The 70,923-nt window shown below is 39.4% G+C and overlaps 1 protein-coding gene across 1 annotated transcript; it reads left to right on the top strand.

Annotated features, from left to right (window-relative positions):
• The first annotated feature begins 28,702 nt into the window (after nt 1–28,702).
• Nucleotides 28,703–58,930, top strand: ANXA5 (annexin A5). The gene is made up of 13 exons (XM_054485303.2): nt 28,703–30,004; nt 30,243–30,286; nt 40,551–40,635; nt 42,166–42,260; nt 43,463–43,576; nt 45,176–45,266; nt 48,453–48,532; nt 48,998–49,054; nt 54,304–54,397; nt 55,296–55,391; nt 56,923–56,981; nt 57,205–57,327; nt 58,404–58,930. The coding sequence occupies exons 2-13, from the start codon at nt 30,278–30,280 to the stop codon at nt 58,461–58,463; spliced, it is 963 nt and encodes a 320-aa protein (XP_054341278.1). The 5' UTR covers nt 28,703–30,004; nt 30,243–30,277; the 3' UTR covers nt 58,464–58,930.
• The last annotated feature ends 11,993 nt before the right edge of the window (nt 58,931–70,923 follow it).

Genomic DNA, 70,923 nt, shown 5'->3' with positions numbered 1-70,923 from the left:
ATGAACTAAACAGTGAACAGGTGAATGGCCCTGCTCAGAAATGAGTACCCAGCAGCTGCTGTGGCTGGTCAGATGCAGGTAACTGCTGATCAATCTAGTGTGAAACCTACTTAGAGATCATCTAGGTAGTCATTCAGCCCAATATTTTACTACTTGAGTTATCTTCTTTGTCTGAGAAAAGAAAGATAATAAAATACTATGTGACTTAGAAGCCAGGCAGTTGCTATATGTGTTCTCATGATCAATAAAACTGATAAACTACGAAACAGATACTCAACTTGTCCTGTAAAAACAAAAATGTGCTGTGGTTTTGACGTTCATGTTCTGTAAGACTGTGTTTTCATCAGTGTTAGACTTCAAGATGGTGATCTCAAAGTTTGTTCTGAGCAGGGGGAAGTAAGAAAAAAAAAAGTTTTAGATATGTCCTTCCTTCTTGAAGCCACTTTCTATGTTGACTGCTTTTTTTTTTTTTTTTTTTTTTGAGATGGAGTCTCATTCTGTTGCCCAGGCTGGAGTGCAGTGGTGTGATCTCAGCTCATTGCAACCTCTACCTCCTGGGTTCAATCGATTCTCCTGCCTCGGACTCCTGAGTAGCTGGGAGTATAGGTGCCACCACTATGCTCAGCTAATTTTTCTGTATTTTTAGTAGAGAAGGGATTTCACCATGTTGGCCAGGCTGGGCGTAAACTCTGGACTTCAAGTGATCATCCCGCCTCGGCCTCCCAAAGTGCTAGGATTACAGGCGTGAGCCACCGGGCCTGGCTGACTGCTTATTTTCTGAGTTATTAGAAAAAATGGGAAATGGCAGGGTTTCTCAGGCAGCCTTCTCACCAGGTATGTGTCTATGCTCTTTTCATTTCCTCTGATGGTATGGAAGAGAACTATGGTCTCAGAGAAAAAGCCATTGTTCCAGGAATGTCCGTCAGTAATGCATTGTGGCTTTCAATGAAGACATCACTTAAGGGATGGAACATTGGTGTATCTACTTAGTGCCTGTGGCTTTCCCACTGAAGGAAGAAATGGGCTCCTCTAGATTCCAATATTGCACTGTGGCAAAGCATGCCTTCCCCCACCGAAAAATGTTGTAGATTTAAGGGAGACTTCTTACATAGATCTCCTATGTACCTGGGTTAAAATGTGTAGGAAAAATCTTAAGCATTTAAAAGAGTTGTCCCAGAAACCAAGAAGGGCTTATTCCAAGCCTGGTGAAACTACCTTTGTTATGAAGCAATGTTTTGTTTGGTTTTTACTGTTGCTGTTGTTGTTGTTTTTGAGATGTGGTCTTGCTATGTTGCCCAGACCCATCTCAAATTCCTGGGCCCAAGCAATCCTCCTGCATAAGCTTCCTGAGTAGCTGGGATTACAGGCATGATCCACCACACCCGGTTCCATAGCTTGTGCTCTGAAAGGAGATATTACACAGGGATATGAAGATGAGAACGCAAAGAGAGGGGCTGTCAGGGGACATGAGGACTGTGAAGGATGGGGTTACACAGAGCTGACGCTTTCTGTTGTAGTCACTCTTAGCATTGCACAGGGCTTTTAAGTGAACTAAATTAGTGCTTCTTATCTTCTTTTCCTCTGCCCCAAACACCTGAGAGACAAAATGTTTGTATTAAAAACACCTGCAGGGCTGGGTATCAGAAACTCGGAGGGAATGGGGGTTACTGGAAGAAGGGAAGAGCTGAAGGAAAGAGATGAAAGAAGGAAGAACTTACGCATTTTAAAAACAGAAAAAACAGATGAGTGGGAATCTGCTTCCCCTGCTATGAAAAGTCATCACAATCCAATGAACCACTCTCCTGTAGGGTGTCTTTGACTGAGTTATGTCCCTGTCCCTGAAAGATGAGTTATGCTGGTTCGTATGTGGGTCATTCCTATCTATGGGTTGGCCCTAAGCTTGTTCTCTGGAATGTCCCAGAACATGTCTGTTAACTCTTCCCATATGACCATCCTCCAAATACTTGGAGTCAGGCCTCTTCTAAGACTTCTCTTTCCTTGATTAAACTTCAGCCCTTCTCTTCCTACCCATCCTACACCCTCTCACCTCAGGACTCTACTCTGTGCCAGGTGAGACCAGCTAATCTGAAAAACAAATTCATATTATATCAGCTAGTGGTAATGTTACCCTCATGTCTGCAATCACAAAACAGGAAGAAGCCTTAGAAGTCAGCTCAATCCAATTCCATATTTGTTCACAAAAAAGAGTGGAGACTCATTGTTACATATTTGTTGATATTTGTTGGTGGGTCAATTAGGACCAGAATGCAAGTTTCTAAACACCACATGTAGCAGAATATGTACCAGGTCACATTCCCAGAGAGAATTTCAATAGGCGGTAAGTTCAAGTGTAACCTAGCAGAAATGAACAGTTCAATAAAGGGTCCAGCCTGCTAGGGCCTTTTGTCTATTTCAACACACTCTATATAATTTAATTTTATAGAGTAAGATAATCTCCAAACCAGGGAGGCTTCTAAGTATGTCTGTTTCTTATTATTAAGATGGTGGTTTGTTGGGGTTTTTTTGTTGTTGTTGTTTTTGTTTGTTTGTTTGTTTTTGTTTTTTGAGATGGAGTCTCACTCTGTCACCTAGCCTGGAGTGCAGTGGCACAATCTCAGCTCACTGCAACCTCTACCTCCTGGGTTCAAGCGATTCTCCTGCCTCAGTCTCCGCAGTAGCTGAGATTACAGGTGTCTGCCACTACACCTGGCTAATTTTTCTGTATTTTCAGTAGAGACAGGGTTTCACCTTGTTGGCCAGGCTGGTCTCAAACTCCTGACCTCAAGTGATCTGCCCGCCTCGGCCTCCCAAAGTATTGGGATTACAGGCGTGAGCCACCGTGCATGGCCTCTTACTGTTTTTTTTGATGAAATGCTCGCACACAAAAAGTGAGCTGCTTTATTCGTTAGTGTTGGTTGGTGGTATTTTACCTTTAAATATGTAATTTTATGGAGGTGACTTATTTCCAAAATCAAAGGATCCTTGGAGAACCAAATAAAGGGTGGGATTATATCACATAGCAGCAGCTATATCATTAACTATGAAAAAGGAAAGAAAAAAATTCAAAACAAAGGTGTTGGTGTGAACATTTTACCTGGAAATATATAAAAATTCTGATATTTAAAAAATAAACTTTATTTTTAGAAGAATTTTAGCTTTACAGAAACATTGCAGTGATAGTACAGAGAGTTCTGTGTACCTCACACTCAGTTCCCCCATCCTTAACATTTTACATTATTATGGTATATATGACACAATTAATGAACTAATATTGACATACTATTAACTAAAGTCCTTTTTTGTTCACATTTCCTTAGTTTTTATCAAACGTCCTTTTTCTTTCCAGGACTTTATTCAGTATATAACATTTTATGTTGTCATCGTGTTTCCTTAGGTTCCTTTTGGCTATGACAGTTTATTAGACTTCCTTTGTTTTTGATAACCTTGAAAATTTTGAGAAATATTGGTCAGGTATTTTGTAGAATGTGTCTCAGTTGTGACTGGTTTGATTTTTTTTTCCTGATTAGACTGGATTTTGGGGTTCTATAGAGGAAGACCACAGAGGTAAAGCACAATCCGCATCAAATTGTATCAGGTGTATATCATATCAGCACGACATCACTGTTGGTGATGATCTAGATTACCTGGCTGAGGTAGTACTTGTCAGGTTTTTCTACCATAAGGTGACCCATTTTTCCTGCCTTTCCATACTGTACTATTTGGAAAGAAGTCGCTATGTGTAGCCCACACTTAAGGAGTGGGAAGTTCTGTTTCACTTCCTATGATCAATTTTCAATTAATTTTTGTGAAATGAATACAGTTTATGTCTAGTTTCATTTCTTTCTGCACATTACAATTATTGTAGCACTATTTATTGAAAAGAATATCCTTTCTCCATTGAATTGCTCTTGTACTTTTGCTTTTGTCAAAAATCAGTTGGCTATATTTATTTGTAGGGTCATTTCATTTCACTTCTTTTTGTTTTGTTTTGTTTTGTTTTTTTGAGACAGAGTCTCGCTCTGTACCCAGGCTGGAGTGCAATGGTGTGACCTTGGCTGACTGCTAGGTTCAAGTGATTCTCCTGCCTCAGCCTCCCGAGTAGCTGGGATTACAGGTGCGCTCCACCACACCCAGCTAATTTTTGTATTTTTAGTAGAGACAGGGTTTCACCATGTTGGCCAGGGTGGTCTTGAACTCCTGACCTCAAGTAATCTACCCACCTCAGCCTCCCAAAGTGCTGTGATTACAGGCGTGAGGCACCACGCCCGGCCTGTTCATTTCAGCTTAAAGGTATACTTCAGTGTGACTGTTGAGAAATTAGTTGATTTTAATTTTGTTTCCACTAGTCTGTGTAATCTAAATTTATTAAAATTTTTTCCTCTAAATATGTAGTTATCATCTTAACCTATGAAAATGGTGCCTCTTAATAACAAACAAAAGATCTTCAAATTCATTTTCGTCTTTCAGAGGTAAGAGTAAAACAATATTAGGGTGAGAAGGGGAATTTAGAGACCCCTCACTTTAACAATATTGTTTATCCTGTGAGAAAAGCTGAGATGCTAGTGAATGACTTGCTCCAGGTCATACAGCTGGTAAGTGACAGAGTCACTAACCAGCAATCAGCAGCTCATGGACGACTCCAGCCAGCCCTCCACTCCACGTGGCATCCTGGTTCAAACAGGCTTCTGCCTTTTCAGCTCTCTCTCCAAGCACACTAATCCATAGATAACATGCTTCTCAGGTAACAGTAAAAGTTGATATCATACACAAGGCTAACCGGAAAACTAGCCCAGGGGAATAATTTTGAGAAGCTAGGTTGGCTGAAACACAGTGCTAATGAGGCAAATTCCCAAGTTCTTGCATCCCACGAGACAATTAGCTTATTTTTTATTGGTAGCCAAACTGCAGCTATAAAACTTTTTAACAAGCTGGCAAAGCTTTACTTCTGGTCACAAAGAGAACTCAGTGAGAAAATGCTAGTTATATGTACATTCCACATTGTTTGTGGGAAAACAGCTCAATGGACATATCCTGCTGATACTGAATCAACAAGATAATTTTCATATCAGAAAAGCAATAGTGTACCTAACCCTGTGTGAGTGGGCATTATGTTAGGTGATAATTCCTGCTGCTCTAACAAAATACCTTAGACTGGATAATTTATAGACAACAGACATTTATTTCTCACAGTTTTGGAGGCTGGAAAGACCAAGATCAGGGTGCTGGCAGGTTCAGTGTCTAGTAGAGGCCTTCTCTCTGCTTCCAAGATGGGGCCTCATTGCTCTGTCTTCCACGGGGGACAAATGCTGTGTCCTCGCATGGCAGAAGAGCAAAAAAGGCCTTGCTATCTCCCTACAGCCCTTTTATAAGGTTGCTAATCCCATTTATGAGGCTCTACCCTCATGATTTAATCACTCCCTAAAGGCCCCACCTCTTAATACTGTAGCATTGAGGATTAAATTTCAACATGAATTCTGGAGTGAATACAAACATTCAAACCATAGCAATAAGATTACTTTATTAATAAACAGAGATATGAAGAGATTACAAATCATTTAATAAATGGAGAGAGAGACAATCTTAACTATAAACTTGATATTCTGATTCCACAAGATATGTGTGCTAAACAGTTTGATCACAAGATGTTTCTAAGTCTTTGGCACATCATTCAAAGCAGCAAAAAGAGATGTTCGAAAACAAAAACTAACTCTGTGAGTTGGATTAATTTTTTCTTTCATTACATTTTATTCAGAACTACTACCACAATCACCTTGCCAGTTCTTTTAAAGCACATTTGGTTCCTTAAAATTTTTTAAATCATTTTCAAAGTCATTATAATTAATTATGAAAGTTATCACTGGCCAGGCAAGGTGGCTTACCCCTGTAATCCCAGCACTTTGGGAGGCCAAGGTGGGTGGATCACTTGCGGCCAGGAGTTTGAGACCAGCCTGAAAAATGTGGTAAAACCCCATCTCTACTAAAACATACAAAAACTAGCTGGGTGTGGTGGAGTGCACCTGCAGTCCCAGCTACTTGGGAGGTTGAGATGGGAGGATTGCTTGAGCCCAGGAGGTTGAGGCTGCAGTGAACCATGATTGCGCCACTGTACTCCAGTCTGGATGACAGAGACAAACCCTATCTCAAAAAAAAGTTATACTTTATTGAGCACCTACTGGGTGCCTAAACTATCTTAAGCATTTTTATGCTCATTATTCTCATGCAATCCTCACAACGATCCTAAGAGGGAGGTTACATTCTTATCTTCATAACATCGCAACTAAGTAGTTTATGTTCAAAAATTCATCGCTGTGCTTACTGCATCCCAAACTCAAACTTCATCATGTCCCTGACCACAGCTAGTTGCCTATGAGATTGAGTCAATTCCTTAATTTGTACTAAGGTAAGTATGATGACAAATGTTTGATTTATCTGTATAGAAGAGGCTTGGGGAAATCAAATCTAATGGTAGATTTTTCTGGCAGCAAAAAGATGTTGGGGAAGGGAGTTGGGGCAGGAAGGCGATTCCTGCCTTTGAGTCCACTGTCATTTCAAATATATTCCTTAAATGTTTATCTGGTAAAGTGGTGAACCAGGTATGTGTGTCTGTCAACAAGAACCATATGTGTCAGAGAAGGAAGACTTTCTTTATTCAGGGAGTCCTGCTGAAAAGAGTAGAGATCTACAGTGGGGTGGAATTCTCTGTCAAAGTTCCCTACTCACAGGTTAGATAAATGAATTAACTGTGTAGTTCTGCAGCTAAAAATCCACAGGTGGCAATTATAATAATTAGAGAGTGTCCAGGCAGAAGTTTATAAAAGTAACTTAGGTGATGGTTAATATTGAACACCGTTTTTGGTCAAAGTTTACATGCATGTTTTTATTTTCTATTTTTAGTCTACTTAAAATTAGATACATTTCTTCTCAATCTTTCATATACACAAGGAAACATTATTGGGCAATTAATAGCCTAAATTGCATAAAAATATATTTCTACACAATTTAGGCTAAATTGGAACTATTTCACATTCACATAGTTTGGGGCCATGAGAAAAACAGAAAAAAATTTAGTGACCAAAATAATTTTAAGGCTGGGCACAGTTCATGCCTATAATCCCACATTTTTGAGGCCAAGGTGGGAGGATCGCTTGAGCCTAGGAGTTCTACTAGCTGAGGCAATATAGTGAGATCCTGTCTCTACAGAAAAATAGAAAAATGAGCCAGGCATAGTGGTGTGTACCTGTATTCCCAGCTACTTGGGAGGTCTCAGACGAGAGGATTGCTTGAGCTGGGGAGGTTGAGGCTGCTGTGAGCCGTGATCATGCCATTGCACTCCAGCCTGGGTGGCGGAGTGAAACGCTGTCTCAAAAATAATAATAATAACAATTTTAATTGTCAAACTTTTTACATCTCTTTAATCAAAACATTATCGATCTATAGCTCTTGTAGTTGTGTAAGATACATGCACTATATAGTATCATGATTAAAAGTGAGAACTCTGGGATTGGACTGTCCGAGTTCAAATTCTAGCTCTGCCATCTATTAGTCATTTAACTATAAGCATTTATTTAACCATCTTGTACTTCAGTTTCCTCATTTGTAAAGTGGGCACCACAATAGTGTTTATTTTACAGGACTGTTGTGGGAAATCAGAGTCACTTAGAGCAATGTCTGGCATAAAATGAGACTTCAATAAATGTGAAATATTGTTATTATTACCTTTTTGATATACGTTATGCTCCACAATTCATGCCTATATTTAGTTTTAAGTAATGATAAACACTTATTTTATCTATTTTTTTCTGAATATATTAATCATACTTAAAGTTTTTTTGATAACTGAAATATCTGAATCAGATCATCCCCTTGGTTTTTAGATATTTCCTCTTGGTTTTTAGAAATTGTTTCTAACTCCTGGAATGCCTGCTAAATTTTGATCCAATGCCAGACATTGTATTCTTTAAATTATAAAAGCTTTGGGGTAATAGATTCCTCCAGAGATGCCCTACCTCATCCTCTGCTAGGGAGCTGATCACCTGAATCCAGTGAGAGACAGAACCAATTCCAGACTGCATTACAGATTTTTTAAAACTAGACTTTTTTTTTAGAGCAGTTTTAGGTTCACAGCAAAATTGGGTAGAACTTATAGAGTTCCCGTATATTCCCTGTCAACCCCCCGCAACCTCCCTTACTATCAATATCCTACCCCAGAGAAGTGTATTTTTTACAATTGATCAATCTACATCAACACACCATTATCATCCGAAGTTCATAGTTTACAGTAGGGTTCACTCTTGGTACTGTACATTTTATGGGTTTTGACAAATGAAAAGAGATATGTGCCCACCATCATAGTATCATAAAGAGTATTTTCGCTGTCCTAAAAATTTTCTCTGCTCCACCTACTCATCCCTCCCTACCCCAAGCCCCTGGCAGCTACTGATCTTTTTACTGCCTCCATAGTTTTGCCTTTTCCAGAATGTCATATTGTACATTACTGTTTTTGTGAGTCTCTTTTCCATCTCAGATTCATCCCTGTTCCTAGAGAGTAGGTCTCCTAGAGTTCCCTCTGAGAACCTGGGATGTTCACTGAGGCCCTTTCCTCCTGGTGAGCCTTTCAAGACTGCAAAACCTCTGCTGTATTTAGACACTTTTTGCTTAGTTGCTTAATATCCTGCTCCATGCAGCCTCAGAATTTGGCAAATGTTTTGATAGGAAAACAGGTCAAGTGTCAGACTCAGTTTTCCATTAACCTTTCTCATTGGGTTTCCAGCCTCATGAGATTTGGATTTTTCCAGTCCCCAAAACTGGAACCAAAAATTCTGCTGTCTTTACTGCCTCTTAGAGGCCTTCTGCCCAAGTCTGTTGCCTGGATTCTTTCCCTCTTGCCAAGTACTCTGAACTAGCAAGTGCCCCAAAGGAAAAATCAGTTGTAAAATGTCAACATTCCTCTCTAAGTTTTCTCATTCTCCAGGACTTATTGCCCAAGTCTGAGTTTCCTAATCGCTTCTTCAATGCCCTCAAACAGATGCTACTTTGTGTATATTATCCAGCTTTTCTAGTTGTCTCAGTGAGAGCAATGGCCTTCATCTCAGCTGAAAGGGGAGGTCCCAATATACGTTCCTGACAGATGTTTCTGTATTTCCTTATTACTTTGTTAAGATTACAAATATTATTTTAAAAATCCCCCAAATCTACTTGTTCTACTAACCATGTCTTTGGTGTTTTTGGTATGTCATTCACAAGTATAAATCTCTACTTTAATATGGCATGTTCCTATATAAAAAATATTTGGTCATTTGTTGTGTAAATACTTGTTTTATAAGTTTTTTTAAATGAATTTTAAAATAAGTCTCTGGGAGTTGGAATTACCATATTGTATAGTGTATATAAATTTCAACTAACCAATAGAAATATTGAGGAAATATAATTTTATATTAATATTTTAATAACTATATTTAATTTCAATATTGAGTTTTCATTTTACTTGGGTGACAGAAACTAAATCTCAGTCAATTTTAGGATTTCCCAAGGATTTCATTTAAGAACGAAGGGGCTTACATAGTGCCAAGGCATCAGGCTGGGGAAGGATCTAATGGTCAGTGTCACCTGTCATGTTTGCTATAATTTGAATGTGTCCCCCAAAGTTTATATGCTGGAAATGTAATCCCCAATGCAACAGTGATGAGAGGTGGAACCATTAAAAAGTGATTAGGTCATGAGGTCTCTGCCCTCATGTGTGGATTAGTGTCATTATTGCAATAGTGGGTTAGTTGTAAAAGTGAGCTTGGCCTTCTCTTGATTTCTCTCTCAGCACCACGATGCCTTCTGCAGCAAGAAGGCTCTCACCAGGTGTGGCTCCTTAATCTTGGACTTCCCAGCCTTCAGCTGTGAGCCAACAAATAAGTTTCTGTTCATGAATTACACAGTCTCAGGTATCCTGATGAAGTAGCACTAAATGGACTAGGATAGCGTTGCATCCGTTGACATGGGCAATGCAATGTTTCCTCATTGAGCAGTCCATTCGGGCATTTCTTGACATTAATTCCTATCTAGGAGGCTCCTTTAGATCCTCTGGAATTCTCTGTTTACCTTGTTTTTATTCTTAAATTCGAAGGAAACTTTCTGCTGCACCTGTGCCATTCTAGAGGGAGAAACTGGTCCCAATTGCCTAGGCACACTAACCATTTTTTCAGCAGGACTTTGCTGCTCCCCTGGAGCTAAGCTGTGATTCTATTTCAGATCAATCTTCTAGTTCTAGGGGAATGGTACAGGTATGCTTCACAATGTTATCATGATGCTTTGCCTCAGTATTTCCTCTATGCCATGAGTCCTTTCAATTTTCCTAAAGACTTAAGCTTTTGAAACTCAGGATAGAAGAATAATTTGCTTTTTATTGTTCTATGTGTTCTCTGAAACAATGATAATAGATTAGCTGAAAAGGGGAAAATAAAATACTGGAGAGAAAAACAAAGCCGGACACTGGTTAACATTTAAAAAATGTCATTGTGCTATATGTGTATTCATTCAATAAAACCTTACTTACTGAGGTCCTAACATATGCCAGGCATTATGCTAGATGCTATACTGTAATAATGACCTAGTTATGGTCTTCACCTCACCTCAGTTAGCTTCAAATCTAACAGGAAATACATACCGACAAAAAGAGGCTATTTCACGACTTCTGGCTAAACATGGCTGAGTGAACATATGTCCACTGACCCTCCTTCCCAGAATTACAGAAGAGGAACAATGAAGTACACAAAGCTATAAAGACAAAACTGAAATACTTACACGAAATACCTCTATGTAGACAAGATAGAAGCAGTAGAATTTTGGAAACTAGAAAGCAGATGAAGTAGTAATAAAACTGACTTAACACACCAGAGAAAGCTGAGGTGAAGGATGCTTTGAACTATGGAATCTCAGAACTACTTAGAAATATTAACATAGGGGGTACAGGTAGTCCTGAAAACGGGAAGATAAGTTGCAAGTCAGTAAAAGAAATGAATTGGCAGCCAAACTTACTTCTCAGGTGGGAGTTGTGGTTGAGTTCTCTATGGGAAGCTAGCTGAAAACAAAAACGAAAACAAACAAACAAACAACAAACAATAAAACAACCTTGCCAGATCACCTTACAAGAATAAGTGTCAGTCTGTTCCTGTCACTTTTTTATTGCCTTGTTTTAAATATAAGCAGATAGCCAAGGATCACCAGACACTTAAGGAAGGCCTATGTCATAACAGAACTGAATCTTCAGGAAAATAGAGCTATGTACGGACCAGAAGAAAACATAAAAACAAACAAATGAACAAATGAACCAAAAATTTCAGAAGAAAATCTGGAAGGGAAATTGGGAAAATCCAGAAAGTCAATCAAAAATAGAGAAATGAAAAATAGAAGAGAAAAGGAAAATAGTAGAGTTCAAGAAGCTCAACACCCAAATAAGCAGGAGTTCCAGAAAGAGAGATTATCAAAAGATAGGGTAGGATATTTTCACAGAAATAAGCAAAAACATTTTTCCTGAACAGAAGTCATGAGTTTACAGATGGAGAGAGCTCACTTTGTGCCCCGCATAATGCATAAAAAACAAAAACACACAAAGGCATGTCATGAGAAATTTCAGAACCTTGGAGATAAAGAAAAGAGCCTATAAGTACCCAGATATTCAAAAGACCCAGCAGTGGAAAGATACCAGACTTCTCACCTGCCACATGGGAAAGCTAGAAGCCAGTGCAGGCATATCTTTCAAATTCAGATGGAAAATGACTTCAAATCTTGATTCCTATTCCTTGCCAAATTTTCTAACACGTATGAAGACGTATTAAAAATATTTGACATGCATGGTTTTTAAAAAAATTATGTCCTTTTTATATTTTTCAGAAAAATATTAGAGCATGGATTCCACAAACTGAGGAAATAAACCAGGAAGAATGCAACATAGGATCTAGGAAACAGAGAACTGTCCAGATACATTGACTGATTGTTCCAGTTTGCCTTAGCCTTAGGGATTGCCAGATCTGGGTTATGAAATTGGGACAGTTCCTGGCAAATGGGAATAGCTTTGTCATCCTATGTCCACAATAACAATGATGGGAAGTCCCAACTGGAAAGCTGGTGGCCGATAATAGAACAACTCGACCAGAGAGGTTAAGAGAGTGCTTTTTTTAAAATTTATTTTTTATTTTTTAATTTCTTTAAATAGGGTCTTGTTTTGTTGCCCAGGCAGAAGTGCCGTGATCACGGCTCACTGAAACCTCAACCTACCAGGCTCAAGTGATCTTCCCACATCAGTCTCTTGAGTAGCTGGGACTGTCAGTGCATGCCACCACACCCAGATCATTTTTTAATTTTTTTATTTTTTAAATTTTTTAATTTTTTTTATTTTTTTATTATTTTTTGTAGAGACAGGGTCTTGCTATGTTGCCAAGGCTGGTCTTAAACTCCTGGGCTCAAGCAATTCTCCCCACTCTGCTTCCCAAAGTGCTGGGATAACAGGTGTGAGACACTGCACCAGGCCAGAGAGTGCTTTAGAAAGGATGTCTCTAGGGGAAAATGCATACACATACCTGTGTGTGGGCACACGTATGTGTGTGTATTGCCTGTTGAATTTGAATGCATTAAATAAATTCTTCTTTTAAGGTTGTGTTTAGAGGTAAATAAGTTGTAGGCATCCAGGACATGAAACCAATGAGAGTAGTGGAAATAATAAGGAAAAAAGTTATAGATGAAAGAGAGTGAAATCAGAGGACATTAACACGGATCTTCTATGAATTATATTTATGTAATCATGGTAATGTAAGCACTGAATATTGCTCCAACCAGAAACTATAACTATTGAAATGATGGAGGGACAGAAAGAGATAGACAGAGGAAAGCTAAATCATTATCTTTATGGTTGGAGATAATGGTATGGAGTTGATAGATACTATTCTAAAAAAGTCAACATAATCATGTTATTTAAAAACATAGAAGTCAAGTCCAGAAAAAATGGTTAAAACAATTAAAAAATTTTTGCTTCTGGAGAATGGAAGTTAGTGGGAGTGAGACAAGAGACTTTTTTTTCTTTATTGCTAACACGGTAAAAAAATTTTTGACTTTTAAAATTATGAAATGAATATCTTTAATAGAGTAATATATTTTAAAAAGAAGTAATTACATTCTGCAACTCTTTACTTCATTTATGTAACATATTGATGTTCAGAGTTTTACATTTTAGTGTAGTCAAATTTATTAGTTTTTCTTTTACAATTTGTTCTTGCGGTCTAAATTTCTTCATTAATACGTCAAAACACAATGTAGAGTGAAAAAATAGCTAATGAGCATGTATAGTGCATACCATGTCTAACTGTATTAAATTTGAAATAAATCAAGCAATACTATATTGGTATATGATTAGATGTATAAGTAATAAATATATGTACAGGAATAACAATGTTAACATTCTGTCTTTAATATTTTATTCCTCTATTTTTAAAATTGGTTTCATTAACAAGGTATTTAATTGTAACAAGGTTTAAATGGTAGCAAAATACCTTTACATTTCTATAGTTTTAAATATTTCATAGTTAAAAAATTAATAGACAACCATAATACCCTATGGCAAAGCTTAGAGGAAGGTACCACAGAAGAAGGTACTTGGTGCTAGATAATCCATAGAAAAGTACCTAATCCAAATTAGGGGGGCTGGTAAGGAAAGGCTTCTGAACAAGGCAATGACCTGTAAGCTACAACCTGAGAGAAACATACTGGGACTGGGGGTGGGCCAGGATGTGGTGGAGATATAATTCTCTAAGAAGGTAAGGGGAGTTGATGTGTTAAAGTCGTCAGAATCAAAATGGAGTCACTTGTGCCAAACTCTAACAAATACGGCCAAGAGGCTGAGAAGGGAAGGTTCTCAGGCACATATGCCTATGATAAGAATGATTACAAAGACTTTCTGAAGAGGGTCTTATGCACGTATCCCTATAACAAGAACTTTTGCCAAGGAGTTTTTTTTAACTTTTTTTTTTTTTAAGTTCAGGAGTATATGTGAAGGTTTGTTATATAGGTAAACTCATCCATGGGGGTTTGTTATACAGATTATCTCATCACCCAGGTGGTAAGCTTAGTACCCAATAGTTATACTTTCTGATCCTCTTCCTCCTCCCGCCCTTTATCCTCAAGTAGGCTCCAGTGTCTGTTCCCTTCTTTGTGTTGAGTTCTCATCATTTAGCTCCCCAACTTATAAGTGAGAACACGCAATATTTGGTTTTCTGTTCCTGCACTAGTTTGCTAAGGTAATGGCTTCCAGTTCCATCCGTGTTCCTGAAAAGGACATGATCTCATTCTTTTTTATTTGCCAAGGACTTCTCAAACTAGCTAGCCAGATGCACAAGAACACTTGCCAGACACTATCTTCACTAATGAACTGGCATCAACTCCTGCCACAAGCCCCTGTAAGCAGTGTTCTCTTTGCCTCAAAACAAATTACATCTACTTTTCTCTTTTGGTTTTATAAGCTTTCCCTCAATCTCTTTGGATGTACTTATGGGCCCCAGAGCTCGCATATCCCAGATTTGCAAATCCCCTGCGCATTTCCAAACAAACTCAGTATCTCTGAAAGGACTCTCTCGTGATGTAGGCGAAATGATAAAGGATCCATAAACCATGATCATGATGACGAACTTCATCCTGAGAAGAAGGTGAGTCATAAGGGATGTTGAGCTGCAGGGCAAGAGCGATCCTAGAGACCAGGTGAGGAATCTGGTGTCTGTATTTCATTGGTAGATGCCCAAATTCTTTACAAAATGATTTCCTCCCCACATGATGCCTTCTGCCTCAGTGGCCTCACCGTTTTCACTTTTTCTGTTCTCCCCACATCGGGCCAGATCGCGATTCCTTGTTCCCAATTGCTGTCCCGTATTGTCATGCAGAGGCCCCTGGCCTTCCCCAGTCTTGGCTAAGGCTGCCAATCGCTCGCCTTCTGTCCCAGCAGCAGCTTACATCTGTCCCTCCGGCAGCTGTGAGGCCTTGTCAATGTGGTTTTTTTTTTTCCTCTGGCCTCCTTTCTTTGCCAAAATCTTCTTTCTGGCCCCCTGGGATTCCTGGACGCTGAGTCACCCGCGGACCGCTGTGACTCCCGCCCACTGCCGCTTACTCATCTCCTGGGCTCTGCCTTGCCGGCCGCCTCGCAGCGGGGAGGCCCAGACCCCGCCCTGTGAGTGCGCTCCGTTCAGAGCAAAGGCTCAGGAGTGAGGCAAGCTGGATGGTGATTTTCCTACCAAGCCCAGCTGGAGAGAGGACAGGGCTTGTGCTCAGCATCAGTGGGTATTTATCATGGCTCCAACAGCTGAGGTTTACTCTTCCCAAAGGTAGTTTCTGAAAAATATTTGGAAATACTGATTTCGTTTCACTTGTGTGATGGTGGAAGCTCTTTCTACTTGACGTTCTGAATGCCCTGTTTATGTCTTCTCAAAGAGTGATTGCCTTTCAATAGGGATTTGAAACATGATTTGATTTTAGTATTACATACTATTTTTTCATGTTGTCTTTTTTAGATTAAGGTAAAATTTCCATGAGGAAAAATAAACATAAGTATTTATGTATTTATAATAAATATTTATTGAAATAATATATTTTATTTGTATTATACATACATAAATTTATTTATATTATACATACATAAATTTATTGTTTATAAACAATAAATAATAAACATAATTTAATCAATAAGTTTAATTTAATTAATAAGCATAAATTAATATGTTTAATTTAATTAATAAACATAAATTATAACAAACTATAATTGATGAAATTTGACAAATACATACACTCATGTAACCATCATCCATATCAAGATATAGAAGCTTTCCATTATCTCAGGAAGTTTTGTTGCTCCTCCTTTTAGTCAACCTCACCCTCAAAACTCCCCAAAGCCTTCCATCCCCCCAAAACAGCTAACTCTGATTTCTATTATCATAGCTTAGTTTTCCTGTTCCTGAACTTCATGTAGATGGAATCAGACAGAATGGTTTTTCTTCTGTCCTGCTTCTTTTGCTGAACACGTTTTTGAGATTATTCCATGCTGTTGTGTTCTTTTTTGTTGCTGGACATCATTCCATTATATAAATAAATCACAATGTATTTATTCTTCTTTGATGGACATTTCAGTTGTTTCTACAAACAAATTTTTAAAATGAGTAAACTGTATAGAAAGGTTTAGTACGTCTCTATATAGTGGAGAGTTTTCTTCCTGAAATCAAAATTACATTCCTAGCAGGTTATCTAAAAAATTGGAGTTAGATTCTCTGTTTATATCCTATAGACTCAAGATAAAAATCTGAATTTCAAAGGAGACTGTGTTTTAATGCTCTTTCAATCCCTATCCCGAGTCTTTAAAGAATAAGTAAAAATATTTTCTTCAGAACTCTTCCTTTGCATATTACTTTGTGAATATTGATTAGATAATCCACTCAAAACATTCCTTACTGTAATTATTTTTACTGTATTTCAAAATGAAACAGAAATAAAAAATAGGTCATGAGTTTTATTCAAAACGCAGGTGAAGCTTGAGTTAGGAACACTGAGTACCCTAAACTTGAAACTTGGGTCTAGAATGTCAGTCATGTTGACCTCTGTAAACAAACTTTGGATTAGTCATCTATTGTTCTGTAACAAATCATCTAAAATTTGGTGGCTTAAAACAGTAAACTTTTTTTTTTTTTTTTTTAATCTCACAATTTCTTGGGACAGGAATTCAAGAGCAAACTAGCAGGTGGCCGTGGTCCTAGTTTTTCAGCTTGCAGTTAAGGTATTGGGACACTTGGTCAAGGAGGAGCCTTATGAGAAAGAAAAAAATTAAGAGAAGATGGTTGCAGTGGGTTTTGAAGCAGGAGTAGGAGTTCACCAGGTGAACTAAGAGAATGTAGGGTGGGGGAGAGGGTGTTCGAGCAGGCAGGGGAGATAGCAAATGCAAAACCAGGAATTTTTTTTTTTTTTTTTTTTTAGATAGAGCCTCGCCCTGTCACCCAGGCTGGAGTGTAATGGTGTGGTCTTGGCTCGCTGCAACCTTCGCCTCCCAGGTACAAGTGATTCTCCTGACCCAGCCTCCCAAGTAGGTGGGATTATAGGCACGCACCACCACGGCCAGCTAATTTTTTGTATCTTTAATAGAGACGGGGTTTCACCATATTGGCCAGGCTGGTCTCGAACTCCTGACTTCATAATCCACTTGCCTCGGCCTCCCAAAGTGCTGGGATTACAGGCGTGAGCCACTGTGCCCCGCCAAAACCCGGGATTTTTATGTAGTTTCTCAGCAAGAAAGCAGAGGTGAAGTAAGGTTGGAGAGAGGGACATGGAAAAGTTCAGGAAGGTCATTGTACACCTTGCTAAAGAGTCTCGACTATTTTTCACAAGCAATCTGGATCTGCTAAAAATCTGTTAATTTGAAGTATGGAACGACGTGGTCATATTTGCATTTAGAAAAAAGTAAATCTTCAAGCAATTTGGAAAGTAAATTAGAGAGAGAGGAGAAATTAAGAGCCCAGCAGAAAACTTGCAGGAAACTTACAATTGGGTAGAAGTAGGCTAATACAAGCTAAGAAAGGTGTTGTTAGAATCTACTTCTTTAGATGTGGTGATGGGAGACAGAGAGGTGAGGAAAGATGAAGGATCCAGAATACTGCCAAGATTCTGGTATGGATGACTGATCAACTGTGATACCTTTAACCAGGACAGGAGCTGTGGGGAAAAAGCTGGTCTTGGAGGAAAAATGATGAGTTAGATTCGGGCATGTTTGAGTTAGCTATGGGATATCTTGGTTGAGACATGAGTAGCAAGCAGGTAGATATATCAGCCTAGAGCTCAGGAGAGAGGTCTGAGCTGGAGATGGGGGTTTGGAAGTGTGGTTTGCTATGGTCAGGCCACTGCAGGCTGGGTGACATGGTTCTCAGATGCAGGTGATTTTGCTTAGCAGAGTCCATTGGGCAATGTTGGGAGACACTTTTGTTTGTCACAACTGGAGAAGGAGGGTACTAATGGTGAATAGTGAGTAGAGGCTGAAGATGCTGCTAAACATCCTGCAATGGACAGGAAAGCTACCCTTACCCTACCCCCTATTCCCCAACAAATAATTATCCAGGTCAATATGTCAATAGTGCGATGGTTGAGAAACCCTGATTTACAGAGGCAGGAAATGCTTCATTTTACTTCATACTTCAAATTAACAGATTTTTAGCAGATCCAGATTGCTTATAAAAAATTTTTGCAGATGTTCCACTAGATCATGTGGGTGGGGGCTGCCACTGGGGTCTGTAACCTTGCTGCTTCAATCTGATTTTTTGAAGTTGAGCTTTGGAAAGATGGCTTTTGTGGAGCTAGTGGAATGAAAGACTGAGCTAACTATGGCTATATTCTTGCCACAAGCAGAAAGCTGGTCACTGGCCTATGAGAAAGGAACATGAGACAGAGAGCTCTGAGCAGATCATCACAATTCCCTTCACAATTTTTCTTTATTTCTGTTGTTGGTTTTTAAAATTTCTGTGAACTTAATGTGGGGATGCCCCATCAGTGGTGCCAGTAGTGGTGGCCTCTTCACTGGAGAGTTTGGCAGTGTGATTTGGGCATTGTCCAGCCTACATGGCCACCAAGCCAGATTTTCTGATCCTTTCAGAAATCGTATGAGCTACCTATTGTCCTTCAATAATTTTTTTTGCTGAAATAGTTAGAATGGGTTCTCCTGCTTATCGTTAAGGATCTTGCTAGACACACTTTATACCTAAGCTAGCTTGATTTGGGTTTCTTTCACTTGTAGCTAAAAGGGTCCTGGCTTAAACAGGTTTGCTAATTTGGGCTGAAAGGAAGAAGCTAGTGGACAGAAAAGTTTTAAATACATGTGAGATCAAGATCATAATCCTGGGCTAGTCATGGTGGCTCACACCTGTAATCTGAGCACTTTGGGAGGCTGAGGTGGGTGGATTGCTTGAGTTCAGGAGCTCAAGACCAGCCTGGGCAATGTGGCAAAACTCTGTTTCTACGAAAAATACAAAAAAATCAGCCGGGTGGGGTGGTACACACTTGTAGTCTCAGCTACTCAGGAGGCTGAGAAGGGAGGCTCACTTGAACCTGGGAGGTGGAGGTTGCAGTGAGCCGAAATGGCGCCACTACAGTACAGCCTGTCTCAAAAGAAAAACAAGAATCATAATCTTGGAGGATAAACCTTAAACCTTAGGCAGGAAGAGGGGCCTCTCACCCTTTGAGCAAGAAAGAAGGAGGTAAGAATGAGTGTGGGCAAAGATAAGTTTGTAGGTGTAAGGTGAAAAACAAGGGCAAGTATGTTGAGTCAGAGTTAAGGCCACCTGCTGGGGGAAAAGGTGAGGGCTGGGATCTGAAGGACAACAACAGTGAAAGGTTAAAACTAATGTCATGAGGCATGGGGAAAGAGCTGAGCAGGGACATATTGACTAAAGACTGGATAAGAAATGCTGATGACTGACAAAGATTCTTTGCTTGGCCAAACTTTAGTTAGGCTTTTGAAAGTTCTCCTAGGCCCATGTGTGCACTTCTTTGTAAAGTCCAGTTTTAGTAAGTAACACTGCCAAGGCAGTTTAGTAAGAATCCCCCACCCTCGATACTTAATCATACTTGATATCTAATCAAAACTCTTCCCTCACCATTGTTGCTCTCTAATCACTTCGGCCTGCCTTCAGTAGGAATCCTGTTAGATTGTTTCAGCCAGAATTCCCCCAGCCTTGATGTCTCCTCATAGCAATTTTCTATCCACCAATGCCCTGCTCCCTGACTATACATCCGCACTTATCACTGATGCATTCAGAATGGAGCCCAGTTCTACACTGAGGTCCCGCTTTCCCTATTCCAACAGTCCTGAATAAAATTTGTTTTCATTACTTTAACTTCTGCCTGGCTCTGGTTTTCTTGATCATGACCTCAAATCTGTCATAAGGCCAGTCTGTGGTATGATGTGGTTGCACTCAGTAGCCGGCACTTATGGGTGGGTGATGGTGGGGTATGAGTCAGCAGGGGTGTGAAGAGAGCTGACTGGAGTGAGGAGGGTGAGGACAATGACAAGATGGTAAATTAAAGCATTCAGTGTTGAGGCCATACATTGGATAGAGAAGAAACTGAAAGCAGGAGAAAGAGTGGTAGGCTGGGTGGAAAAAGAAGGGCTGCTGGTTTGGATGATGTCAAGGAGTAATTATTGCTGATGTGGTTGGATAGTGAGAAAACATGGAAGACAGGAGGAATCAAAGGGGGAATGGCAGGGTCCAGGGTGCGAGAGAGTGACTATTACCCTATTCCCTTCACCATCCTTTAGAAGGGGAGTCTTCATCTCCTTTCTCAGACAAGATGCCTTCTCTCTATTTCCCTCTTCCCTGAGCCTGCATTTCACCTCACTCAAATAAGTTTGCATGAAGGGGAAAAACTTGCACTGTGGCTAATGCAGAAAAAATATATATGAATTGTGGCTGGGCGTGGTGGCTCACGCCTGCAATCCCAGCACTTTGGGAGGCCAAGGTGGGTAGATCACGAGGTCAGGAGATCAAGACCATCCTGGCTAACACGGTGAAACCCTGTCTCTACTAAAAATACAAAAAAATTAGCCAGGTGTGGTGGCGGGTGCCTGTAGTCCCAGCTACTCGGAAGGCTGAGGCAGGAGAATGGCATGAACCCAGGAGGCAGAGGTTGCAGTGAGCTGAGATCGCACCACTGCACTCCAGCCTGGGCGACAGAGCGAGATTCTTGTCTCAAAAAAAAAAAAAAATATATATATATATACACACATATATAATATATATATAATATATATATTATATATAATATATAAAATATATATATATGAATGGTGATGCTAGGCTGTCCCAGAATCTCTGACACTTTAGAATTGAAAAAATCTTGGGGTCATTGTTGAACCTCTTCAGTTATGAATATGAAAACAGGTCAGCAGAGGTTAGTGTGTTGTATCCAAGCTCCCAGTGCAAATTCTTGGCAGTTCTGAGACTAGAATGCAGACTTCCTGACTCTCAAGGCTAAGTTTTTCCCATCACATGCATTGATGCCTGTGAGGCCGACTTCTAGGATGGACACTCACACAACCCCACACATATGTACCCATCTGTGTAGGCCTTTCTTTTATACTTGTGTTTGTGGCTTCTAACATCTACATCAGCATATTTGTGATATTGTGATAGAATAACAAATGTATATTGGGTTTTTGTCCTGGTTCTTGGCACAGACCTCCTAAAACCTTTGGGATTTTCTGGGTGGTAGGTAGGGGTGACAGGAGCATCTTTTGTTATTCATAAGCCCCTTCCAACCATACCTGAGTTTATGCTAAGGAGGTAGCTCTTAAAGGATGAGGGATGGTTGCCATAGGAACCAACTATGTGATTAAAGGTTTGGAACTTTGAGCCCCTCACACCTCCTATGAGGAGGAGAGAGGGGCTAGAGATTGAGTTCAATAACCAATTGCCCGTGATTCAATCAATCATGCCTATATAATGAAGCCTCCATAACAATCATAAACAACAGGCTGTGAAGAGCTCCTGGGTTGCTGAACAAATGGAGTTGCTGCAAGGGTACCATGCCTGGAGAGGGCCTGGAAGCCCTGTGCCCCACCCCCATGCCTTGCCCTATGTACATTTTCATCGGCATCCTTGGCAACATCCTTTATAATAAACTAGTAAAAGCAAGTAAATGTTTTCCAGAGTCTTGTGAGCCATTATAGTGAATTATCAAACCTGAAGAGTAGCTTGTGGGAAGTCCCAATTTATACTACAGGTGACAACTTGGTTCTTGTGACAGGCATCTGAAGGTGAGGCAGCAGTCTTGTGGGGTGTGCATTAACTCCAGATAGTTAGTGTCATAGTTTACTTGTAGGACATCCAGTTTGTGTCTGGAGAGTTGGAGAATTGCTAAATGTGAGGATAAACTCCACACATTTGGAGGCATAAGTGTTGCATGAGTAGAAAAAAGTTATTTTTTTCTTTAGAAGACTGAAGTCAGGGTTCTCCAGAATAACAGAAGCAATAGGATATGGAGATACATACATAATGAGGTATATTATAAGGAATTGCTCTCATGATTATAGAGACTAAGAATTCCCACTGTCTACCATCTGTGAGCTGAAGACCCAGGGAGCTGATGGTAAAATTCTGAGGCCTGAGCCTGAGAGCCTGAGAGCTGATGATGTGTGGATTCGTGTTCAAGTCTGAAGGCCTGAGAAACAGGAGTGCTGAGGGTAGGCATGAGCCACTGCGCCCAGCCCATAATTTTTTTTTTTTTTTGAGGTGGGATCTTGCTCTGTCACCTAGGCTGAAGTGCAGTGGCAATCACAGCTCACTGCAGCCTTGAACACTTGGGCTCAGGCGATCTTCCTGCCTCAGCCTCCCAGGTAGCTAGGGCTTCAGGCATCTACCACCACGCCTGCCTGATTTTTAAAATTTTTATTTTAATTTTTATGAACAGGGTCTCCCTATGTTGCCCAGGCTGGCCTCGACCTTTGGGCTCAAGTGACCCTCCTAGCCTCAGCCTCCCGAGTTTCTGGGATTACAGGCACAAGCCACTGATCCTGGCTAATTTTAGATTTTGAGTGGGATGGATGGGGACTGAATCATCAGCATGGAAAATGAAGGTGGGATTTAGTGTTGAGAGCTTTGGAAGAAAAAAAAGGGGTGAGAAATTTAAACTCATCTTCTTGTTATTTTTAGGCATTAAACAAGTCAGCACATTTAATCTTAAACAACATTCCAAATAAGGAAAAATCAAATCATCATCCAAGGTCATACACTAGTTAAAATCATAAAATAAAACTTAACCTAACCAGGGATGAGTTCTTTCTGGAATTTAGAATGCTGTCTGAGAATACATTTATTCCCCTGGCAAAGTTCTCTCTTATAAAATTTCCTTTTAACTCTTTTTCATATCTCATTTCATAGCCTTCTTAATATAAGTAGTTTGCAGTTAATAGCAAACTTCGTTTAAAAAATCCAATAACCCTATACTATAATGCATTGAATGCATTCATATATACATTCACTCATCCATTCAAAACATTTCATGAGCAGTTACTTAGTGCTCATGAATTTTTTTGTTTTGTTTTGTTTTGTTTTTGAGATGGAGTCTTGCTCTGTCTCCCAGGCTGGAGTGCAGTGGTGGTACAATCTCGGCTCACTACAACCTCCGCCTCCTGGGTTCAAGTGATTCTCCTGCCTCAGCCCCCGAGTAGCTGGGATTACAGGTGTGCACCACCACACCTGGCTAACTTTTGTATTTTTAGTAGAGACAGGGTTTTATCATGTTGGCCAGGCTGGTCTCGAACTCCCGACCTCAGATGATCCGCCTGCCTCAGCCTCCCAAAGTGCTGGGATTACAGGTGTGAGCCACCATGCCCGGCCTGGTGCTCATGAAATGTTTTGAATGGATGAGTTAATGTATTAATATGTGCACTGTGCTAGGTGTTGGGGATTCAGCAATAAACAAGAGATGCAGGATGCTTGTCCTTTTATAAGCATGCTTAGTATTTTTATTGCTTCTTCTTCTCTCTTTCTCTTTCTCTTTTATTTTATTTTTTTGAGACAGGGTCTCACTCTATCTCCCATGCTTGAATGCAGTGGCACGAACTCAGCTCACTGTAGCCTTGACCTCCTGGGTTCAAGTGATCCTCCTACCTCAGCCTCCCAAGTAGATAGCTGGGACTTCAGGTGTGTGCCATTACACCTCCCTAATTTTTGTATTTTTCGTAGGGATGGGGTTTTGTCGTGTTGCCCAGGATGGTCTCGAATTGCTGAGCTCAAGTGATCCACCTGCCTCAGCTTCCCAAAGTGCTGGGATTACAGATGTGAACCACCATGCCCAGCCTTTACTGCTTCTTTTATTAATAGTGTTGAGAATCTCAATCACACCTAAAAATTCTGCATGGAAGTTTCCTATGAGATATTCTAATTGTTTATCCAAGATCTACATTCCAGTGTCCTGCTAGGAAAGTTGATTTAGATTTTACTGGATAAATACAAATGTTTTTAATAAAAACAATGGAAAGACATCTAAAACTGAAAATCTCCTGAGGAGTCTCTGCTTTTAATTTCTTGGTGAGCACATGGATCTCAATAAGGGGATAGTTAGCACCGTTGGCTCAGGATGAGTTTCTGAAAGATACCTGGGCCTGTTGCTATGTCTGAATGTGTCCCTCTCAAATGGATATGTTGAAATCCTCACCTCTAAGGTGATGGCACTAGGGGTAGGGCCTTTGGGAGATGATTAGGTCATGGGAACTCCACTTCATGATTAAGATTAGTGCCTGCTATGGTTTGAATGTGCCCTCCAAAGTCCATGTTTTAGAAACTTAATCCTCAATGCAACAGTGTTGAGAGGTGGGCCTTTAAGAGGTGAGTAGGTCATGAGGGTTCTGCCCTCCTGAATGGGAGTGGGTTAGTTATCTCGGGAGTCAGTTCCTGATAAAAGGGATGAATTTGGTCCCCTTTCTGTTGGTCTCAAGTGCTTGGTTTCCCTTCTACCTTCTGCCTTCCTCCACAGGATGATATAGCATGAAGGCCCTCAGCAAATGCTGGTGCCATGCTCTTGGACTTCCCAGTCTCCAGAACTGTGAGCCAAATAAACTTCTGTTCTTTATAAATTACCCAGTGTGTGGTATTTTTATTGCAGCAGAAAAGGGACTAAGAGTGCCATTAAAAAAGAGACCCCAGAGAGTTAGCTAGTCTCTTCTGCCATGTGAGGTTACAGTAAAGATGGCTGTCTATGAGGAAGCAAGCCCTCACCTGACCCCAAATCTGTGGAACCTTGATCTTGGACTTTCCAGGCTTCAGACTGTGATAAACACATTTCTGTTGTTTATAAGCTACTCACTTGATGCAATTTTGTTATGGCAGCCTGAACACACTAAGAGACCTATTTTCTCCAGGGACACTACAACCACTTTAAATCTAAAGAGCAAGAATGGGGAGCCACTAGAATAAAGCTACATTCCAGTATCACTGCTGGGATGTAGAGATGATGGTGGAAAAAGACTTGGCAGAGCCCACCGAGGAAGGCAGCCCCACCTCTAATCTTACCCTGGGACTTTAAGACATGAATGAGTTGAGGCCAGATAGGTGACTTGAATTAAATTCCAGGTGATGGTTTTACAGTTGTTGGCACCAGCAGATGGGGATCAGAGGGCCTGCATGTGGAGAGAAGGGTAGAGGGTGGGGGTCTAGGCTAGTTGTATGTTGATAGGGGCCATTGATGGTAGACTCTGGATGAGGAAAAATAGGTGGGCAGAAGGGGGAATGGCACCAGGAAGCATCAGGTTGGCCCCAAGGGTTGGACCTGCCATCTCTGAGAGACTGGCTGGCAATAGGTCCTGCTGCAGTGGAGCAGTGGGTCCAGAGGAGGTTATTTTTGCTTTTAATATGAAGGCGGGTCTTTAATAATCAGAACAGGAGCTGAGAATGATGGTGAGGGTTTCTGAAAGAAAAAAGAGCCACGGGGGGATGGAATCAACCCTTTTTCACAATTTGTTAGGCAGTTTCGCAAATTAACTTATTTGAAACTAGCCTCTACTCTAGATAAGGAAGCCAAGGATCAGAGAAATCACATAATTTGTCCAAGTCACATCCCTAGGGATTTGAACTCAACTGTCTCTGTCTTCAGAGAGTGTGCTTTTTCCAGATCTTGCCTGGAAGACATGATGTTCCTTCTTTCCCTTTGTATCTAGCCCCTACCTTACTCCTCAGCCACTCTCTCTTGTTTCTTCTGCTTCACGCAATTCATTCTCCTGCCATCTTTTCTTCTTCTTTAACTGCCATAATTTGCAACAGATATATTTATTAAACAAAATCAATTTTTAAAGTAGACTGGTTGAAAATGTTATAATTTTCTAAAAAACAATGTTCCAATTCCTCTAAAATTAAAGAAGAGTTGTTTTGTACTTATTTATAAAAAGCCTGTAACTCATTTTCTTTTCTTTATGTGTCATTATAATCAAGGGAAACAGTAGGGCCATGAATATATGATCAAAATATTAGAGTTGAGAGATGTAGAAACTAAAACACAAAGAAGCTCAGCAACTTATTTACAATAAATTGGCTAGTTCCTGAATGATCCAAATAATTGAGAGAAATAGGGAAAATCCTGAGTTAACAAATAAATAGAGTTTCAAGAGTATGTTAGTAAATTAGTTCTCTGGCATTTGATATATTTTTCTAATAAAAAGAAAATTGATGTGACCTGAGTGTCTCATAGAAAACAGCTGAAACTGATTATTTATATCTAAGAATAGTATTAAAAAACTCCCCAAAATTATTATGTAGTACTTATAATGAACACAACACAAAGACACTACACTGAGAAAGAAGGACTTTAATTTTTAAATGTATAAGAAGAGAAAGTTTAATTAGAAAGATGAAAGAGTTAACTGGCGAATCTGGCAGAGATTCTAAAGATGACATTTGGACACTGATAAAGGCCATTGGGGGATGAATGACGGACACTTGTTTTTAAGAGTGTGAAAGCTGTCTTTATCAAAATGGAGTCACTTGTGTTAAAAAACAAGACAAATCCCTGACAAATGGCTGGGGAAGGCCATGAAGGGAGGGTTCTAATACATAAATGCCTGACAACAAGAACTACTGAAAAATACTGCAAAAACCACAACTTTGGACAAAGGCCATTGCAACCACACACACACACACACACACACACACACACATACACACCCCCAAAGAGAGAGAGAGAGAAAGAGAACTTCTGCGGAGACATCTGCCCAGCAACTGCCTGTACAACATTAGACTGGTGCCACTCTAGTTATTGATTACTGTAGCCAAGGATAATTATCTCAAAAACAATGATGTAATCTTCCTTCTTCCTTGAAAAACCTTTGCCTTCCTTTACCTCCCTGAATACACAAAATAGTTTAATATGGCACACATATTCCCATTGCAATGCCCATTCCCAAATAAATATCATTTTCTTTTAGAAAGTCTCCCTCTCTGTTTGTTATTAGGCTGACAAGAGGTAGTGAGAGATTTCCTGAGTGCCTATCATTTATATCATAACTCAGTAGTTAAGAACATCAGTTGTTCAAAATCCATCAATTAAATACACAATTCAAAGCAGAATGTTTATGTGGCAATCTCTTTATTCTAAATAAGTCGCTGAGCTTCTTTGTGTTTTAGTTTCTACATCTCTCAACTCTAATATTGTACCCTCCACTCCAGCCATTTTAGACAGTTCAAATCACACAGACACAGAGATACTTTCCTTCTTTTGGTTTTGCAGTTCACTTCACCAGACCACCCTTTCTCCCCTTCATAGTGTGATAAAATATCCTCTCTCAAAAGCCTAATCCAAATGCTATGTCAACCATTTGACAAAATATTAGCTCTTTCCTCTGAAACTAATTGCATTTTGATTGCATTCTAGGAATTTCTTTCATGATTTATAGTCTCTCATTGTAGTGTTTGTATACATGCTTTATCTATAATATTAAAGTGCAAACTCTTAGGTATGGCCTTTCCACAGGTGCTCAGTGTATAGTTGTGAATACAATTAAATTGTATCAATTTAGGTTTCTGTTCAAGGCTTCTTAGAAATGGCTTCATATCACCTTTGCAAAATAAGTGTTCCCTTCTTTTCCATTCCCTAGCCTTTATTTTCTTTATATCACACATCACACAGGACATATTAGATATTTGTTTATTGTTTGTTTCCTCCACCAGAATGTATGACCTATGAGGGCAGGGTCTTTGTTTCGCTTACCGTGTTTACCCCAGCGCCTAGATCTGTGCCTGCTCCAGAGTAGGAGTTGAATAAACTGATATTACCGGAAGTGAAAGAAATGCTACCTGGAGTACTTCAAGACTCTGAGTCCAATAACTCATCGATTTTGTCAGTATTTAGCTGCAGGACATAGAGCAAGTCACTAACCCATGATGAGTCTCATGTCCCTGTAAAATCAATGATTGTTAAATACAGGATCTCTGAGGTCCTGTTTAATTCCATTAATGTGAGAGTAGAAAGTGAGAGAAGCAAACTGAGTTCAAGTGGATGTGGGTGAGAAAAAAGAATGCTCTAGGCAAGATTAAAGGTCCTGCTTTTGGTGCAGGGCAGAGAGAAAGCAGAAAAGCTGGAGCAACGTAGACAGATGCTCAGAAAACGGCTGCCTTCAGATATATTAATACCTGTAAAGAAAACCCGGGGGAGGTGCTGACTTGGGGAGAGCCTGAGGCTGAGTAGACAGCTCGGCTGGTGGAGAGGAGGCTCCCAGAGGAAAGGCAACCCGCCAGTGGGGTGGGGGTGATGGGGTTGGCAAGCTCCACAAATTTTGCAATTTTGCCTCCTTTTCCAGAGAACAACCACTCTGTTGTGACTTTGTCAGGGCTGGAATAGGCATGTGGTTCACACGTGAAAGCGAATGAGAAGTTCTATACAAAGAACCACATTTGCTGTCCATTTAATTTATTCTTCCTCATTCTCAAAGAAGACTAGATCCTCATCTCTTACCCTTAACCTCCACGTTGAGAAGCACTTTGCACTTCCCATTCTAGCATATGTCTACAACACTGCATCTAGTGTCGCAAACTTGTCCTCTTGCCCCCTCTGCCCTGGCACCTTCCCTCCCCACACCAGTAAGTCTGAGAAAGTCACTGTGTCTTCTACTTTTCCTTTTCCAGCATATGGAGACAAAAGTGATTATATCCTGGATGCTAATCCGCCATGTTGACCTTTAATAACCCCAGTCCCATGAATACCTCCTGATTCCTAGGATTTTTTTTTTTAGCTGTCCTTAGCATAAGAACATGTCAACTTTGATGCTATTGCCCACATTGTAGGCTATGACGCATACGGCATTCTCACCCGTTCTGGAGGGCTGCCTTTAATTGTCTTGCACAGAGCAGTATACTCTTTCCTTACGGTATATAAGGCCAGGGTCTGGGGAGTAACAGTGCAGAAATTCATCTGCTTGCCGCCGCCCAAGGCCACGCTTCCGTCTACGATATCCTCCAATAACACACCTATTACCTACAGACTGGATTTGTCTGTCTTGTTCTTTGGTTTCTTGGCTCCTTCGCGTTTGGGGGCTGCTTTGCATATAAAGCCCTTTCACAGAACACAGCACCATGCTAGTACAATACGCTGTAGATTCTCCCTTCCTCCCCCTCTCTCTCATATACTCATATATTTTATGTTGAACCAATATGAGGCATTACTCAAATTTAAGTCATATTAAAGTTCTAGGCTAGTTTTGAAAACAAACTGATTGGAAGCAGAGGTTTTCAAATACCCCACATATGCTACTAGAAGGCTGTACATTTAAGAGAGGGCCATCTAGGAAGCAATAATAGGCATTAAAACAACAACAACAACAACAAAACAAAACAGAAACAAAAACAACTTGGGAAACGGCCCTCCCTTCACGTTTTTTCTATCCCATCGACAAAGGCGCGCTGTCCTTAGCTGCGATGATTTTGTCTCGCCTCCAAAAAGACGCCCACGCACTGCTATGTTGAGTACCCGAGTGAGGCTACGGTTCCTGCGGTCACAGAGGGCAGGGAAGCTCAAGCACCTCCAAAACCACCAGCCCCGGACAGCTCCGCACCCCCTTCCCGCAGCGCGAGGACAAGAGGTCCCCGGGGCCCTCGGGGCCCTCGGGGGAGCGGCGCCCCCTCCTGGTTCCAGCAGCGCTGCGGCTGCGCCCCACCCAGGCCCGTGAGACCAGCTGGACAGTCCGCGCCGCGGGAGACCGACTGGGACGAGCAGCGACCCACGCAGGCGCGCTGACAGGGGCGGGCCCGGCTGGCGCGGCCGGCCTGCGGTTGAGGCCCTGGCGGGGGTGGGCCGGGCCAAGCCGGGCAGGGCCGGGGCGGGGCCGCTGGCGTTTCCGTTGCTTGGATCAGTCTAGGTGCAGCTGCCAGATCCTTCAGCGTCCGCATCTCGGCGTCGCCCAGCGTACTGTCGCCCGGCTCTCCGCCGCTCTCCCGGGGGTTCGGGGCACTTGGTTCCCACAGTCTGGGTGAGTGGTCGCAGCCCGGGGAGGGGGCTCCTTCTGGAGAGGGGAGCGGGGTCGCGGGGCACTGGATTCGCGCGGACGCTCGGCTGAGAGCTGTCCCGGTAGCTGCGAGAGGGCGGGTCGTCCCCGTGGCGGGGCCCTCCGGGCTGTCTGAGCGCCGCCGGGTCCCCGCGGACCTGCGCTTGGGGAGGGCGCGAGTTGCGATTGGCGCGCTAAGCCCGAGGTTTCTTCTCTTTTGCAGTCCTGCTTCACCTTCCCCTGACCTGAGTAGTCGCCATGGCACAGGTAAGGCCGTGCGCCCCGCACTGCGCTGGATTTGCCCACAACTTTGTATGCTGCGACGAGGGACTTTTAGGATTTGTCTGAAAGCCAAAAAGTTTAGGAGGAAACGGAACCTGCTTTGGGGACATCGCTTCCACCTTTCTTGTTCCCCCTTTGCTTCCCTGCCCCCTTTCGTGTGTCCCGGTTCTTCCCGCTGAGCGCCCTCCGGAACCAGCACCGACGCCGCCAAGCTGCCTTCGCGCGCAGCGGCTGGTGACGTGGCCGAGTTTGTGTGCGCTCCCTTTTCGTGAGTGAATGTGTAAAAGTGGGCCTTCCCCAAAATCCAGAGAGTAGCTCAAATTAGAACCAGAGCAAGAACAGCTCATAGTGGTCATGTGAGGCGAACGCATTCCACCCCCCCGCCGCCCCCCGACTTCCTTTATTTTTTTTCCGCAAAGTTTTCTGTATTTTAGTACTGTGATTGAGCATTGGCTTTTTCCAGTTGCTCAGCTCAGTTTTACTAAAACTGTAAGGTTGTAGGCTCTGATTTTTTTTTTTTAATCCAAAAGATTAAACACAAGCGCTGTTTTTCTTAAGCAATGAACTCGTGGAACGAGTTCTCAATTGAATTTGCCTTGGGACTGTTTCAGAAATTGATAATCTACTACAGGCTTTCTTTATTGTTTTTTTTTTTCCTTTTTTTTTTGAGACGGAGTCTCACTCTGTCGCCCAGGCTGGAGTCCAGTGACGTAGTGATCTCGCTCACTGCAACCTCTGCCTCCCGGGTTCAAGCAATTCTTGTGTCTCAGCTTCCCAAGTAGCTGGGATTACAGGCGCCCCACCACGCCCAGCTAATTTTGTATTTTTAGTAGAGGCGGGGTTTCACCGTGTTGGCCGGGCTGGTCTCAAACTCCTTGCCTCAAGTGATCCTCCCGCCTCGGCCTCAGGACTGTAATCCCACTGCGCCTGGCTTCTTTACTGTTATTAATGTTTATCAAAAATGTAGGAAAGAGAAGATAGTTTAAGGTCTTTAAATATTGACCATGTTATACAGTCTTTTGTGAATAAGATATCAGGGCTTAAAAACTCCAAAACTGATTTCACAGATCTTGTCAATCTAACTGGCTTGTCAGAGTCCAGATAGTTTTTTTTAAACAAGTGTTTTAACTGCTAAAACAATGCTCTCTCTTATTTATAGTTCACTTTTTATCAGATTGACTTATAAAAATTGAAAAAGGTTTCTTGGTCCTTTCCAAGTGAAAATGGGAGGATTAAGATGAGTTGATTACTTTATTAAACTTACGCAGTGATCCCATTCTTACCTCCTCTTTTGCACTTAAATGTTACAGTAAACCAATTCTCATATTACTTCAAGTGGAAAGTTTGGTTTAAGTTCTTCTCCACAGAAAGGATACTTTTATGTGAAATTAACTTTCCTGAGTAATATTTTTCCTATCTTGATATGCTGATGTGGTGATGTACATGAAGATTTAACAAGCATCGAATAATAATTCCCTCTATCTTTGCTCATTTGGCAGTTTCTTGAATCTCTTGTAAGTTCCCCAGTGATGTCTGAGGGTCCATCAATTCCTTTTCATTATGTAGACTGTTTACCCAAATAGTGTAAGTGAACACATTTTCCAGTTGTGGACATTAATTTTAATAATTTCAAAGAATGATTAGTATCATAAAGGCCGTGTGTATACAAAACCTAAGAGAATGGTGGTTTGCATATAAAATTATGTACCTGAGCCCTATGACAATATAACACCAAGACTGTTTTCTATCAAAACTACAGCTTTTACTCATCATAAAAGTTACAAGTAATGTTTTAAAAAAGATACAGAGTGTTAAATTTTGCTCTAGTTTTGTTACTAGTTATTTTTGGAAATCATGCAAGTAAAACATTTTGTTAAAATATTTAGTATTGGCCAGGCATGGTGGCTCATGACTGTAATCCTAGCACTTTGGGAGGCCGAGGCACGCGGATCACGAGGTCAGGAGTTCGAGACCAGCCTAACCAACATGGTGAAACCCCGTCTCTTCTAAAAATACAAAAATTAGCTGGGCTTGGTGGTGCACAACTGTAATCCCAGCTACTCGGGAGGCTGAGGCAGGAGAATCACTTGAACCCGGGAGGCGGAGGTTGCAGTGAGCTGAGATCCCGCCGCTGCACTCCAGCCTGGGCAATGGAGTGAGACTACGTCTCAAAAAAAAAGTTTAGTATTAAAGTTGGGTGCGGCGTCTGAGCAGTAAGAATGTCATGAAGGCAAAACTAGGCTACGTAATTGTTCATTAGAAGCTTCATGAACATCAGAATTTTTTTTTGTTTATTTTTTATTTATTTTTTATTATATATATATTTTTATTATACTTTAAGTTCTAGGGTATGTGTGCACAACGCCCAGGTTTGTTACATATGTATACATGTGCCATGTTGGTGTGCTGCACCCATTAACTTGTCATTTACATTACGTGTATCTCCTAATGCTATCCCTCCCCCCTCCCCCCAGCCCACAACAGGCCCCGGTGTGGATGTGTGATGTTCCCCTTCCTGTGTCCAAGTGTTCTCATGAACATCAGAATTATCTCTATGGTATATGTTTAAGTTACAAGGTTTGATCAGAAATATTTTCGGTTGGTTTAAAATTATTATAATAATTTTAAAAAGCCCTGTGCCGAGCAAGCAGGATAAATGTAAATAAATAAATTTGAGATGAAGCCCCTTCCAGTGGAGCTGACTGGATATTGATTGCATCTTTTCATGCCATTCGTTTTTTAAAGTCAGGTCTCTCTGGAGCTAATGATCACTTTTGGGATCTTAGATCCGGGTTACCTGTTTACCCATGGCCTGTGCTGCTCCTGGTGGTCTCTCTCAGTTCCTTATCTGTTTAACTCTTAAGTTCATTTTGGCTGCTGAGAAAGAACTAGATCCAAAACTGCTTGGCTGCTTTGCAAGCCACTGAGCAATTCACTGGCATTCAGCAAACCCTGATTTCCTTATGTAATATCCAGTTCTCCTTGGAAGGCCTACGTAGGTGATCAAGCTAGTTACAGGCAGGCAGTCCAGCTTTCTTCTTTTAATGACTTAGAAGTTCAAAATGGTAGAAATATAACAGTGCTTTTATGGCATAGATTCATTCCTGAAATACATTTTATTCATATAACCTTCATACTATTCTAAAATTTCACAAATGCATCTGTTTTTTAAAAATTAGGGCTCCTAAGACCTTTGCTTTAAGTACTTCTTAGACCCAGTCTTTCAGTTTAGTTAATTTACATAATATGTAAACATATCATCAGTTGATTAATTGCGAGGAATTATACTCCTGGCTTCATTTCTTTGGACACTAGTTTTTTGTTTTTTTTTTTCCTCCCCCGAGATGGAGTCTCGCTTTCTTGTCCAGGCTGGAGTGCCGTGGCGTGATCTCAGCTCACTGCAACCTCTGCTTCCTGGGTTCAAGTGATTCTCTTGCCTCAGCCTCCCGAGTAGCTGGGATTACAGGCATGTGCCACTACGCCTGGCTAATTTTTGTATTTTTAGTAGTTATTTAGTAGTATTTAGTGTACTTAGTTTCGCCATGTTGGCCAGGCTAGTCTCGAACTCCTAACCTCAAGTGATCCGTGTGCCTCGGCCTCCCAAAGTGCTGGGATTACAGGCATGAGCCACTGCGCCTGGCCGGACATTAGTTCTTAACTGTTCTCTTTTTCATCCATGCGTGCATTCATGAATGTATGAGGCTTTTGCATTTTCACTGTGTGCCAAGTATTGTTAAAAATGAGCGCAATGGGAAATGGATCTAAGATTTATTGATATAATAGATGCATTGCCAAGTCTTTTGTGTGCATTATTTAGTCCTCATAACATAGTTTTGGAAATAGGTATTACTATTTTTGTTTCACAGAAGGGGAAATTGAGGTTACTTAGCTGGCATTCTTTGTATGGGACAAAGGAGGGAAGCCATTATACAGAGAGGCAACAACAGCAAATAAATACTTAGGGGTGTGAAAGAGTTTGGCATGATGGAGTGAAACTGCAGTGAGGTATGGAAATCAAGCCCTGTCTTGGAAGGGATAGAACTTTTCAACTGTTATTCATGGAATGCCCAATGGAACAATTTGGTAAAAGAGCATACTCTCCTCTGACCTCCAATGTGAACTCATGGGAGGCCAATGCCACCTGCTCACTTTAACTCACTCAAGACATCACTGGACTTATTCTTGGGCAACTTGTAGGAGCACACAATTTAACTTTCCATTTTATTGGTGTTTGCCAAGGGAAGTCATTCTTCCACTGGTAAAGAGACACAACATTAAACACAGAGCATTAAAGAAATACACAACAAAATTTAAATCATTTTACAAATCTTCACTCTGTTATCAAAACCTTCTTTTCTACCACGATGCAAACAACTTAGTCTGTTCTCCAGTGATTTTTTTTTTCCCTTGCATTTGATTTTAAGAAACAGGTCAAAGGTGGTAGGATGGATAGACAAATGGAAAGAAGCAAAAACAAGTAAGATAGAGCATGGAAAGGAAAGGAAATTACACAAAAGTAAGCAATAGGCCAGTTCGAGTTTAACACTTTGAACTGTATCATTCACCTTTTCTGAGTTGGGATTAGAGCAAGGGTTAGGATTGGGGGTTGAGAGCATATCTCTGACCTCTGATGTGTTTGTAGTCCTCAGTCTTCTTGGAGGTCCTAATTTTTTCCCTGATATTTATTTTGCTTTGCAGCTCAAAGCATAATCAGGTCACACTGACATTTCCCTCTCTTATGCCCTTCTTATTTTTTTCTTAGTACAGTGATAAATAATTTATTTTCTCATTAGCGGGAACCATTATTGGAGGAAATATTAACGGGCCTCTAATACGTACATAAGATAGGGCCCTAGTGTACGTACATGGAGTGGGGAGGCAATTGTCTTCCCAGCTTACTGTTTTTTGGAGTGGCTCCAAGGTCTTTGGAAACCTGGGCCTCAGAAGAACCACCCTTAAAAATCACTGCATAGCAGCTTAGCAGTTGCTCAGCTTGTGGTTTGCTTCATGATTTCCAGCTCCTAGTTAATATTACGTGGAATGCTGGAGGTGGGGGGGTGCGGTATTTGAGTAAATATTGATTATATGGAACTGGAGTACAAAGAGAGTTTAGTCCTTTTCTGTGTCTTCAGGAAGGCTTTATTTAAAATGTTCCAGACAGGTGAATACTTTCTCATCTTTAAACTTGAAATTGTTATTTATGTCTAAGTTCTGTGTCTAGAAAAGCAACCCTTCCCTTGTTGTTTGGTTGGTTTTATTCATTTTATTTTGGCATACCTAGTCCTTGTGGGTAAAGAACTTTTTCATTTAGAGAAAAAAAAGCCAACAAAATTATAGACCTAAAGAATGGATATTTTTGAAGGTGAGAATTAAAAGAGTGAATTGTATATTTCGGCCAAGTATTATCTAAGAATATATTATAATTCTCTTCGTAAGGCATTGGTGGTAGCAGATAAAGGGAATTGAAGATGAACTGAGGATGGGTGAATGGGTGAGGGAACAGTACCTACTTAAGAGTTGGCATTAATCTGGGTAAAGTGTGGGGACTCCAGGAAACAGGGGAAGCCCTCTTGAATGAGTCATTTAAAGTCACATTTGCAGACAGTTTTGTGTGGGCAGTGATGGGGTTTGCGCAGGATGTCCAAACAAGGGTTCTGCCCTTCTGACTCATTTCTCTGATTCACATCTGGTCTCTTAATACCACTACGTGGCTTTGCTATCCTTGGTGGGTGACTCTGACTGTGTGGAATGTAGCAAAAGTGTTTCACAATTTCTAGAAAGCTCTCAAAAAGAGGACCAGCAGTTGTTTCTTCATACTTAGTAGGTGAGATTTTTAAGATGCTTTTCTTCATTCATCTTTCACCTAATTTCCTTCAGTCTCTGGTGTCAGATATCTTTTTTCTTTAGACAAATCCCTCATGTCTCTTCTGTTTCTAACCTCTCCCTGTTTTTAACCTCTCTGTCTCTCCAGAAGTTTCTTCATAGCCTACAAACCTTATCAAGCCTTTTTTTTTTTTTTTTCTTAACTGTGTTTTTAAAAGCCTGGTTTGCAAACTGTTGTTTCATTGAGATGGTCTTTCCCTCAGTTCATTCCTGAGTGTCCTATAGCCAGACTGTTAAACACCACCAAAGATCTCCTACAAATCCAGTGGACCCTTTCACTCTTAGCTCTTCCTTGACTTCCTGTGGTATTGGACACTGCCTCCTCTTTCTTTCCTCTTGGAACGTTTGCCTCCTTCAGCTTCCATGCCATCACCCTTCTTGGATTTTCTTCTTGCCTTTAGGAGTGCAGTGTAGCTTCATGGGTAAGAGCCCAGGAGCCAAGGTCCTGTGGCTTCAAGTCCCATCTCTGCTACTTGCTTGTTTGATGGTCATTTGGGTGACTCACTTGCTAAAACCTTTCTGAGCCAGTATGTTTCTTTGTCTGTAAGATGGGATTTCCCTGGGATGATCTATGTGAAGCTCTGTGCACGGTGCCTGGTGCATTGCTGCACTCAGCAGATACTAGCTGCCACTCTGATTGTAGGTCACCTTCCCTTTCCTCCTCCTCTGGCTCTTTCCACCCCATTAATATTGTCTTGCATGGTGGCCTCCTCCAGCTACTACCGGCGTATGCAGACAACTCGCAAGCCTACTATGGAGAAATGCAAAGTCAGCCATCCTCTTTCTCATCCAAAAAACAGAATCACCCTAAGTAGTTCCTGTCTACCTGGGGCCTGTTTCTGTCCCTGCCTTTGTTTAGGTCTTCCTTTCCTTCTTTGTGTTGTTAGTTTCTAAGCAGTCTTCTTGTCACTCTTGCACAGTCGGTTCCATCGTGTCCACTGATGCCAGACGCATATTGCTGTGCAGAGTTGACATTGTTCTTCCCTGCCTGAGTGTCCTCCAGTGGCTTCCTGTTGCCTACAGGATGAGGTCTGCACATTTTAGCATGGCTTTTATGCCCTTCCCCTCCCTTCACTGTGACCTTTCCCTTGTTTTTGTTTCAACCTTACTGCTTGTTCCAGTCTGTTGAAATACTTAGCTCTTTAGCCAAAGTACCAGATTGGCCTGGCAAATTCACAGGCAACTTTCAAGACTGTTTGGAATTTTTTTCCGAATTTTTTCTCTTTTCACACTTCCCAATATAGTCCTCTCAAATGTGCTCACATCGCCCTAATCCAGCCTCTGTGTGTACATATTCTACTGCACTTGATTAGTTATATGCCTGTCATTTCATACTTAACTTGAGGGATCCTGACTTTTAACTAGTAGTTAGTATAATACTTTGGACGGGGGAGACATTCAAAAGATGGTGAGTCAATGAGTAAAAAGACAGATGAACTGCAAGGGGCATTCAGTCCTAAGTGCTCACATTAAGAAAACTTGTGGAGTTTATTCATTTTTACAATGATACTGATCAATTTGAAGTGGTCTTATTAAAGAGAAGCTGTAACTTGATCTGAGAGAAAGAACTTTCCTAACCCAGGCTAATTTTGAGCATCATCTTCTCAAATCTTACCAATTTCTCTTCTAAACTATAACTCCTTTTATGAAGTTGTCAGTATTCAACCATTCAGTTTCATATGGATTAAGGTATCGAATGAATGGCAGGGAATCTATTGGTCTTTATGTATCTGTGCTCCTTAGATGGGGTGGAAATGGAGACTAGCCTGGCTGTGGGTGGATTTCCCTCTTGGTGGAATGAACAGCTCTGGCTTAGTTTCATAACCTCTCCATGAGACAGGTGGGAGAGAGAGGCTCCCCTTCCCCTTTTCCTAGTTGGCCACAGTCCCCTGTTTAGCTGAGGCAAATAGGGAGTGAAAGCTGCTGCCAGTGGTGCTTTCAACAACCTGGGGCTGGGACATCAACCTGGAAAACACCTCTTTTTCTCTTGAATTATATTCTTTTGGCCTCATGATCATACCACTTGACTTAGGAGTTAAGGTCATGTGGGGCTTCATGAGGTCAGGTTTTCTGATAAGTTCTCTCATAGCTGCCCCTGTTCAGAGGAAAGAACAGTGTGTCTTCTCTGCTTGAACAAGGGTAAGGACTACTGTTGAAGAAAAAGTTATCCTGGTGGTAAGGAAGACCTCAGTCAAGAATATTACAATGTAAGTCATGACTATTACCACAGGGGAGAGAGATTAGGTTCAACTCTGAATACAGTGAAGACAATTGGGGATTTATATCTAACAAGCAGAGTGAGGTCGGTGCATGGGAAGTTACTAACAGGAAACATCAAGTTAGGGGGACTCGTGCTAAACTGACTTAATAGGATTCTTGCTGAAGGCAGGCCAGGATGATCAGATGTTGGGGGAGGGGATGAGGAAATTGATCAGATATAGAGGGTGCCTTAGTTCACTGGGCTGCTGTAACAGAATACTATATACTGGGTGGCTTATAAAGAAAGAAATTCATTTGTCAAAGTTTTGGTGACTGGAAGTCTCAGGGTGCCAGCATGGTTGGGTGTGGTGAGGGCTCTCTTCTAGACATTATTGTAGCCTCACATGACACAGCAGAGAGAAGCAAGCTGTCTCCAGATTCTTACAAGGATGCTGATCTCATTTTGGGGGCCCTGCTTTCATGACTTCATCTAATTCTAATTATCTTGCAAAGGCTCTACCTCCTATTTACTGTCATGTTGTGGGGTAGGGTTTCAACATATGAATTTTGAGGGGACACAGATACTCAGTTCATAACAGAGGGTGATCAGATACCAAAAGTAGGGGTATCCTCCTTAAACTGACTTCGCAAGCTTCTTGCTAGGCAGGCAAAGGAGGCCCAATGACAAGGACTAGTTGAGAAGAGGGCTCAGGGGGGCCTGTTCAAAGTGCGGACAAAGGGAGAGTCTTTGTCATTATCTCCTGGATCCATGAGTGCCACTTTTTCAGGAAGGCTAATTTAGTGCCACTAAAGAGAGAAGACCACTGAACTGACCTTTGACACTGTGCCCTGGGGAAGTTCTTCACCATGGCTATCTCTCTCTGTTGTCGTCTTTTAAAATTTGATTAGTATTATGTTATTGTTGGCATATGCAACAATTGGAGGCTAAGATGGAAAAGAAGCTTTCCTCCTTTTTGGTGACTGTGCTTTCTTGCATTTATAATAAGACATGTAAGAATGTAAACCAGGCTAGCTTTATAGTCCTTTAGCTGTTTGTTTCTCAGTTTAGATGGTACCTAAGCAGGAGTTTTGAGGGAACGCAAAAACATTTATTGGTAAAGTAAATTCTGGGAGCCTCCATTTAGCGTAAGATAAACATTTATGGCTCAATATTAATAAAGCCTTATGACTCTCAGGATCTAATGATATCACTAACTTTTTTTTTTTTTTTTTTTTTTTTTTTGTGAGACAGAGTCTCTGTAGCCTGGGCTGGAGTGCAGTGGCGCGATCTCAGCTCACTGCAAGCTCCGCCTCCCAGGTTCACGCCATTCTCCTGCCTCAGCCTCCCAAGCAGCTGGGACTACAGGTGCCTGCCACCACGCCCGGCTAATATTTTTAGTAGAGACGGGGTTTCAACGTGTTAGCCAGGATGGTCTCGATCTCCTGACCTTGTGATCCGCCCGCCTTGGCCTCCCAAAGTGTTGGGATTACAGGTGTGAGCCACTGCGCCCAGCTGATATCACTAACTTTTTTTGAAATATGAAGATATTTTGGTTATTAGAAGCAGTGTATATATATGATAAAGTAATGTGTAACAGGAAGCTTTATGAAGAATGTCTTCCAATACACCTTTATAAAGTTCTAAATTCAAAGATTTTTATTCCTCTGGCACATGAACTATCATTTCAGGCTTTGCTGGGTTATCGTAAAGTCCCTAAGTAAGTATACAGAAACAGGACTTAGATCAAAAGGCACGTAACAAGAGCACTGCTTAGAATTGAGTACTCAGGATAGGGTATTAAGATTTAATGCGGGCTCAGTATGCTTGTAGATCAAAATGGTGTGAGACTTAATGGGAAGGGAACCTGCAAAGACGTGCCCTCTGTGAACCAGGAGGTGTTGGTGGAGTTTCGTCACAGAGAAGAGGGAGCCAGCCTTCCCACTGATGGTATTACAGGTGATCAGGATAGCTTCTGTGCTGAATCGGTCCTGCCAATTCCCATTGTAAATGGTTCCATTCCGAGTTCAAAAGGGGTCACAAATCTTATCAAATGGTAAATTTATTTAATGACTGAATATGATATACAGCAAGCGGCTTCCTGTTTGTGTTATGTACTTTGTCGTATTAGTCATGATATGAATAATACCACTGTGTTTCCTGAATTAGGTTCTCAGAGGCACTGTGACTGACTTCCCTGGATTTGATGAGCGGGCTGATGCAGAAACTCTTCGGAAGGCCATGAAAGGCCTGGGTAAATTTATCTTCCTCTTTCTAAAGCAAATATGATATTTGTTTTTCCAAACAAGTCATTAATTACAGTAAGACTAATTTTAGAATATTTTGATCTGAAATCTGTATGAGAAGAGATATGTTAAGATAACAAAATAATACTATAAACCAGAGTGTCCAGTCTTTTGGCTTCTCTGGGCCACATTGGAAGAATTGTCTTGGGCCACACATAAAATACACTAACAATAATGATAGCTGATGAGCTTAAAAAAAAAAAAACACACACACACACACACACAAATTTCATAATGTTTTAAGAAAGTTTATGAGTTTGTGTTAGGCTGCATTCAGAGCTGTCCTGGGCCACATGTGGCTTGCAGGCCGTGGGTTGGACAAGCTTGCTATAAACCATCCCTAATATTCAGTCTCTAGAACTGAACAGGCAGTTAAATTCAGCCTCCGTGCTTTTGAGCTTGTCACCCTCACCTGTGTGGTAGAGGCCCGAGTCGATAAGGCAGTCATTCCTGCAGGTGAGCAGCTGTGCAGCTCTGTTCCCTATCAGATATCCCATTCACATTCTGCTAGTCTCTTCTCTTTCCCCAGCTTCTTTTCTAGTCATTTAAAAACCTCTCATCTCAAGGATTTCCATGTGTCACTGATCTCCTGTGCTCAGGCTCTTTTTGTACTACTGTTCATGTGCTTTCTGGCCCCACAAGTCCTTCCATTGTATCCAGCCCACCTTTTCAGACTCATCTCCCATTACTGTTTAATGTGTTCTCAGACCCAACCATGCTGGCTTATCTGCTGTTTGTGAAAGCCCTGTATTTCCCCACTGCTGAGCTTTTCTCTCATTCTAAAAGCTGTCCTTCCTTTCGTCACTGCCTTTCACAATCCTTCCATCCTTTAAGACTTGTGGGTGTCACCTTCTCCATGAAGCATTCTCCAAGACTCCCTTCCACCTCCTATTAGCTAGAAGAACCTTCTTTGAGTCCCATTTAACACCTAGATCTCTCCTGAGGCACTTGTCACATTTTGCCTTAGCTCATACTTATTTGTGTGTTTTTAAAAAACTAGGTGCACTAAGTTTTTTAAAAGGCAGGAGTATTTTTCCATCTACTTCCCAATATGTTGGGAATAGGGGGGTAGAATATATTGGAAACATAACATTTTATATATTGTAAATTTTTAATAAACTGTTTAATAAAACATTTATGTATATACATGTGTGTGTTTGTGTGTGTGTGTGTATATATATGTGTGTGTGTGTATATATATATATATAGATTTTTTTTTTTTTTTTTTTTCCTAAGAGATGGGGGTCTCACTATGTTGACCAGGCAGGTCTTGAACTCCTGGCCTCAAGCAATCCTCCCATCTTGGCCTCCCAAAGAGCTAGGATTACAGATGTGAGCCACTGTGCCGGCCATAAAATATATTTTATATTCGCATAGGGAGAGGCAAGGAAATAAGGTGACTGGGAAGCGGATTGCCAAGATCATTGGGAGAATATGCAGGTAGGAGCCAAAATGTAATTGTTAACCATAAATTGCAGGCACAGATGAGGAGAGCATCCTGACTCTGTTGACATCCCGAAGTAACGCTCAGCGCCAGGAAATCTCTGCAGCTTTTAAGACTCTGTTTGGCAGGGTAAGACCACACTTCATCCCAAGAGAGAATGGGAGAACAGCTATCAGTTATAAGACTAGTTTGGAATATACTGATATTCTTTTGTAAGCATCATTTATTTTGTGACTCTGACTACCCTACTTCTGTTTCTTTTCCACTCTCCTCTAAATTATCAGCTCTTGGGATACAGTACTCACCCAGCTTATCCTCACATAATTGTTTTTCCTTGCCTAATGCTGTAGAGGTGCCAAAAGATCCTGTGGTGAGAACTGTCTCTCTTCTTTTCCTCTGTGTTTCCCACTCACGTTCACATGGATGTCTTACTATCCGTTTTCTAGGTGTAAGCCTGTATTAAAATATGTTTTGTTTTAACACAGTCACAGTCTTGGTTCCTTTTGTCATGATTTTAACTAATGGATTTTTAATTAGTTGATTTAAATGCTTTTATTTGATTAATAATTCAAAAAAATTTATTTGAATTATTTAAATGAATTATTTGAATTATTTAAATTTAAATGAATTAGTGCATGCGTGGAAAACTTAAATGTAGTCTTGTTATTCTGAAAACGTATATCGCTTAACTAAGAAAACAAATGCAAAGCAAAAAAGAAAGTATTCTAAACACCATTTTTAGTTGTGTGGTATGCTGAAACTTACAGGTAGGAAATACTGTTTTTTTTTTTTTTTCACAATTACATAATTTTTTCATAATTACATACACAGTTTCCCCATAGGAACAGATATCTCCCAGTGGTCAGGAGTCATAACAATGACTATAATCTAGTATGTATTTGAATGTTATTACATATTGAGAGAAAATAAGAAGTTATTATGTTTGGGTATGAAAGACTAAATGTTGTCCTTTGTAAATTTCATTTTACGGTTATTTTTTGAAATTAAAAAGAAGATATGTTTCTCAGAATAGTATTTTTATAAAATATTTTTAGACTACTTTTAAAGGTATTTGTTTTTTTTCAAGTTAAGAAAAACATCTTTTAGAAACAAATATCTTGACGTATAAGTGGGTTTGCTTTAGTTTAAGATTTTGGTCACAGGTTAAAAGTATGTTATTCAAGGTTATGGGGTTTTGTTTAGCTCATGGACCTTCTACTTGGAGACAGCAACATAAAGAATTCATTAGAACAAAGGACTGTCATTCATATTTAAGAAAAATCTTATTACAATTTCTGCTGGTTAACAAATTTGTATTTTCTGTGGGTTAGGATCTTCTGGATGACCTGAAATCAGAACTAACTGGAAAATTTGAAAAATTAATTGTGGCTCTGATGAAACCCTCTCGGCTTTATGATGCTTATGAACTGAAACATGCCTTGAAGGTAAAAAGGATGAGTGAAAGGAACATTCTTGTCATAAATAGTATTATTTTGTTTTGGTAATTACTTTCTCTTATTTGTTATATTTTAAAAATTTTATCTGATTATTTCAGTGAGAGTTGCTTGGAAGACAAAACTGGGAGGCAATAAGTAGTAAAGGAGGGAGAAAATTACAAGTGTGTCATTTCATCTTTTTGTAGATTTAAACTTAATAATACTGGGCTATTTAAAATTTTAATATTTTTATAGCTTTTTCTATTTTATTTTCATGCCTGTCTTCTGATTTTGAGGATGTTTAAAAAATATTACAGATGAGCTATTTTATCTTTTTCAATAGAAAATTGCCTGATTAGGGAACGATAATATTGCTCATCATTTTAGGTTAAAAGGTAAAGCTTCAGAGAGAATTTTCAAGGTAAATATTTTCTCATACTCTTTCCTTCTTTCCTGCCCCTCTGAACACTAAAATGAAGTAGCTGGTAAACTTGCTGTAATTTCAGTTGCAGCGAAAATTAAATGTGTATTCCCTTGACTGGTGTTTGGAATGTTGTATAAATAAGACAGCATTGACACATTTATTTAGGCTCATGGGACAGAAAGTAGTTCAGTTGTTAACTGTTAGATTTTGAATGGGCATTTTGAGATTTAACAAGGAAATAATGTTCCTCAGGGATTCTTACTGATTGAGTGGAGAGAGGAGAAGGGTCATCCTGATAGGAGCTGGTTTGTGCTCAGTCTCTTCATTTTCCTATGGTGATTCTTTTGGAATAAACAAAAATCTGAAGTTATTGAGAAAAGTGCTTTTTTTGCTAAGTACTTCTGAAATGTCAGCAGTAGTTGAAATTCTGCCAGAGAATGAACTCTAGGTTTTTCACTGCTTGATTTTTGGCAAAAATAGAAATATAAAGAAAATAAGACTTAAATATACTATCTTTTAAAAAAAATTAAGTTCAGCTATATTGTTGCATCTCTTAGTTTAATGATATAGATGTGATTTTTAAAAGCAGAAAAATAAAAGCCAACTAAAATGATTTTTCAAAAATCCAGAAAGCAAGTCCCAATTCCTTTATACTGTTCTAACTCCTAATAATTAAGCAATGCTATATTTATTGTTACCTTTGATGTAGAATTTTCCTGTGACTGCACAGCACTTAACTTGGGGGTCAGGGGTTTATCTTTTGAAGTGCTTATTAAGTATCAGTGCTCTTCCATGTACATTTATATGAAGTTTTCATTTTTACTCTTTCAGTTTTTAAAAAATTACTTCATGTTTCATGAAAATGTTTTACTTTTAAGCTAGAATTAACTGATCAAATTAAAAGTTACAAATTTATGTAACTGGTTATGTGTACTTACACATATATACACACATACACATGATAAACATTGTTTTCCATTAGACAAAAAGAATAAAATGGTCTTTGGAGAGAAAATCATTTAAAACTTGTTATTTCTATAACTAATAGAACTCATATACAAAGAAATCCATGTTATACTGGATAATATTTATGTAACTATGCAATTTGGGTAACATCTATTCTGGGAAAATAACTTTCTTTTTAATCTTATTGACATGTTTTCTCTATTAAAATCTCCAAACAGGGAGCTGGAACAAATGAAAAAGTACTGACAGAAATTATTGCTTCAAGGACACCTGAAGAACTAAGAGCCATCAAACAAGTTTATGAAGAAGGTAAATGTTTGTGAGTTATATTTTGACTTCCCCTCCACTGTCACTTCCTTCATTTCTCTGATTTGAATGCAGTCCTTTGTAGGTATGGGAAGCAGGCAGTAAATGATGGTTGAATGAATGAATGAATGACCTGCAATTCAAGCTATTTTTCTCCTTCAGTAAGGAAAAGACTGCCTTGTTATCCTCTACTATTTTAATATTTTATAAGAAGCTACTGCTGAAGATGGAATTTACTTTTGCATAGGATTTGCAATTAGTGTAGAGATATACAGGTTGTCTTTATGTTAACATTAAGGTAAAAATGGTTTTTCCTCCTTTAAAAATATTTAGCTTTGTGCTAGCAAAATTTAGGAGTTATATGAAAAGTACTTTTGGAACTCTGGAAGAGAAACCTAAACCCTTTCCCACATCAGAGTTGATAAAATACATTTGAGGAAATGTATGTTGTCTTAGCTAATGGCAATGCTTGAATAAAATATTCTGCATTTTGATTTTTCTTTTTAGTGTGTCTTTTTCATGAACAGAAATCTGCATTTCAGCCTAAAATATGTCCCATGAATAGAATCAAGAAAATGAAATAAAAAGTAGAGGTAGAGAGTCCTTTTCTTACCAGATTTCTGGTAGCCAACTCTTTCTCCTGGCTGACTGAGGAGGGTCAGACTATCCAGTTTCTCAGCTCAGTCAACAGACTCCAAGCCTAGTGTCTTTTGCTAGGGGCTGTATCTTGCCATCAGTTTGTTAATCTTAGAAATGGCTTTGTTAACCCAGCAAGTCAAAACAGCAAGTCAAAACAGCAAAAAATTGTTTAGAGCAACTGTATAATTACCTTTCTAAAGGGCTGAATCTCTCTATCCTGCTTCTCTTTTTATAGGCAGTAAGTTCCCAACCGCTAAGGCAGAAGTGATACATGTATCTCAACTTTGAACTTTATTTGATGTACTATTCAAAGATCTCTTTCTGGGGATGTTGACATTGATGAGAGCCTTTGTGCTACTAGATTACAAATGGTGTGCTCAAAGGGGGTAATAACTGTGTGGTCTGTCCTACTCAGCCGTGTAATTGAGCACTGGCTATGTGTCTGGCAGTGTGTTAACAGGCTGTCATGAGTGACAAAAGGTGTGCATAACACAGCTCCTGTCCTCAAGCAGTTTGCATGCAGTCTCCTCGGGGTGACATGACAGAATGACTGCAATATTTAAAGGATAATAAAATTCAAGCTAAAGTAAAATACCAATAATATTAAATGCAATAATGCATTCAGAAGAGAGAGGTCATCATAGCTTTGGATGTTAGGGAGGTTTCATGGTGCAAATCACACATGCAGCAGAGTTTCAAGACTAGGTGGGTTTACAAAGTGTCCATTGACAGATGAATAGATAAAGAATACATACACACACACACAAACCCAGACACACACACACAGGAGTACTATTCAGTCTTAAAGAGGGGAAATCCTGTCATTTCAACATCATGGATAAACCTGGAGGACATAATGCAAAGTGAAATAAGCTAGGCACAAGGCATGAGCTATGCATGATCTCACTTCTTATGTTGAATCTAAAAAAATTGAACTCATAGAAACAGATAGTAAAACAGTGTTTGCTAGGGTGTAGGGGTGGGGTGAATGGGAGAAGGGACTGGTGAGATATTGATCAAAGCATACACGATTTTAGTTAGGCAGGATGAATAAGTTCTGGGGATCTCATGTATAGCGTGGTGACTATAGTGAAAGTATAACTATTATATACTTGAAATTTGTGAATAGAGTACATTTTAAATGTCCTCACCCCACACAAAAATATAGACTATATGAAGTGATGGATAAGCTGATTAGCTTGATTGTGGTAATCATTTCACAACGTACACATATATGAAAACATCATGGTGTATAACCTTAAATATATACAATTTTTATTTGTCCATCATAACTCAATAAAGCTGGGAAAAAAAGACTAGATGCATTTTGAGTAGGTAGAAAAGGTATTTTTGGGTGAGGTAATGCCTGTCTTTAGTGGCATGGAGACTGGACTGTGGAGAGTATATTGAGGGACGGAGAGGGCCTGGCTGCCGGGGAGGATGTGTGCATGTCCATTGTGGGAGGTAAATGGAACAAGCGAGGTTAGGCTCAGATATAGGTGGTTTTGCATGACTGGATTAGGAATTTGGACTTAATTCACAGGCACTGTAAATTCCTGAATGAGCAGTGGAGTGCTGAAGGAACAATTGAGGGAGGAAGGAGATTTGAATTGAGAGGCTAATTGGATAGTTATGTGTGTGGGAGGTAAGCTAGGTATTTAGGAATTGTGGCCCAACCTAGGTTAGTGAGAGGTGTGAGGAGGATAAATCAGGGACAGGAGAAACATGTGATAGGATTTAATGGTTAATATTTATAGGTGTTGGTGTAGAAGAAAGAATTAAAGATTCCTACAAGGTTTTGTATTTGGGTAACTTGTTGAAATAAACATGTAACTTTTCTGGGCCTTTAAAAATAGAAGTTTCAGGCTTTTAAAGTTCGTTTGCTTTTGCATAATAATTAAATATTTAAATACCTTAGAGTAAGGCCTCCTTTCCTTTAATAGCAACTGTTTGAGAGTAGTGAAAAAGACTTGTAGACTCTTGTGGATCCCAATTCTCCCCTTTTATATGGCCTTACATTGAGCAGCTGGAAATAGAGCTGGGAGGGGGGCATACTTTAAAATATCATTGCTGTCTCTCAGAGTTAACTTTATTTCTGCAGAGGAAAAATACCTTATTAGAGGGAGTGATGGCCATGCCCAAAGAAATAAATCTCAGAATATTAGAGATAGAAGACATTTGGAAGCTAACCATATAAAAGATTTGAAAGAAAGCAAAACAGAGTTTAAGCTTACGATTGATTGTGTTTTGGAGACTTTCCAGTACCATCATGTATCTATAGATTAATGACTACGTTGGTCGAGAGAATTTCTAAATGGCTGAGTCTTGATTTAAGTTTGAATTGAGTGCCTTTGGGAGACTTTAATTCATTTTTGTCCAACCACTCACTGAAAGCATTTGCTTAGAGCATTGAGAGATGGAATACAGGGAATTTATGTTAACCAAATATAATTATTTCTTCTTTTACATCGCTTTCATTTGATTAATAGGGCAAGATTATTTTTCTAGTTGAAAGAAGATGTAAATAAGTATGAAATTATTTTGTTGCAGAATATGGCTCAAGCCTGGAAGATGATGTGGTGGGGGACACTTCAGGGTACTATCAGCGGATGTTGGTGGTTCTCCTTCAGGTATTGGGTGGAGATTAATTACAGTTTGATTAAAAAGCCTGAAGTTGGACTGGGCTGAATCTAGTTAAGTAAGGTCACTTAAAATTCTTTTAATAATTTGTGGTACTTGCTGATTCTTACTGCGATGATTCTGGCTGTATGTTGCCTGTGCTTGTTTGTGTTTCAGAATATCTGGTCTAAATTCTTAACAGCTAACTCATACATTTGTTTTAGATAGTAATATCTTGTTCCTTTCATAGAATGATAGCAGTATCTTGTTCTTTCATAGAATTTAAAATCAGGAGGGTCATTACTGGTTTTGGACAGTGCTGTGTGATGATAATGTGAAATAGTGCAGGATTGATCTTAATAAAAGCATATTATTCCTAAAGAAAGAGTGTTATTGAATAACCATCAGGTGGACCATTTTTCCTTTTGAATGAGAATGCTCTATAGTTCAGTATTGTGACATATTACCTCTCATAGGCTAACAGAGACCCTGATGCTGGAATTGATGAAGCTCAAGTTGAACAAGATGCTCAGGTGAGTGACACCAGGATATGATGACTTTATTATGCTGTAGAAATGAAGAAATAATTCGTGGTAATGAAAAATCACAATGTATGTTGTAATAGCTTCTAGTGATAATCTCGTTAATGGGTTCTTTACATAGCATAAGACCTACATAAGTAGCTTTTTCTTATTCTGACCTGGTCAGCAAAATATTTTACCTTAAAGCTGAAACGAAATAAAATAAAATATATAGTGAGTTCCAACTAGACATTTTTTTTTGTGTGTGATTATTGAACATTCACAAAATAGAGAATTTTACCAAAAAACAGGTGTTATTACTTCCACTGCCAATTATGCAGTGGGTCTCTTAGCAGGAGAAGATAAAGAAGAAAGAATAAAGTATTTAACAGTAAGTGGTGTTTAATTACATAAGAGATGACAAGTTATTTTGGTATTAGGAAATTTCTCTGCATTTCCTTTGACAGAATTTTAAGTAGCATTGGTCTTCTGTCAGCTGCTTTTTAGTGACTCCAAATGAAAATTTCCTGTTAAGTGACTTTTAAACCCCTATAAAGTCTCAGTCTGGTTAATAAAACAGTTATTAAAACATAGGAAAGGAAATTTGAAACATGAGAGCTGAAAACTGGAAATTGGTAATAAAGGAATTACTTGGGTTCCTAGAACCACCAATCATAGACCTCTTTCTGGTCACATGTTTCAATTACAAGATACAATTGTATACAGTTCTTGGTTGTTTGTCATGTATCATTGAAAAAGGAAGAGCCATATCCATTCCTCCAGTGGAACAACCCATGGATGTGCGATCTCACTTTGCTAACAGGAAAGAGGAGAGCGGTTATTCTTTTAGGTAGGTTGATTTTATAATGGTTTCGGAATGCTGTCATTTCTGTCTAGCTGGAGAGAAAAAAAGAACTGAATGTTTACCGAGGGCTCTCTGTGCAATATTTGACTCTTGCTTCACTCTGTCTTAGAAAATGCAAGCCAATTGTGTCCAGCCCCTTCAGACTCTGGTGGTTCCATTGTCCTCAGGATAAAGTCCGGGTTCCTGAATGGGTTACAAGCCCCTTTGTTATCTGTGTCTTGTTTACTTATGCCTCCAGCCTCTCTCACATGCTCTCTCTGCCCTCTTGCCCCTCCCACCCCGCTTCACCTGAGTCCTCTTCAAGAGTCAGTCTTCAGCTTAGATACTTTAGAGTTAGGTGCCCCTCACAGGGAAAACAGCCCCCCCAGGCTTCCTGTCACAGTTCTTGCCACCTTCTCTGGAAGCCACCTATTTACTTGACTGCCTTCCTGGGCCCCCTGAGCTGTCAGTTCAATTGTATCCTCAGCTTCTGGCATAGAGTAGGTGCTCAGTAAATAACTGATGAATGAATGAGCACATAACTCTACCAGAGAGGGGCAATTTCCCTTTTATGGATAAAGAAACAAACCCATGGCTTCCACTGAATAGCAGTGGAGTTGGAATTCCTAACGAGGCCTGACTCCAAAGCTCTTTCTCTTTCACTAGAAGATAGTCAGTGTTCTTGAATATTAATATTTCACTATAAGAATATTTCACTATAAGATATTCAGTGTTCTTGAGTATTAGTGCCTTCTCTGATTTTCTCTATCATTAAAGGGCTTATTAAATATCAACTCAAGCATAGATCTAGCTTAATTCCACCTTCTTTCGGGGAGAGGGCTAGAGCAACCCACAGTTGTACTCCTGTTAGGGGCTTTGTTCAGTACTGAGATGATCTTACTGCTTTCCAAGCATTGTTTGTGGCTTTGCTAGGAGATAGTGTTGATTCTCTCATTCCTACTGTCAAGAGTAGGATAGGAGTTCTGGGAGCTTTTCAGGGTCACAGTGTAAGAAACCAACTCTAGTTCTCTCAGATGTCTACAGTGAGGCCTGCATTCACAAGCAGAGGGCAGATTTCCCAGCATAGTTGGTGATGTAATGAGAGCATTGCTGCAGTATGAGGCTCCTGAGGGGAAAACAGTACATTTTAACCTTGTTTTCATTGATTTCTCTCCTTGGAGCACTTACTGGATAGCGCTGCTGCTCAAACTTTCATGGGCATGTGGAGCACCTGGGGACCTTTAATTGCAGATTCTGATTCTATGGGTCTGGGCAGGGGCTGGAAGTCTGGATTTTGAACACGCTCTCAGGTAATGCCTGCATCCTTGGTCCTTTGATTACTGAGGCTGTATAGGTGACACTTAGGTGTCATGCAGTGGATATAACCATTCAAAACCCTGAGAGTAGATGTGAGACTGTACATGTGAAAACTGCTTTATGGAGTTACTTTAAAATATCCCTTGAATGGAATCCAGGCTTTTCTTAACCTTCCAGTGACTAGGAGCAACACAGAACATGTTACACTGGCTATTATTTTTGATTCTTTCAAATGTATTATTATTAATTAATAAACCTGTTGAAAACAAATAATCTTTTGGCATTATAAAAAGGAACACACCAACTTGTACCTTGTAGCAAGGGCAGCTGGACTGTTATCACTAGTGAGAATTTGGGATTTCTTAATTGAGAGTAAGCTGAGACAGCTAAAGGGCCGTTTTATAAGCTTTTGCATTTTTGTCTCTGCTGATATCTGGCACTAAGAGGATTTCTGTTATTTGAGAGGTTTGATAAGCCATAGTGAGTCATTCACTTGGGAACTGAACATTTTGTAGATAATCCACTTTTTAACATTTTTAATGTGTTAAATTGATTTAATATTTTTAATGCATTAAAACAGATTTACCTTCTTCCCCAGTAAATCCTTGTTTTATTCTTTCTCTGGAGGGAGAGTCAAACTCTTAGAGGAAAGAGGGAGAAGGAGAAGTAATCAGTTTACTGGGCACTTGCTACTGATTACCTGACACTGTTCAATGCATTATGTAAGTTATGTAATCTCCGTTAATGACTATATACACTGAGGCTGAAGAGGAGATTAAGTAGTTCATCTGAGATCTTGCAGATAGACCACATCTGTTTTGACTCCAAAGACTCATCCTTTGCACTGAGCCAGGGCCTATGAAACTGTACTCAGGCTGAACCGTAAAGCTTAGGGAAGGGGTGTAAGAGTCCCTCATCCAGATGGATCCATGAATATTGGGCATCCTCATTTAGAAGAAAAGATACTTAGATTAAAACAAAACTGGTAAATATCATTGTTTTACATGAAGAAGCCATCATTATTATTGCATATGATTACTTAATAATAGTTTTACAATAGATATTGATCCCAAACATAATTCTCCCAAGAAAATTAAAACATTGTGGTAAAAATAACTGACATCTCACTAGTTGTTGCCATACAACAGGCTTAACTCCTGTACCTACTAGAGAACATTTCTAGACATTTAAAACAGTTGATAAGAAGTGTGTGCATCAATGTCTGTGATATTGTACAAGATGAGTCCCTCACCCATTTAGGTGTTAACATATTTGTATATTTTATCTACATGTAGAAATATACCAGAAGTAGTAACTAGCACCCTCAGGATATTGATATTAATAGCAACTTTTCTTTTCTTTCCTTTCTCTTTCCCCTTTCCCCTTTTTCCTTTTCTTTCCTTCCCCTCCTCTTTCCTTCCCCTTCCTTCTCCTTCTTGTCCCCTCTCCCTCCCCTCCCCTCTCCCTCCCCTCCCTTCTCCCTCCCCTCCCTTCTCCTTTCCGTCCCCTCTTCCCTCCCCTCACCTCCCCTCCCTCTCCCTCTTTCCTTTCCTCCTTGCTCTTGTCGCCCAGGCTGAAGTGCAGTGCCATGATCTAGGCTCACTGCAACCTCTGCCTCCTGGGTTCAAACAATTCTCTTGCCTCAGCCTCCCGGGTAGCTGGGATTACAGGCATCTCCCACCGTGCCTGGATAAGTTTTGTATTTTTAGTAGAGACAGGTTTTGACGTGTTGCCCAGGCTGGTCTTGAACTCCTGGGCTCAAGCAATCCACCTGCCTCAGCGTCCCAAAATGCTGGGATTACAGGCATGAGCCACCATGCCTAGGCTGCAACTTCTATTTTCTTATTTTTGTTCTTTCTTAGTTTTATAAAATTTCTCAATGAATTTGTATTGTTTTTGTAATTAGATTTTAAAAGTTATTTTAAGAAAGGTCTGTGTCATCATGATACAGTTCTAAAGTTTAGATACATGCATGACTTTCAGAGTTACTGTCTTTTCAGGTTTTAAGAGCATGTTCACATGGCCAGAATTGATATTATTCATTTTTATCATTAAAATAATTAGTTTTAAAATTGAGCGTAAAGATACATGAGTCTCATTTTTTTCTTATTCTCCAGAAATATAATAAAAAGTAGATCTTTACCACCATAATCTACATTTTTAAACATACGGTGATCAAAACTTCTATATTCAAGCCCGTTATTATCACTTCCTGTCTTTATTTGGATTGCTGCTTATGGGCATAAGGCCAGCTGCAAGTAGCAGCCTCAGCAAATTGCATTCATCTTGCTTTAATATGTAGACTTAGTTTGAAATGAATAAAAGGATAGTACAGTCATTGTAAAGGTTGATTCTTTGGGTTTTAATAAATTATTCTCATGTCAATAAGTGGATTCAGAGTTAATGTTGATGTTTGTATATAAGCTTATTTTTTTAGGCAGTTATATGAGCACAAGAAAGCATATTTTTTTCCCCATGTCAAAAAGGAAGTACGGGCACTCAAACTATTCAACCACTATTTATTGAGTGCTTCTATATGCCAGGCACTGTGCTATACCCACAACCTTTTAAAAATTTATTGTGATCTTTGGAAATATGAAAACATTTTATAGCTAGCCTTGGTTAAATCTCAGTTGTAAAGAGAAAATATGAAGTGTACTCTTACTCATGTGCTATTGAACAGCTATACAACAAGCAAAACAGAAAAGGCAGACAATTTGGCTTCCAGTTAAATCCTTTCCCAGTCTGTAAATGGATGTATCAACAGTGAGGTAGTCATAACTTTCCCCTGACCCATACTGTTGCTTCTGAAAGATTGGAGGTTATGGCAGACATTTTGGGAACATGTAACCTTGCACCATTGCCGTGCTTTGTTGCTTGGACCCATGAATCTTCTGTGGCGCAGTTCAGTGGCAAGCTCCAAAGTTGCTCCAGACTCAGTAAGCTGAGTTTCAGAGTAGGAAACATTAGAAATGAGAACTATTAATACAAGATGATGAATCAAGTGAGTTAAAATTCAGGGAGTAAAAAACAAGTGTGTTTAGGAACCTGGAAATGAGATGGAGGAACAATTTATTAATTGAGTTTGAAATTTTTGCAGGCTTTATTTCAGGCTGGAGAACTTAAATGGGGGACAGATGAAGAAAAGTTTATCACCATCTTTGGAACACGAAGTGTGTCTCATTTGAGAAAGGGTGAGTGAAAAAAAATCTGTATGGGGCACATTGGTAAATTTGGAAAGTGCATGAGCCAGTGTGACAGAATACCTGCTACATAGCAGGGACTTAGAGAATGAATCAATTTTTGTGTTTCTTCCTTTTGGTGACCTGGAGAAATCTCAACATTGTTTTTGCCGCTGTTGTGGCTTTTACAAACTAGAGATCCTGAGTCCACCCTTCACTATTGGAGGATGGCAAGGGAGGTCAGATCTCTAGATTGTTCCTCTCATAGTCACACATCACTGAGTAGTGGCTCACTACACGTATTTCCTCCTAGAGGTTGGTACCCACGACCTTATCTCTGGATAGTCATCAGCACTTGTGGTATCAGTTGGGAATGAATTTAGTGCAAGTGACAGAGAACCCTAATAGTGGCTTTAAAAATTGGGCTTTTTTTCCAGAGGTGGGATTCCATGGTTGATTTGGCAGGACCTGAGATCTTTCTGGTTTTTTTTTTTGCTCCATTATCCCTAGTGTTTTGGTTTTCTTTCTCATATTCATTTCTTCATTATCACAAGATGTCTGCTCTAGCTCCAAACTTAACCATTTCACAGCAGGAAGGAAAGGAAAGGGTAAACTAGTTATATCTGTGTATCACTTTGTAAGTGAGGAGATTTCTCAGCATCCCCTCCAGTAGATTTACGTTTAGGTCTCATTGGCTATAACTATTAAGGGGGCTGGCAATCAGTGAACAAAGTATATTTACAATCCATTGCTTAGGGCTTGGCACATTGAGGCTTTGAGCACAAGGTTCTGTCAGCAAGGAAGAAGCGGAGATTTGTGTTCAGTAAGACACTACCTAATCAGAGTAAATAACAACTTTCTGGAATGAGTGATCCTTATATGATTAGGGAATCATTTTTATTTTTTCTAGTGTTTGACAAGTACATGACTATATCAGGATTTCAAATTGAGGAAACCATTGACCGCGAGACTTCTGGCAATTTAGAGCAACTACTCCTTGCTGTTGGTAGGTGATTTACAATGTATTGATATTTTTGGTGGTAAGAGCTAAAGTATTTTATTCAATTGAGGCTGCATCTGAAAATAACCACCTAGGTGTGAAAGGAAGAGCTTGATAAGATATTTAGGGGAAGCAAACTCCCAAATTTCCAATTCAGAAATTTATTTTGATGTTGGAAATACAGGGTTGTCTGGTTAGTTCATCTAAATCCTATGGAAATACTAAGATAATTGTTTAAAAATCATTTGGAAGCTGCATTAAAAATATTATTTCTTGATAAACCTGAAATGTCGTGGACATTATCTCAGAGGCTTGTAAACGTTATTTCTGTTACCTGTGGAATTTTAGAATTTTTTTGAATATTGTTCTCGCAGCTTTGAGGCAGACTAAGAAATTGTCATCCGGTTTAGAAAAGAAGAATATCTTTGATGTAATAGAAGATGTGATGATGGTTGTTTTCAAATTAAATAATTTAGTTTTATTTTAATTAAATATTCAGAATAATCTGGAAAAATTGGAGAACTGAATCTGTGCAGTTGATTGCAGTATTATGTACTCTCCAAAGCTAGGGAGAATCTAGTTTGTGAGTCTCCTGTGGTCCTTTTGTTCATATGGGTCTGCAGTGAGCCTCTGTCTGCTGTTTGTTCCAAGTATTTGGCCTTGAGCTCACACTTTTGTGTTCTCTGTCTTCAGGAGACAGCTAAAGATGTGCATGAATGAACTCTAAAAGTAGCCTTTCACTTGAGTACACAGTTAATGTACTTTCACCAGAAAACTTTTAGACAGGTCCTTCATAATTAGAATACACATACAAATTAAGACATTTTCAGTTACTGGTGGCTGTTTTTCTTAAGACTTAGAAAAGGGAGAATTAAGAAATCTCCACATGCAAGGATTATTTTTGTATATTAAGGAATTTTCATGGTAGGTTTTCTGAAGCTAAGCAGACTGAGGTCTGAGCAGCCCCAACCTACATTTAACATGTACATGTTCATAGAAGAGATCCTTTCTGATATTGATTTATCTGTTTTTGTACTGAAATGGATAAATCTCATGCTGCTTTATGTGAATCATTGATATTAAAGAATATGTAGAGAGTATAGGAAGATTGCCCAAGAGTTTAAAAAAATTAGACAGTGTAGTAATCTTGTATTATTTGCTTGAATGTCTTGAAATGAAAACTTCCAAAGGATTTGTATAATTTGATGAAGAATGTTGTGGTATTATGATAATCCAGGCTGCCCAAACTGCAGTATCCAAAAAGGCCTCACAGAACCAAGGGGCATAGAAAAACCTGTGCCCTTATTCTCCATGCCTTTCTATGCAGACCTCAGAACTCCAAGGAAAACCCAAGCCAGTGTCTAAGAAAATACTTGGTGAGTGAGGAAATCAGATTAGCTTACAGCTCTTTAGCCTCTGGTACTTTTGTGTTTTTATAGAAGTAGAGCTATAAGCAGGAAGCAGCACTTGATTTTTAATTACTTAATCCTTTACATATCAAAATAGCATTTGACCATTGTATTGTTTATTTTCTTAGTGAAATCTATTCGAAGTATACCTGCCTACCTTGCAGAGACCCTCTATTATGCTATGAAGGTAAGTGGAGACCATGAACCTTCTGTCTAATACATTTCTCTTTCTAATTATTATTCTTCATTTTTGTTTATGTTTTAGATGATAGACCTTGGGAATTTTTCCCTTATAACATTCAACCCAGTTCTACTAAATTGTTATACCTTATTGATTCACCCGCACTTGGGAGCATTTGATCCTATGTTTGAAGTTTTTAAGCATTGTGCCTGTCTTTATTTTTTTAAAGGGAGCTGGGACAGATGATCATACCCTCATCAGAGTCATGGTTTCCAGGAGTGAGATTGATCTGTTTAACATCAGGAAGGAGTTTAGGAAGAATTTTGCCACCTCTCTTTATTCCATGATTAAGGTAGTAGAACCTTTCTTTAAATTATGTTTGAGAATCCAAAACAGACCAGTATGTCGCATGAAAGACAAGGATTAAGAGAACCTGATTCTTGTGTTAAGTTTAAAATTTTAGTGACACGATTAGAGCAATGAGTTAAAAAGCTTAGCATAATGTTTCCTGAAGTAGAGATGATGGCTCCCAAGTGAAAGCATGGGTATTGATGTGGCTGAGGCTCTTGGTGAACTCAGAAGCATTATTTAGTAGTGGTGACAGACGACTCAACAAACCAAACCCCTTGCCTATGATAATAATGTGTTCTTTCTGTCTTTTATCAGTTCCAGCTGTCTTTATTAGTCCTTCTTTTATTTCATATGGGCTTTTCCTTTCTTTGTCGTCTGTTATCACCTTATCTCTGATGCTGGTTTCTAATTCAGGAAAGAGCCAACCAGGTCATATTGGGAGTAAGGAGCCCCTAGGTATTAGTATCATTTTTGTTCTTTTTAAAACAAGGTGCTCTGTGGCCTATAATTATATTTAGCTTAAAGTCTTTTGACTTTTTTTTTTTTTTTCCAATAAAGGTTAATGTGGACCATGTGCAAAGCAAGATTTCAATTGAGCAGAAGCTTTTAGTTTAGCATGTGTGTGGTTTGGCTAGCCCAAAGGACACCAGAGAGTTTACCCATGCACTTTTAGCTTGAAACATTAATTTATCATGCATGTCTGCATGTGAGACAAGCAGATGCAAAGCATGTCCTGCCCTTCTGTCTCGGAGGGAGAGCCATGACAGCCCTGCAGCCCCAGCACTGCCCGTGTTAGCTGATATATACCAAGTGATAGAAACTTCTGTTTAGAAGGCTTGATTTGACTATAGTTGTTAAAGTTTCCCGGTTCTTTGTGTTACCAGAGGGAATACTGAGTGTCTGAGGTTACATTGGTAGGAAACTCCCCGCATAACATTCCTGATGTGAAAGTCACAGAGATTACCCACTTGGGAGAAGAGTCTTATGAATAAAATTTGTTGCCAGTTATTTGTTAGTTTTAAAATTTTCTATGGCTTCTGTGAGTCATGGAGGTTAATGGAATACATTTGGTTTCAGGGAGATACATCTGGGGACTATAAGAAAGCTCTTCTGCTGCTCTGTGGAGAAGATGACTAACGTGTCAAGGGGAAGAGCTCCCTGCTGTGTGCCTGCACCGCCCCACTGCCTTCCTTCAGCACCTTTAGCTGCATTTGTATGCCAGTGCTTGACACATTGCCTTATTCATACTAGCATGCTCACGACCAACACATACACGTCATAGAAGAAAATAGTGGTGCTTCCTTCTGATCTCTAGTGGAGATCTCTTTGCTGTAGTACTAAAGTGTACTTAATGTTACTAAGTTTAATGCCTGGCCATTTTCCATTTATATATATTTTTAAAGAGGCCAGATTGCTTTTAGCCTTTTTTAAATACTTCATTTATATTTCATTTGTAACCATGATACCTTAATCAGAACCTTAGCCTTGAAATTGTGAACTCTTGGAAATGTTATTAGTCAAGTTCGCAACTAAACTAAACCTGTAAAATTACGATGATTGTATTCAAAAGATTAATGAAAAATAAACATTTCTGTCCCCCTGAATTATGTGTACATGTGTGTTTAGATTTATTATTAAATTTATTTAACAATGATATCTCTTTTTAAGCTAATAATTGACAGTGGTGTTAGTTGAGAACTGAATTTACAGTTGGTCTTTTGGGCAATAAGAAATGCAAACCATAGACTGAATTTCCTTCATAGTATATGATTTTTCCTAAATATAGGAAAGATCGAAGGGGTCTCTGGTTTATTTGCACCATGTTTATTTAGGCATCTATTAAAGCAATGCTTGTGGTGCTGCTTGCTTAGTAGAAAAGCTAATTATAAAACTTAATGCAAAAATTCAGAGTACTACCTTTCTCTTTCCTCTTTCCTATTGTGAACTTCCCTTCCATTTACCGTCTGTCACTTTCTTTGAGATAAATAAAAAAGACAATAGTTTTTTCTAGAAAGAAGCAGTTTATCGATCTCTTCTAACATGTGCCTTTCAGTTTTCTGTTTTCAAACTGCCATTTCAGTTGGTGTCATTTTTCTTTTTGTACTTATGCCCTTCTGGTTGCATTTTTTTTTTTAAAGCCAAGTAATTGCCATTAATAAGATTTTTTAAATAAAATGAACTAATCTTCCTTTGAAAACTTTAAAATAGTGATAATATTCTTTTCACCACCGTTGATGCTCATCAGAATAACCAGGGGAATCTTAAAAACTGTATGTGTACACATGATATTGGATTTTTTTTTTTGAGAGGCCTCGTAGGCAATTTTAATGCAGAGGCAAGTTGAGAATCAGTTGGTTATACTTTTCATATAGAAGATGATATGTTTCAAAGAGTTCTGTTATTGAAAATAGGCCACTGGCTTTAAATATAAGCCCTGGATTATTTATTAGTCACACTTTCAGATAAATCCACCCGTGAACTTTAATATTTGCTATATTTTCTGTAGGTCTGGATCTGAAAATTTATTAATAAAAGAATTAAAAAAATAAAAATCCACAAAAAACATTTGCTATGTTTATCTACTTAGTGACCTTCTTCCCAGCTCTCTGTGAGTTTATTGGGAGACAATAGATAAGCTGATTCTAAACATCATGCAAAAAGGAAGGATTGTTAGTAAAACTTAAGAGAGTAGTGAGGGAGCACTATTCTTTACACAGATTAGACTATATATCCTGAATAGCTGAAACAGTATAATACTGTGGCATGAATAGACAGACAAAACAGCAAGTTCAGATATGGAAACAAATCATTTGGAAATTTAGTATATGTTAAAGGTAGATCTTAATTTGCTGGGTAAAGATAGCATTTTTTTCTAAAAAATGGTGTGAAGACAGTTGGGGAGCCATCTAGGAAAATACAAGGCTGATTCTATATCTCATATATCAGGTAACTCTCAAAATGAAACATTTAAACTTAAAAATAAAATCATAAACATAAGAGAAAGAAGCATGGAGGGATTTCATCATACCTGTATCTTTTAGATTCTCTGGGAAGCAGATGCTGGGATGGAGTTAGGGATGCAACAGGTTTATTGAATGGAACGGGCAGAAGGCAGGATTGGGCAAGGGGTGTCATCAGATTGCACTGCAGACCTGACCAAATCTTTGCCAGTATCATGTGGAACTCAGGCAAAGATTTCCTGCAAAGAGCCCTTTGTGAGACAGAAGTGCCTGGGCCTTGTGCCACCACCTTCCTTACTCAATTATTGGCTAAGTGTCTTCTGGAGAAGAGCTTGGCTTGGCTGGAAAGCTGAGGCAAAACCTGAAGGAGATTAAGAGTTGGAGGCTGTCAGCAACCCACATTTTTCACAGCTTGGAACTGAGTCTTTTCTTGAAGGGGGATCTAAGTGGTGCAGTTCCATGTCTGCCATAATGATCTTGAAGTGGGAGGCCTTTCTATCACCCAAAATCCAGAAGCCATAAGAGAAAAGATAATTATTTTTGATTTCCTGAAAATCAAAAACTACATGAAGAAGGAAGGAAAGCCAGGCATAGTGACTCATGTAATTCCAGCACTTTGGGAGGCCAAGGTGAGTGGATTGCTTAAGCACAGGAGTTTGAGACCAGCATAGACAACATGGCAAAACCCCATTTTTACTTTTTAAAAAACCAAACAAAAAATTAGCTGGATGTGGTGGCACACGTCTCTGGTCTCAGCTACTTGGGAGGCTGAGGTGAGAGAATTGTTTGAGCATGGGAGCACAAGGCTGCAGTCAGCCTGGAAGGAGGGAAGGAGGAAAGGAAGGAAGGGAGGAAGGGAGGAAGGGAGGGAAGGAGGGAAGGAGGGAGGGAGGGAGGCAAAATCACCACCAAGAAAATTTAAAGGACAAATGAAAAGCGGGAAAACATTTACAGTTCATACAACAAAGATCTAGTCTCCTTTGTACATGCTGACACACCTTGTTTTATTGCACTCGCAAATAATTAAAAAAAAATTTTTTTTAAACAAATCGTAAATTTGTGGCAACACTGCATTAAGTCAGTGTATCAGCACCATTTTTCCAATAGCATGTGCTCACTCTATCTGTTTGTCACATTTTGGTAATCCTTGCAATATTTTAAATTTTCATTATTATGTATCTTATGGTGATCTGTGATCAGTGATCTTCAATGTTACTGTCATAATTAAGGTGCTATGAACCATGCCCATTTAAGGCAGTGGGCTTAATTGATAAATATGTGAGTTCTGACTGCTCCACCGACTGGCTGTTCCCCCATTTCTCTCTCTCTCTCTCTCTCTGATCCTTTCTATTCCCTCAGACAAAACAATATTGAAATTAGGCCACTTAATAACCCTGCAATGGCCTCTGAGTGTTCAAATGAAAGGAAGAGACTCACACATCTCTTACTTTAAATCAAAAGTTTGAAATGATTCAGCTTAGTGAGGAAGGCATGTCGAAAGCCAAGGCAGGCTGAAAGCTAGGCTACTGGTGCTAAGCAGCCAAATTGTGAATAAATGTAAATTTTAATTTTCTTTCTTGAATAAAATTAAAGGTGCTACTCCATTGAACACATGAATGATTAAGACAGTGAAATAGCCGTATTGCCGATATAGAGAAAGTTTGAGTGGTCTGGTTAGAAGATCAAACCAGCCACAAAATTCCCTTAAGTCAAAGCCTAATCCAGAGCAAGATCCTAATTTTCAATTCCGTGCAGGTTGAGAGGTGAGGAAGCTGCAGAAGAAAAGTAAGTGAGCAGTTTTTGTTCATGAGGTTTAAGAGAAGAAGCCGTCTCTGTAATAGAAAAGTGCAAATTGAAACAGCAAGTGCTGAGGTAGAAGCTGCAGCTAGTTTTCTAGATGACCTAGCTAAGATAATTGATAAAGGAGGCTACACTAAACCACAGATTTTTAGTGTAAACAAACAGCCTTCTATTAGAAGATGCAATTTATAGCTAGAGAGGATACATCAATGCCTGGTTTCAGCTTCAAAGAACAGGCTGACTCTTTAGGGGCCAATGCAGCTGGTGATGTTAAGCTGAAGCCAATGCTCATTTACCATTCCCTGGATCCTAGGGGCCTTAAAAATCATGCTAAATCTACTCTGCCTGCATTCTATAAATGGTACAACAATAGATGATAGCACATCTGTTTATAGCATGGTTTGCTGATATTTTAAGCCCACTTTTGAGACCTGCTTAGAAAAAAAATCCTTTTCAGAATGTTACTGTACATTGACAATACACCTTGTCACTTAACAACTCTGATGGAGATTTAGGAGGAGCTGAATGTTGTTTTCATGCCTGCTAACACAACATATATTCTGCACTCCATAGATTAAGGAGTAATTTTAACCTTTAAGTCTTATTTAAAAATATATTTTATAAGGGCACAGCTGCCATAGATAGTGATTCATTTGATGGATCTGGGCAAAGTAAATAGAAAACATTCTGGAAAAGATTCACCATTTTAGATGCCATTGATATGGTTTGGCTTTGTGTTCCCACCCAAATCTCATGTTGAATTATGATTCCGAGTGCTGAGTGGTGTGAAGTAACTGAAGTGGTGTGAAGTAACTGAAGTGGTGTGAAGTAACTGAAGTGGTGTGAAGTAACTGAGTGGTGTGAAGTAACTGAGTGGTGTGAAGTAAGTGGTGTGAAGTAATGGGGGTGGTTTCTAATGATTTAGTATCATCCCCTAGTGTTGTCTCATAATAGAGTTCTCACAAGATCTGGTTGTTTGCAAGTGTGTAGCACCTCCCCCATCACTCTCTCTTCCTCCTGCTCCACCATGGTAAGATGTACTTGCTTCTCCTTTGCCTTCTGCCATGATTGTAAGTTTCCTGAGGCCTCCCAGCCATGCTTCATGTACAGCCTGTAGAACTGTGGAGTCAATTCAGTTTCTTTTCTTTACAAATTACCCAGTCTTAGGCATTTCTTTATAGCAGTGTGGGAACAGATTAATACAGCCATTAAGAATATTCATGATTCATGGGCAGAGGTAAAAATATCAGCATTACCAGGAGTTTGGAAGAAATTCATTCTAAACCTCATGGATGACTTTCAGGGGCCTAGGACTTCAGTGGACGAAGTAATTGCAGACATGGTGGAAATGGCAACAGAAGTAGAAGTAGAAGTGAAGCCTGAAGATGTGACTGAATTGCTGCAATGTCATGATAAAACTTGAATGGACAAAGAGTTGCTTCTTATGGATGAGCAAAGAAATTGGTTTCTTAAGATGGAAACTCTTCCTGGTGAAGATGCTGTGAACATTGTTGAAACAACAACAAAGGATTTAGAATGTTCCATAAACTTAGTTGATAAAACAGGCCATAGGGTTTGAGAAGATTGACTCCAATTTTGAAAGAAGCTCTACTACTAGACACTGTGGCTTATGCTTAGCTACTCAGGAGGCTGAGGCAGGAGGACTGCTTGAAGCCAGGAGTTCAAGACCGGCCCAGGCAACATAGGGAGATCCTGTCTCTCAAAAAAGAAATGAAAAAATAATGAGCTTGGTGTGGTTGTGCATACCTGTAGTTCCAGCTACATGAGAGGCTGAGGCCTAAGAGTTCGAGGCTGCAGTAAGCTATGATCATGCTGCTGCCCTCCAGCCTGGGTGACAGAGCAAGAGCTTGTCTCTTAGAAAACAAAGTCTGCTTCAGAGAAATCTTTTGTCAAAAAAGAGTCAATCAATGTGGCAAACTTCATTATTGTCTTATTTTAAGAAATTGCTGCTGTATCCCAACTTTCAGCAACCTCTGTCCTGATCAAGCAGCAGCCATTAACGTCAAGGCAAGATCCTCCACTAGCAAAAAGACTATGGCTCGCTGAAGGCTCAGATGTTTGTTAGTATTTTTTAGCAATATTTTTAAATTAAGGTATGTACATTTTTTAAAGGGAAAAAAACCCAAACCAGTACTATAGTAAGAAAAAAAAAAGGGCAAAAGGGATGAATAGGCAGTTCATAGAATAAGAAAAATGGCCCTTAAGCATGAAAAGATGCTTGATTTAACTCATAATAAGGGAAGTGCAAATTCAGATTACACTGAGATTCCTTTTTCCACCTATCAGATTGTCCCAAATCCAAAAGTTGGAGAACATTGTTGTTGTGATGGCAAGCTATAGTGAACTAGGAATTCTCACAGATGGTCAGTAGGAATGAAAAGTGGTATAACCCCTCTGCAGGGTAGTTTGGCAATATTTACCCAAACTATAAATGTATTTACCTTCTGACCCAGCAATAGCACTCTGTGCATTTTTCTACTCATCACCTGCATTTATGAAATGCTGTGTGCCTAAGGTTATTATTGTGACATTGTCAATTCTTCTTAAATTCAACTATACATTTAATGTGATCTCATTAAAATACCCAGAGCAAATTTTTGGAAGTTCATGTGAAAAAACAGACAAGTAAGAGTGCCAGGAGAATTCTTTTTAAAGAATTGGACTGTTATCAGGTAGCATGATGCCTCCAGCTTTGTTCTTTTTGCTTAGGATTGTCTTGGCTATGTGGGCTCTTTTTTGCTTCCATATGAACTTTAGTTTTTTCTAATTTTGTGAAGAAAGTCAGTGGTAGCTTGATAGGGATAGCATTGAGTCTATAAATTACCTTGGACAGTATGGCCATTTTCACGATATTGATTCTTCCTATCCATAAGCATGGAATTTTTTCCATTTGTTTGTCATCTCTTTTATTTCCTTGAGCAGTGGTTTGTAGTTCTCCTTGAAGAGGTCCTTCACATCCCTTGTAAGTTGGATTCCTAGGCATTTTATTCTCTTTGTAGCAATTGTGAATGGGAGTTCACTCATGATTTGGCTCTCTGTTTTTCTGTTATTGGTGTTTAAGAATGCTTGTAATTTTTGCACATTGATTTTGTATCCTGAGACTTTGCTTAAGTTGCTTATCAGCTTAAGGAGATTTGGGGCTGATACAATGGGGTTTTCTAAATATACAATCATGTCACCTGCAAACAGAGACAAGTTGACTTACTCTTTTCCTAATTGAATACCCTTTATTTCTTTCTCTTGCCTGATTGCCCTGGCCAGAACTTCCAACACTATGTTGAACAGGAGTGGTGAGAGAGGGCGTCCTGGTCTTGTGCCAGTTTTCAAAGGGAAGGCTTCCAGTTTTTGCCCATTTAGTATGATATTGGCTATGGGTTTGTCATAAATAGCTCTTATTATTTTGAGATACGTTCCATCAATACTACAAGGCTACAGTAACCAAAACAGCATGGTACTGGTACCAAAACAGAGATATAGACCAGTGGAACAGAACAGAGGCCTCAGAAATAACACTACACATCTACAATCATCTGATCTTTGACAAGCCTGACAAGAACAAGCAATGGGGAAGGATTCCCTATTTAATATTTAATAAATGGTGCTGGGAAAACTGGTTAGCCATATGTAGAATGCTGAAACTGGATCCCTTCCTTACACCTTATACAAAAATTAACTCAAGATGGATTAAAGACTTAAATGTAAGACCTAAAACCATAAAAACTTTAGAAGAAAACCTAGGCAATACCATTCAGGACATAGGCATGGGCAAAGACTTCATGACTAAAACAGCAAAAGCAATGGCAACAAAAGCCAAAATAGATAAATGGGATCTAATTAAACTAAAGAGCTTCTGCACGGCAAAAGAAACTACCAGCAGAGTGAACAGGCAGCCTACGGAATGGGAGAACATTTTTGCAATCTACCCATCTGACAAAGGGCTAACATCCAGAATCTAGAAAGAACTTAAACAAATATACAAGAAAAAAACAACCCCATCAAAAAGCAAGCAAAGGATATGAACAAACACTTCTCAAAAGAAGACATTTATGCAGCCAACAGACCTATGAATAAAATCTCATCATCACTGGTCATCAGAGAAATGCAAGTCAAAACCACAATGAGATACCATCTGACGCAGGAAACGACAGATGCTGGAGAGGATGTGGAGAAATAGGAACTCTTTTACACTGTTGGTGGGAGTGTAAATTAGTTCAATCATTGTGGAAGACAGTGTGACAATTCCTCAAGGATCTAGAACTAGAAATACCATTTGACCCAACCATCCCATTACTGGGTATATACCCAAAGTATTACAAATCATGTTACTATAAAGACACATGCACACGTATGTTTATTGTGGCACTATTCACAATAGCAAAGTCTTAGAACCAACCCAAATGTTCATCAATGATAGACTGAATTAAGAAAACGTGGCACACATACACCATGGAATACTATGCAGCCATAGAAAAGGACGAGTTCATGTCCTTTGCAGGGACATGGATGAAGCTGGAAACCATCATTCTCAGCAAACTATCACAAGGACAGAAAACCAAACACCACATGTTCTCACTCATAGGTGGGAGTTGAACGATGAGAACACATGGACACAGGGCAGAGAACATCACACACCAGGGCCTGTCATGGGGTGGGGAAGGAGGGAGGGATAGCATTAGGAGAAATACCTAATGTAAATCACGAGTTGATGGGTGCAGCAAACCAACATGGCACATGTATACCCATGTAACAAACCCTCACGTTGTGCACACGTACCCTAGAACTTAAAGTATAATTAAATAAAAAACTAAAAAAAAAAGAATTGGACTGTGATAAGGGGCTAGAATTACCAGATACTAAAGCAAAAATGACAACTGTTGTAACATTTTTAGAGGCCCCCAAATGTTTTAAAAACATAAATCCACTTATTGCTACCATTATCTTCTCACACGCAAATGATCCCAAGTATATTCATTATATTTCCCACAGACAAATATGCCTTCCTGATTTTTCTGTTTTTGGTAGTGGCTCTAAAATGAAGTGTAGTACTCATACAGTAGGCAGACAGACCAATTAAATAGAATGTAAATGACAGAAATAGACCTCAATACAGATAGAAACACAGTATAAAACAGCATTTTAAGTCAAGAGAGAAAATATAACTATTAAATAAATAGTGCCAGGACCCACTCTTTTGGATAGACATCTCAAAAAACTAAAACTGGATCCATAACTCCCAGCTCAGGATGATCAATGATTTAAATATAAAAAGAAGAAATCATACAAATATTAAAATAAACTCTATTATCTGACTTTGGAAGAAGTGTTAATATTTTATAAAATCTAGTAGCCATAAATGACAAAAAGTCTGATTAAATTCAACTAATAAACCTTAAACTTTTAGAATTGAAAGTTAAAGATTTATGAATGGTCAAAGGCACAATAGGCAAGTTTAAAAGAAAAACAATCACCTACAGAAAAATATTTGCAACTCATAGGTGTAGTTTCCCTAATACATATTGAAGTCCTTCATATTGAAAGGAAAGGATCAATAACTCATGAGAAATGAACGCCAATGACATGAAAAGGTCATTTACAGAGCAGGCAATACAAGTTATCAGTCAACAATTGGAAAGATGTTTAATCTCATTCATAATAAAAATAATGCAAGATAAAACTATGGTGAGGTACAATGTTTCAATGAGCAGATTAGACAAGACAAAAATAATTGTTGATAAAGGCCTTCTCAATCAGCTGCTCTTATAACTGGATGGTGCCATTGTGAATTGTTCTGTCCTCTTTGGAGGGCATCTGGCATTATAGATTACATTTATAAATATATATATACTCTTTGATTCAACAGTTGTATTTCTAGAAGTTGTCTTATGATACCACTGATGTGCAGTAACATAGGCATAAGGCTATGCATTGTAGCATTGCTTCTAATAACAAAATATGGAAACAATTTAAAAGCCTGTTAATAGGGGGCTGGGTAAACTAATGATGGTACATTTGTACAATGGATACAGCACAGCCACAAAGAGTAAGAAAGCTTCCTCTGTACTGATGTGGAAAAATACTGAGAATTAAGGAATATTATTAAATGAAGATATTGAGATGTAGAATAATGGTTACAGTATGGTTACCCTTTGTGTAAAAAAAGGAAAAATAAGAATTCATGTATGCATTTGCTGTGCAAGAATAGAATACTTTTGAAGGATACATGAGAAACCAGTAATAATGATTGTGTGTGCGGAAGAAAACTGGGTAGATGAGGGACAGGGAAAAGAGGGAGATATTTCATTATATACCTTTTAGATCTTTTGATTGTTGAATCAGGTGAATATATATTTTAAAACATTACCCTAACATAAATACATAAAATCTTTGATAATTCATAATGGAAAAACATGAAGAGGAACATAATGAATGTTTCTAAAACACTTTCCATATAAACCACATGAGTGTGGGGGAACATGTTGGCTATTGCTCAGCTCAATCTCTGCTTGATTTGAGATTGCGCAATTCTGCAAAGCTCAGGTATTACCAATTCAGGATAATCTTGAAGTTAGCAAATGGCCAGTCCAGTTTCAAGTTAAGTCCAGTTTCAACTTACTTGATTTTTTATTTTTTTAGAGTTAGGTATATTGAAGCTGAGTTTACACTCAGTAGAATTCATCTTTTTTTAGGTGTACAGTGTCTTGAATGTTGTCAAATGCATGCAATTATGAAACCATCACAACAATTAAGTTATAGGATATTATCATTACCCCCATCTTCTCCCCCAAAAGTCTTCTAAAACCCTCTCGTAGTCAATCCTTTTTGCCTACTCCCAAACCCAGGTAATTATTAACCTGGTTTCGGTTTCTATTGTGTGTTTTTTTTTTTTTTTTCTCCCAGGATGTCATATAAATGGAATCACACAGTATAGCATTTTGAGTATGAATTCTTTCTTTTTTTATTTTATCTTTTACTTTTTGAGATGGAGTCTTGCTCTGTCACCCAGGCTGGAGTACAGTGGCGTGATCTTGGCTCACTGTAACCTCCGCTTCCTGAATTCAACTGATTGTCCTGCCTCAGCCTCCTGAGTAGCTAGGATTACAGATGCCCACCACACCTGGCTAATTTTTGTATTTTCAGTAGAGATGGGGTTTCGCCATGTTGGCCAGGCTGGTCTCAAACTCCTGACTTCAGGTGATCCACCTGCCTTGGCCTCCCAAAGTGATGGGATTACAGGCATGAGCCACTGCGTCCAGCCGAGTCTGAACTCTTTCAAAGAGCATAATGCATTTGAGATACAACCATCTTATAGTGTGTATAAGTAAATAGTTTGTCCTTGTTTTCTGAATAATATTGTCTTATGGATATAACACAGTACATTTATTCATTCACCAGGTGGTAGACATCAGTGTTGTTTCTAGTTCTGAGTGATCATGAATAAAATCACTATAAAGATTCATGTACAATATTTATGTGGATATATGTTATTTCTCTTGGGTAAATAAGAATGGGATTGCTGGGTTATATGGTAAGTCTATGTGTAACTGTATAAGAAACTGCCAAACGGTCTCTCACAATAATGGAACCATTTTTCTTCCTACAGCAATGTGTGTGTGTGTGTGTGTGTGTGTGCATTTATACATATACATACATTTTCATATATAAATATCAAATATATATACCTACCACAAACACAGTGGCTTAAAATATCACAAATGATTATCTTATAGTTCTGGAAGTCAGAAGTCCAAAATTAGTATCACTGGACTAAAGTAAAAGTGTGAGCAGGGCCGTGTCCCTTTCTGTGGGCTCTCAGGACCATCTATTTTCCTGCCTATTTCAGCTTCCAGAGGCTGCGCACATTCCTTAGCTGGTGGCCTTCCTTTATCTTCAAAGCCAGCAATTGCTTAACTCTGACATTTGCTTTCTATCACCACATCTCCTCTGATGGACTCTCCTTCCTCCCTATTTCTCTTTTGAGGACACTTGTGATTAAATTCAGCCCACTTGGGTAATCCAGAATAATTTCCCCACCTCAAGATCACATCTGCAAAATCCCTTTTGCCATGTAAGATAGCACATTCACAAGTTTTGGGAATTAAGACATGAACATCTTTGCGGGTGAGGAAGCCTTTTTCTGCTTAGCAAAGATGATTTCAAGAATCATGATTTTGTAGCATACACACCATTTTATTTTTCTTAGGGTAAAAGTGATGCTCTTTCCAGCTTTCCATGTCTTAGGCTGAAGTACAACCTCCAAATAATATGCCTTCAGTTAATTTTGCTGATACGAATGAGGCAAAACAGTTTATTACTTGATTTAGAACTTATACCTAATTTTAGTTATCAAAAACTTCTGTGGATATGTTTTTCCTTTCGTGTGTGTGTGCGCGCGCACGTGTGTGTGCGTGCATGCGTGTGTGTGTGTATGTGTACATCCCAAGTCTGGGCAGTCTATTTTGTGCCCAGAGGGTGGTGCTGTTGACATAGGTTTACTTCCATCACCTTCAAACTACACTTCTATTTATACTGATTTTTTTTCTTTTTTCAGCATCACAGGATATTCTTTTATTTTATTTTAAGTTTTACATGTGCAGGACATGCGGGTTTGTTACATAGGTAAATGTGTGCCATGGTGGTTTGCTGCACCTGTCAACCCATCACCTAGGTATTACGCCCAGCATGCATTAGCTCTTTTCCCTAATGCTCTCCCCTCAACCCCAGTCCTCCCTCAACAGGCCCCAGTGAGTGCTGTTCCCCTCCCTGTGTCCATGTGTTCTCATTGTTCAGCTCCCATTTATAAGTGAGAACATGCAGTG

This window comes from Pongo pygmaeus, chromosome 3, assembly GCF_028885625.2.
Source record: "Pongo pygmaeus isolate AG05252 chromosome 3, NHGRI_mPonPyg2-v2.0_pri, whole genome shotgun sequence".
Lineage (NCBI taxonomy): Eukaryota > Metazoa > Chordata > Mammalia > Primates > Hominidae > Pongo > Pongo pygmaeus.
Note: the sequence above shows the minus strand (reverse complement) of the source record. Positions and strands in the feature narration are given on the sequence as shown.

Bases quoted from the DNA above. Each gene is read 5' to 3' on its own strand.
- ANXA5 (XM_054485303.2), top strand. The intron at 48,533-48,997 runs GTATTGGGTGGA...TACCTCTCATAG, and splicing joins TGTTGGTGGTTCTCCTTCAG to GCTAACAGAGACCCTGATGC. The intron at 57,328-58,403 runs GTAGTAGAACCT...ATTTGGTTTCAG, and splicing joins CTCTTTATTCCATGATTAAG to GGAGATACATCTGGGGACTA.